Source organism: Sciurus vulgaris (genome assembly GCF_902686455.1).
Source record: "Sciurus vulgaris genome assembly, chromosome: 6".
Classification (NCBI taxonomy): domain Eukaryota; kingdom Metazoa; phylum Chordata; class Mammalia; order Rodentia; family Sciuridae; genus Sciurus; species Sciurus vulgaris.
The window spans coordinates 157213937-157286025 of record NC_136466.1 but is presented as its reverse complement, the minus strand read 5'-3'; the positions used below and the strand labels follow the sequence as shown (position 1 = coordinate 157286025).

Sequence of the window (72089 nt, the reverse complement as noted above, 5' to 3'; positions counted from 1 at the left end):
AGTAAAAAATTCTCACAGCATTTTTTTTTTAAAAGAAATTGACAAGCTGGTCCTAAAATTGATGTAAAAACTAGTACACATTATTGAAAAACGAGAGCAAAGTTGGAAGAATCATACTTACTAATTTTAAGATTTATTTTAATCCAGTCATCATCAGTGTGATGTTGAAAGACAGATTGATCAACGGGAAAGAATAGATAATCTAGAAATGAACTCTCCCAGTCAGGACCATCGCGTGGGTGGGAAAGGTGGAGAGGAAGGAGGTCGAGGTGCGAGAGATGCTTTATGTGCTTCCTCTTATCACTATCCAATTCACTGGGTTGGGTTTTTTGTTTTTGTGTTTGCTTGTTTTATCTGTTTTTGTTCTTGTTTTGGTACTGGGGACTGAACCCAGGGACACTTTACCACTGAGCTAGTCTCCAGCCCTTTATATTGTATTTTGTAACAGGGTCTCTCTAAATTGCTGGGAGGCTCACCAAAATGCTGAGGCCAGCCTCCATCTTGCCATCCTCCTCCTTTCAGTCTCCCAATTAGCTAAGATTACCCTGAGCTCTACTCCTGTGGGTTTTACATGTTGGATTTAGTGGTAAGTTTTCTTCCTTCCTTCTGCCCTTCCCTCCTTTCTCTTGAGACTCTGTTGCTGAAAACACAAGTAATACATCATAGTTTCATGTTTTTTTTATTCCAAGCTGTTGAGGGAATAAACAGCCTTATACTAAAAATGCAGCATCGTCTATGTGGAGTGCTTAAAGTATGTTTACTAGAAGTGAATTTTTAAGTGTCTATGTTTGTTATATACTTAAATACTGTTTTTAAAAAGTGATGCAACTTGATTAACTTTTAACAGTGTCTTTTCTAGTCACATTATTAAAAATTCACCATGATTTATTCATCTAATAATATTTTACTTCTCTTTTCAATCAGTTTAGTAATTTCTATGTTGGACTACATTAAAATTCTTATTCTATATATCTTAAAGTTTTCATTCTTTAAATCATGTATTAATATATAAACTTGGTAACTTTTAGGTGAATAAGTTATTACCTAAAAATTATTGTAAAACAATGAAAAATATTTCTTTCTTTTAAGGACTAGACAAATTATATCTATTTTACAAATATCCGAACCCCAAACTGTACATGTGGAGATCAGATTTCATTTCTTTAAATGGATTTCATACATATCTCCTATAGCCTGTCTGATATCGTTGGCATATTAGGCTTCCTTCTTGCTACAGGGAGCTAGAGTATACACATTTAAATAAATCACCCCCTGGGCATGTTTCTAGCATGGTAGATAACACCTGTCAGCCATTTCTTAGCTTTCTAAATTTTTTCCTAGCCTGGTAGTTAACCCTTCTAATGGTTGACTCCAGGAAAAATCAATACCAGTCTAATTATTCAAAAAGTTAATTTTGTACCAGGATTGTGGTAGGCATTCTATGATCCTTTCTAGAATTTAGGACTTAATAATCAGATATTCCTACTAAAATGTATTTGATACCAATTTCTACCACCTATTATTAGATTACAAATCTCTTTACCACTTAGCATCCTGCAATGCTGATATTTCTAATAAAAAATAATTTAAATATAGAAGCATCTTCAGACTTAATACAAGACTTATTGCTTTTCCCTTGAAGAACACCAAGCACACTCAGTCAGGTCTTAAAATCAACTGAAGCTAGCAGGGTTTTTCCCTAGAAACCAGTTTAACAACTATAAATGTATATGATAATATTATAGCAATAAAATAAAATAATTAAAATTATACAAGTTTTTCTGGAATTGTGGCTTTCCTTCTGGATGGATATTTAGTGTTCCTTTAAATAGCATAATTCCATTTGTTAAAACCACTAAAGTTTGTAGAGCTCATTTAGCTGGATGAGCTATTGGACTATTAAGTATCATTAAGAAAATAAATTACACTGATATCAGGAGGCAAGTGTTTGTAGTTCTGAATGATATATAGCTTTTAATAAAAGTGACAGAATTATTTTCAAAGCACATTAAGACTTCCAGGATTAGGGCACCTATTTCCCACTCAGGGTATGGGTATGAATATTTGCTTTATCACGAATCCAGTGGGTCAGAGTCCTTTTTCATTTTCTAAAATGCCTGAAAGCCCATCATATTTCTTGCTCACTTACTTATTGACTTTTTTAGCTATTTACTTCCTTGTTTATTTATTTTTCCTTGTATGGGAAAAACAACCTGTGCCTGTTTGCTAGCAAGCTCTCTGTACCCATCTCTTAAAAGGATACCTTTTACACAATTCCCTGAAGATTCCTGTAAGTCCTCTTGGCCAAAACCAGTTGCCAGATTTCTGTTCAACATTTCTGTTAAATTGCATTCAGGGACTTGCCTTTTAATTGTTCTCAAATGAAGTAATTATTGTCTCTCATTATGGCCAATTAATTTTCCCCTAAGAGAGGTTATAAAGGTATCTGTCTCATATGAAGATTCCAAGAGGCAGGTAAAGCTTTTCTGTCCAACCACAGCACACACAGATTTAAAAAAAAATAGGAATATTTTGACATTCTCGAACAATATCACATACACATGCATGGCACCCTCAAATATTTCACCACTAAATCCACTATGCCCAATAGTTCAGTGTAATTTTTACATAATAAATAATTGACTAGTTAAGTAATGCTTTGTCTATTAAGATACTAAAATCATAACTAGCTTGGAAAGGGGTATAATTTCTGATTTCAATAAAGGTCTAGTGTATAGGTTCCTCAGATCTGGTTGTACAGGTTGTTCACTGTGTAAGTACTCCAGGACAAGGAGGCAAGTGAGGGCTGAATTTAACCCTGGACTCTGCTCTTCAAGTCATTTGCCCTTCTTAAATCTGTCTTCCAAAGGAAAGGATGCATTTTCCAATTGTCCAAGGTACAAGTGAATTACTATAGCAATTGAGTCTGGAAAATTCATGTACTGCTAGAAAAATGTGATACTAAAACATCTTAAGTCTATACCACAATTAAATATTAAAAAGAAGCTATATTAACCTCTCAGGAACATAACCTGAAATGTGTTCAATTAAACATACACCTCATATATATGTGTGTATAAATGGTTCAAAATTTGGAGTAAAATATATCTCTGTTTTAAGCGCCATTCCTTAGTGAAATTTTCATAGGAATTTTACAAATACAGTTGTAATAACTAATAGTAAATCAAATAAGTGAAACGATGAATAGTATGAAACACTGATAAGTAATTATAAGGTGGTTACATGAAACAGCCATTGTGTGGTTCAAAAATTTTAGATGCTGCCATTTTTTATGCTGCGATCAAATAAATGCTTTGTTAATGAAGCCCTTTCCAAGCCCTGGTTCCCACCCTATGCAGATGTGCCATGCTGTGACTGCCCATCTACCAGTGTGTGGCAACCTCCATCCTGGGCATCTCCACTGCCATTTGGATTACTCCCAATGCTGCGGCTGCTGCCATCTTTAGTTCAGGCATCTTTAGTTCAGGTTAGCCGCTGCTGCTACAACCAACCAGGGATGTGATTGCTTCAATCCAGGCATTACCACTAGGACTGAAAGATCATTACCAAGGGCCCTGCAGGCTTGGTTACATCTGAGGTATCCCTGCTAGGTGTGCTAATAACCACCATCTTGCTGCAGAGGCAGAAAAGAGCCTTGTGAATGGTCAGCAGGTGGGAAAATGGTGTGAGGGCATCTTGATCCCGGCTCATCCAGTCAACCAGCCTGGCACCCACTCAGATCCCAGAGACAGCTCGGGCAGCATTTGCTGAGACCCATTGGCCTGATCCACAACTTCCTCCCCAATACATCTACCCATCACCTGGTCCTGCTGGTTTGGCAATCAATAGGACCTTTTGGTTCCTCAATCCCCAGGCTTCCAATCGACCCCTTCCCACAAACCTGGTCCAATGCCTGCAGCTACGTGGCAGGCCCAGAACTCTCAATGCCTGGTCCTGATTTTCCCAATACAGAAGACAGTTTTCCAAAACAGGTCCACAGGTCCCGGTGCTCAGCCCTTAGGACCTCTGGGGAGAAATGTTCCTGATTGGGAAGTTGAAAGAGTGGTGGCAGGAGAGATACAATTTAGAAACTAATTTGTGAGGTCCGCAAGTGAGGGAAGGGGTTAAGACCAGGCTCCTGCTTCACATGAGTGGATCCTGGGGTGCAGTCTTCCAGAGAGAAGGCAGCTGCTCTGCCCTGCCTCCAAGGGTCCCACCGCCAAGTCCAATCCTCCCACCTTAGTAGCCTTCATCATCCCTGGGTGGAGCTACGGCACCCTACAGGCATCCCAGCCCACCAGAAGAGAAGGGAAGCAGAGAAGATTCTAAACTCCAACAGAAACAAGTATTCAATTTTCCTTCAAGACTCTTTCCCCCCCTGTTTTTTCTTTCCTCTTTTTTTCTTTTTTTTTGTTTCCTGCTCTCACATCCCCAAGGTCTATGAAATCAAGTACTTTTCATGCATCAGGCTACTGATAACTTGAGGTTTGAATAGAATATTACAGTTTTGTTGTACTTTTTTTTTTGGTTACTTGCTCTATTTTCCTCTTATTTATCTGTTTCCTTGGAGTCTCTTTCTCCCTTTCTCCTGCTAACACCCAAATTCTTTTGATTCCTATCTCACTCTTCCTATGTTGTAATACTTCTGTATTCTCATTTCTTACCTCATTAATATCACATCCTACACCTCTCCACCATCCTCTCTTGGTCCACAATTAGAAATTGTAGATATGATTGCAAGCCTGTAGCTTATGTGCTGGATAATAATTGAAAACATCACCTCTGTTTATTGCAACAATAGTTTAACATTTTAATAGGGGTTACTTGGTTTAAGGCTACATATTATTTGCATTGGGTGCTATTAATATTGATCTCCCTCCTAAAGGCAAGGTATTGGAACCCTGCAGGAACACTTCAAATCTATAGGGGGAAACTATGACTTGGATCCACACTGCTAGAAGGAAAGACACACGAACAACATGAAAAGACAAGGAAAGAAAGCACCCAAAGCAAACCAAGAGGCTATATTAGTAGAATCCATTGATAGCATGGTAGAGGAAATGTCAGAAAGGGAGTTCAAAATATACATAATTAAAATGATCCATGAAGTAAAGGATAATTTAAGAGAGCAAATGCAGGTAACAAAAATCACTTCAATAAAGAGTTAAAAGAGCAAAAGCAGGAAGCAAAAGATTACTTTAATAAGAGAGAGATTCTGAAAAAAAAATTAAAAAAAAAAATAGAAATTCTTGAAACAATAAACCAAACTGAAAACTCAATAGAAAACAGCAACAACAGACTAGACCAGTTGGAAGATAGAAATTCAGACAATGAAAACAAAATATTTAATCTTGAAAGTGAAGTAGACCACACAGTGAAGAAATCATGAACAGAACCTCCAAGAATTATGAGATACATGAAAAAGTCAAATTTAAGAATTATTGGGACTGAGGAAGGCACAGAGATACAAACCAAAGGAATGAATAATCTATTCAATGAAATAGTATCAGAAAATTTCCCAAACCTGAAGAATGAAATGGAAAATCAAATATAAGACTCTTATAGGACACCAAATGTACAAAATTACAACAGGCCCACACCACAGCACATTATAATTAAAATACCTAACATATAAAATATAGAATTTTAATGGTTGTGAGAGAAAAGTACCAGATATAGGGGAAAACCAATTTGGATCTCAGAAAATTTCTCAACCCAGACCCTAAAACCTAGGAGGTCCTAGAACAACATATTTCCAGCTCTGAAAGAACATGGATGCCAACCAAGAATCTTATACACAGCAATACTCACCTTCAAAATTGATGATGAAATAAGAACCTTCCATGATAAACAAAAATTAAAAGAATTTACAAATATAAAGCCTGCACTACAGAACATTCTCAGTGAAATGTTGCATGAGAAGGAAATGATAAAGAACAATGAAAAACAAGAAAAGGAGGAGCTAAAGGAAAAGTCAATCAAAGGAGAAACCAAGTCATGTTAAAAACCAAAAATAAGTCAAATCATAGAAATCATATCTCAATAATAACACTGAATGTTAATAGCCTAAACCCATTAATCAAAAGACATAGACTGGCAGGTTGAATTAAAAAAATACCCAACAATATGCTGCCTTCAAGAGACTCATCTCACAGAAAAAGACATCCATAGTCTAAAGGTGAAAGAATGGGGAAAAAACATCATGCACACAAACTCAGTGAAAAAGTAAGGTTTTCCATCCTCATATCAGATAAAGTGGACTTCAAGCCAAAGTTACTTAGAAGGGATAAAGAAGGACATTTCATATGCTTAAGGGAACCATAAATTAACAAGACATAACAATTGTAAATATTTATACCTCCCAACAATGGAGCATCTATATACATCAAACAAGTCCTTCTCAATTTCAGGAATCAAATAGACCACAAAACAATAATACTGGGTGACTTTAACTCACCTCTCTCACCACTGGATAGATCTTTCAAACAAAAATGAACAAAGAAACCATAGAACTCATAATAAATCAATAATTTAGACTTTAAGAGACATATAGAATATTCCATCCATCAACAATCAAATACACTTTTTCCTCATCAGCATATGGATCCTTCTCTAAAATAGACCATATATTATGTCACAAAGCAACTCTAGCAAATACAAAAAGAATAGAGATACTTCCTTACATTCTATCAGATCATAGTGGAATTAAATTAGAAATCAGTGATAAAATAAAAAATAGAAACTACTCCAACACCTGGACACTAAATAATATGCTATTGAATGATGCATGGATAGCAGAAGGCATCAGGGAGGAGATTAAAAAAAGTTCTTACAGGTAAAGGAGAACACTGATGCAATATATCACAATCTCTTGGATGCTATGAAAGTAATATGAAGAGGAAAGTTCATTGCATTGAGCTCATTCAATAAAAGAATAAAAAGTAAACAAATATATAACCAAACATTACATCTCAAAGCCCTATTAAAAGAACAACAGATCAACACCAAAAGAGGTGGAAGACAGGAAATAATTAAAACCAGAGCTGAAATTAATGAAATTGAAACAAAAGAAACAATTGAAAAACTTGACAAAACAAAAAGTTGGTTCTTTAAACAAAATTGATAAACCCTTAGCCACACTAACAAAGAGAAGGAGAGAAAAAAACTCAAATTACTAAAATTCATGATGAAAAAGGAAATAACACAATGGATACTATTGAAACACAAACATTAGAAGCTATGGTGAAAACCTATACTCCAACAAAAGAGAAAATCTCAAAGACATCAACAAATTTCTAGAGACATATGACCCACTTAAACTGAATCAGGAGGACATACAAAATTTAAAGAGATCAATTTCAAAGCAATGAAATAGAAGATGCCATCAAAAGTCTACCAACCAAGAAAAGCCCAGGACAAAATGGATTCTCAGCCGAGTTCTAGAAGACCTTCAAAGAAGAACTAATACCAATACTCTTCAAAGTATTCCATGAAATAGAAAATGAGGGAACCCTTCCAAACTCATTCCAAGTGGGGTTCATCCCAGGAATGCAAGGTTGGTTCAACATCCAGAATCAATAAATGTAGTTCATCACATCAATAGATTTAAAGTTAAGAATAGTATATCATTTCAATAGATGCAGAAAAAGCATTTGACAAAATACGGCACCCCTTCATGTTCAAAACACTAGGAAAAATAGGGATAGTAGGAATATACCTCAACATTGTAAAAACTCTCTATGCTAAGCCCACAGCCAACATCATTCTAAATGAAGAAAAACTGAAAGCATTCCCTCTAACAACTGGAACAAGACACCAATGCCCTCTTCCACCACTTCCATTCAACATAGCTCTTGAAACTCTAGCCAGAGCAATTAGACGAAAGAAGTGAAAGGGATATGAAGAGGAAAAGAAGAACTCAAACTGTCACTATTTGTCAATGACATGATTCTATATTTAGAGGATCCAAAAAACTCCATTAGAAAACTGCTAGAACTAATAAATGAATTCAGCAAAGTAGCAATATATAAAATCAATATGTGTAAATCTGATGCATTTCTATTCATAAGTGATGAATCTTCTGAAAGAGAAATTAGAAAAACTACCCCATTCACAATAGCCTCAAAAAAACAAAATAGATTGAGAATCAATCTAATAAAAGAGGTGAAAGAACTCTACAATGAAAACTATGGAACACTAAAGAAAGAAATCAAAGAAAACCTTTGAAGATGAAACAATCTCCCATGTTCTTGGATTGGCTGAATTAATATTGTCAAAATGACCATATTACCAAAAGTGCTGTACAGATTCAATGCAATTCCAATTAAAATCCCAATGGCATTCCTCATAGAAATAGAGCAAGCAATCATGAAATTCATCTGAAAGAATAAGAGACCCAGAATAGCCACAGCAGTCCTGAGCAGGAAGAGTGAAGCAGGAGGCATCACAATATCAGACCTTAAACTATACTACAAAGTAATAGTAACAGAAAAGGCATGGTACTGGCACCAAAATAGGCAGATAGACCAATGGTACAGAACAGAAGACACAGAAACAAATCTACATAATTCAACTATCTCATACTATAAAAGGTGCCAAAAATATACAATGGAGAAAAGATAGCTCCTTCAACAAAAGATGCTGGCAAAACTGGAAATCCATATGCAGCAAAATGAAATTAAACCCTTATCTCTCAGTCTGCACAAAACTCACCTCAAAATGGATCAAGGACCTAAGAATTAGACCAGAGACCCTGCGCCAAAAAGAAGAAAAAATAGGCCCAAATCTTCATCATGTTGACTTAGGACTAGACTTCCTTAACAAGACTCCCAAAGTGCAAGAAATAAAATCAAGAATCAATAAATGGGATGGATTAAAACTAAAAAGCTTTTTCTCAGTAAAAGTGTCATGGTTCGGATATGAGGAATCCCCCAAAAGCTCACATGTGAGACAATGCATGAAGGTTCAGAGGAAAAACAATTTGGTTTTAATAACCTAATCCCAATCAGTGAATTAATCCTTAGTGGGATTAATTGAAGTGGTACAGTGTGGCTGGAGGAGGTGGGAACTGGGTTTGACTTTGGGTATATATTTGTATCTGTTGAGTGGAGACTCTTTCTGGTCCCCAATGATGCGATCTGCTTCCCTCCACCACACTTTCCCCCATAATGTTCTGTCTCATCTTGAGCCCCAAGGAATGGAGCCGGCCTTCTATGGACTAAGACCTCTGAAACCGTCAGCCTTCAAATAAACCTTTCCTCCTCTATAATTGTGCTGGTCAGATCATTAGTCACAGCAGCTGTAAAACTGACTAAAACAAAAGGAGACAATCAATAATGTGAAGAGAGAGCCTCCGAGTGGGAGTAAATAAATGTTCACTACACACACTTCTGAGAGAGCATGAATCTGCAGACTTTATGAAAAACTTAAAAATACTTATCACAAAAATACAAATAATCCAATCAATAAATGGGCTAAGAAATTGAGCATACACTTCACAGAAAAATATATATAATCAATCAACAAATATATGAAAAAAAATTCTATGTCTCTAGTAATCAGGGAAATTCAAGTCAAAACAATCCTAAGATTTCATCTCATTCTGATTAGAATGGCAATTATCAAGAATACAAGCAAAAATAGGTGTTGGCAAGGATGTGGGGGAAAAGGCACACTTACATTGCTGGTTGATTGCAAATTGGTGCAGCCTCTCTGGAAAGCAGTACAGAGATTCCTCAGAATACTTGGAATGGAACCACCACGTGATCCAGCTATCCCACTCCTCGGTTTACACCCAAAGGACTTAAACTCAGCATACTATAGTGGCGCAGTCACATCAATGTTCATAGCAGCTCAATTCACAATAGGTAGATTGTGGAACCAACCTAGATGCCTTTCCATAGTTGAATGAATAAAGATATATTATCTATACACAATGAACTATTGCTCAGCCATAAAGAAGAATAAAATGATGACATTTGCAGGTAAATGGATGGAATTGGAGAATATCATGCTAAGTGAGATAAGCCAAACCCAAAAAACCAAAGGCCAAATGTTTCCTTTAATAAGTGGATGCTGATACATAATGGCATGTGCAGGGGATAAGGGAAGAATGGAGAAACTTCGGATTGTGCAGAGAAAAATGAGGGGAGGGGAGGTGTCAGGGGGGGAAAGATGGTGGAATGAGACTGACATCATTACTCTATGTACGTGTATGATTGAACAAATGGTGTGACTCTACATCCTGTACAACCAGAGAAATGAAAAGTTGTACTCCGTTTGTGTACAATGAGTCAAAATGCATTGTGCTGTCATGTATAACTAAATAGAACAAGGAATAAAAAAAATGAAGTACTTCCCACAAACAACTTCTAAGCTGGCACCATCGTATATCTCATGGCTCTCATTGAATTGAAGGTACAATTCTAAAATCACTTTTTTGATTTATATCTTATTCTGTTTTCCAGTCTTTATGCCTTCCTTTATTCAATACTTCTTTGTTCAACAGCTGCTCTTCACCTCTGTGCATGTGTGTGTGTGTGTGTGTGTCAGAGAGAGAGAGAGAGAGAGAGAGAGAGAGAGAGAGAGATCATTCATATTCATTTTCTTGTCTGTATAGGAAACATAGGTTTTAAAAAATAGAATGTTATAGTTGGCTTTGAAGTTTCTGCCCTAGATTACCTGATTTTAAACATAGAGACTTGATATTTCTAAACAAAAGGAAGTAGAGTGAAGGAAGAGAATGGGAGCGGAAGGAGGGACAGGACAGGTGGGCATTGTGGATTGAGCCTGGCCGAAGCATCCCATGTGTATATATGAAGATACCACAGTGGGTTTCACCTTTATGTTTATCAATAATCACTAATTAAAAAAACCTATAAATAGATAGAAGAAAGACAAATAGAATAGAGGAAAGGGAAGGGGAAGGAGGATGAGAGGGAAAGGGGAAGTACTGGGGAAGTGGACCAAGTTATATTCCATGCGTGTATGATTTGTCAAAATGAACCACTATACTATGGGTAACTGTAATGCACTAATATTTTTTAAAATGAAGAACTATAAGAATGGGGAAGCATCTTATCTTAAGCTGTTATAAGAAAGTATCACAAACTGGATGGCTGAAGAGGCATTTATTTCTCAGAATACGCAGACTGCGGAGTCCAAGATGTAGCTATAGACAGGTCCAGAGTCTCCTGAGGGCCTGTGCCCTGGTAGGCAGATGGTCATCACTATATTCTCAGACGAGACAGGAAGCCTCTTCCTTTAAGGGCATTAATCTCATTAAGAAGGGTTCTGCTCTCATGACCTAATTTCACGCAAAGGCTTTATCTCCTCACATCATCACACAGGGGTTGGGTTTCAACATATGAAATTTGAGAGTCACAGGCATAGCAGGAGGCAAGAGCAGCAGTGTGGTGTCTCTGGGTTGACTGGGCTGTCACTGAGAGATGCCTGAGTAAGGACCCAGTGCTAAGAGACATCAGTGCAGTTCCTCTCTCTTGGAGAGAGACCCAGCTGTCCTCCACCTTGGTTCTCCATCCTCACTGTAACAAGATCCCTGGGGAGGTATAAGCAGATGCCCTCAAATGTCTGACTCTCCTAGCTTTAGGCTCTACCATCAGTAATTTTTTAAAGCTTCCAGGTTGTGCTTATGTGCAGTGCAATGGAGAGAAGCTTCTCCAGAGCAAAACCAAGACAGGCCGAAGGACACAGAAAGACAGAAATAAGAAAAGACAGTAAATTTTGGGAGTCGGTTACGAGGCTTCCTTTTGGCAGATGAAAATGGTTCATTGCATGGTTGTTGTATCATAAAACAGTAACAAGGACTGGCATGCTTCTGATTGGAACATACGTTTGTTTGTTTATTTATTTAATGATACTGGGGATAGAGTCTAGGGATACTTTACCACTGAGTCACATCCATCCCCAGCTCCACCCCCCACCCCTCTTTTTTTTTTATTGGAGACAGAGACTCATTCAGTTGCTTAGGGCCTTGATAAATTGCCGAGGCTTGTCTCAAACTTGTGATCCTCCTATTTCAGTCTCCCAAGTCCCTAGGATTCCAGACATATACTACTGTGCCCAGGAGGAACAAGGTTGTAATGAAGAAAACTTAAGAAAGGTCCCAATACAGGAGAAGGCATACAGCAAAAGGTAAAATCAAATAAATTTGAATAACTATTGATGGATGTTTATAGTAGAACAAAAAGAAATTATTTGACTATCACGTGTTGTTTTTTAAAAAAATGTACTCCCAGTGAAAGTTTTAAGAATAGCTATGGTTGCAGAGAACAAATGATTTTATTTGCCATTATTTGGACAGATGGGCTTTCTACATTGGCAGATTATGCAAAGGAAAGCCTATTACCAGGACGTGTTGATGCATCTCCTATCCTCACTCTAGGCATGTTGGTAGGTCACTCACCCGTCTGAGTCTTACCTTCTTAATCTACATATTGAGAAATACAACTGCTGCTGCTTATCTTGTATTAAATTGATGCTTCTTTTAAAATTAAAAAGCCTACCCAAATAAAGCAAGAGGATTCTGGTCGACATTTCTCATATTTTATTTATAAGTGGATGTATTGAGAAACCCAATACTTTCTAAAGGCCCTGATTTGGACTCTTGTATGCAGCTTCATGAAGTACATGGTGTATATTCTTATTTTGGGGAAGCTTTCTTAGTTAATGTTTGGTCCAGTCACAACTGCAACTTTAAAAAATTTCTCCCTTTATACTTCTATTTTTTTTAGATGAGGTTGGAAATCTATTTAAATTCATTATGTATGGAAAAGAACTTTTGGTGCAATAAAAAGAGAATTTATTAGGATTCAAAATTTTTCTGGGTTCCTGTGGTAATAGCATGGTTGAGTTATAAGTTTTTCTGGTTTTTATGTCCCCAATTTTCAAAGCAATTTGTCTAGATTAGGAAAACTTAAATGCCTACTTAATTTCTAAAATCATATGACTTTTTGATAAACTGGTATATTTATGAAATATACCCATGGACATTGCAAATAACTTTTGTGCACAAGTATTAAACTGAATCATTGAAACATTTAAAAATATATACCGCAATATACCATCATTTTAATGTATCACATATTATCATGTGTTATATTCAGAAATGTATTAGATTTTATTGGTTTTCAAATTTGACAATATAGTTCAACAAAGCATAGTATACTTAATACTTGAAATAAATTGATGTAAAATCAATATTTTGAGATTTTTCAAGGTTATGAAATTCCCATACAATTTTACTTTTCTTTATGTATGTATGTATGTATGAAGAAATACATAAATAACAAGGAATGTTCATATGAATGTAATACAGTGTTGGCTAGACAGAATGAAATGCTGTTTTTCCACTTTTATATTGTGTAATATATACATTGGAAATATATCTTCGTTACTAACACAAACCTTAAAAATTGTATTTATTACAGAGCACTTATATGCTCTGAGATGCATTTTTTATTTTACTTGATTTCAAGACATTATATCCAAACAATATTTAGGACATACTTTTCATCAATGAGTAAGACAAAATTTCTTTTCTTAGGAAGTCAGAGGACAACAGGCTTCATCCAATCAAATTATGATACAAAGTCAAATTTGATGCATTTTTCGAAAACAGTGAAAATAAAGTCAACTAGATTTTAGAGGAATTCTGTCTCCTTTCCACACTTCCTAAGGATTCATGAAAAGACTTCTTCATTGACAGAGTTAGAGTTCAGGATGGGAAAGCACCAATGGAAGTCTATAAGTAAGTCTTCATAGGGCCTGGGGTCTTTATTTTCCTGTAGTATTTATATTTGAACCTGATAGCATTATTTTCCCCATAGAAACAGAAAGCTATTTCAAAACTCAATCTTCACCAGAGGCATAGCGCCTAAAAGGCTGCTAAGTTTGTTTGGCTCTAAGTCTAAGCCCTCTTGCTCCAGGAGAAAGTGTCCTTGGAGATGTTTCATTCAATAGAAAGCTATGTTTTTGTTCAGCTGAAGACACTGCATGAAGATGCTAGTCCATGTGCTTCTGCTTGTTTTGAGAGCAGAGAAAAAAATGTTTTGTTTTGTACCATCTTTCTCTATGAATATGCTTGCATGAGGAACAATTTTGGGAGACAGAGATAGTGCCTTGTTCACAAGCAATGGGCTATCTTTTGTATTGTCCAGTATAAGAAAAATAATATTTCCCTCTGAGGCTGTGGCCAATGGTTCTTACAATCCATTGCAAAAGAATTGGGTTCTCTATAGTCCAGTTTCCTCTTCTGTATCACAACCTACTCTGCTTCCTAATGGACACTAAGAGTCTTGCTTTTTCAAAATGCCTGTTACCTTTGGAAACTCACCTTTTGCTATGATTTACAAAACTACCTTCATTACTTTCCAATCAAGAGGTCCAACTGAGCATAATTTTCTCTGTTCTCTTTTCCTGAGAATTATTAAAATAAGAGTAAAAAACTTAAAAAAAAATATTGTAGCAGAGAGCAGGAAGAGGACCATTGAATGATGAAAAGAGTGGGTACTTTTCTAGAATGTAAAAAAACAGGACAATACTTAACAGACCTGAGAGAAAAAGGCAGCCACAGCCCAGAACATTCAGAGGAGAAGGCTACTGAAGATGTAGACTTTTTAGACTTTTTATTTTTTATTTTGGCAGAACCATGAAATGACACCAGCATCAGAGTGGGAGAGACTGGAAATAGATTTGGGATTTAGCAAGTAATCAGAATGCTTAATTAAATAATATTCTAGGGAACATAAGTGACAACTGTTCCCTTGCCACCTCCCCAGGTGATTGCCATGACTTCTCACCCTTCTTGAGAAGTATTACAGAAATACATTGAACCATCCTCCTAGAAAGAACAGATTTCCTAATCCGACTACCACTGCAGTGTAGATTCTTCAATGAATTGAAATTTCTGTGTCACACACTCTACTGGGCTGACCTTTGCTATTCCTTCCACATGAAACTTGTCCATCCACTCACCTTATCCCTAAAACCTAAAGCTTTTAAGTCTACCCTCTCTTTCGTGGGGGAGTACTAAAGGGAAACAAACCAACTCACTGGAATATGAATCAACCTGAATCTTCATTTGTATTCATACACAATCAGCCAGGATAACCAGAGTTCTGAGAGAAGCTAGCAGTTTAAAAGTTTAGGCTCAAGATAAGTATAGAGATATGATTGTTCAAATAAAATAGAAATTTCATGGAATAGAGGATCCATCTCCTCCTTGTTGACAAATGCAGGAGAATTTATGATGATAAAGCAAATGGAAAGGAGACGAGGTGAGCAAGAGGATTTCGATTGCAGAAACATGAAGGTAGAGGTAAGCAGAATGAACAGACTCTGCTGGGAACATTTAGGAAACAGTATTTCTCAGAACACTGACCAAAAAGTAAGTGGTGGAAAACATGACTCCAGGGTAATACGTAATCTCAAATAGATCTCAAATGTCAGGAACAAGGAAGAAGGAGGAACTTTAAGGGGAAGGAAAATTTGAGAATTGAAATAAGATGTGAGTATTCAAAGGGGAGGCATCAGAAGCCACAGCGATATGGAACCTTCTCCCTTGGGCTTCTGGGTAAAATTCTGGCACACAGACAAAAGAGAACGTCCTAAAGGCTTCCACAGAGACAGAACCAATCAAAAAGATCCCCTACAAAGGATCCAGTGTCCGTTCATTTTTGACTTGTTATTAGCGATGCTGAATAGTAGACATTGCCAATCCTGAGGGGAAAGAAAGTCGTAGGTCTTCTGTCACTCATTTAGCAATAGAGAGAAATATTCAGTTTTCAGAAATTCAAAATTTCTGCAAGGGCTCACTTCAGAAACTCAGGAAATAAAATGATTTCCAGATCATAGAGAGAGAAAGAGGGAGAGAGAAGAGGGAACTAATCTTTGAAAGAGCAAACAGTGGACTCTAAAAAGAAACTACACTGAATAAAATGTGCATTGACAATCAATGGCAGGACAAGGGCTGGGCTGCACTGTGTCCAAATTAGAAAAGAAAGTTTAGCTCTGTTTGAAAGATGCCACCAAGAGTTAAGGGCAACAGTGTCACTGGGAAATTGGAATATCTTAGAGATGAGAAAGGCAAGTGCCCTCTTTTTCAATAACAACAGTAACAAAAAAGCAAACAATTCATTTATAAAAAATATTAAATCAAAGCATAGCATGGTTTGAGTAATCAATGGAGAGAAGGAACAGAACCATTTTGACGTTCGCTTATGTGGAACAAATGTTAGACTTAAAAACCTAAAGTAAAACGTCAGTCATTTACTAGAAATATGCATGCAGGAAACTGTAGCCCTCGGTTGGCAATTGTATCCTCCACGAATCAGTTCTATAGCTTCTGCTCTATACAGACGACAAGGTAAGCTTCTCACTTTCCCTTCCTGAAGATATCTGTGATATCTGTCAGGGAAGCATACATGCATGTGGATAAACTTCAAACAGCATCCGAAAAGATACTACATTATGAATTTGCAGAAGAGTCATAGGCAATAAGGTAAAATGTATAGTGTGTTGACATTTCACTTGACAAAATCACTTGACAACACCAACTTAGAGAAGATTTTTAGTTTCACAGTTTCAGAGGCTGAGTCCATGGTTGGTTGACTCCATTGTTCTGGCCCCAAGGGGAGGTTGCACATCATGATGGAAGGACATAGTGAAGGAAAGCTGCTCATCTACTGGCAGACAGAAAACAGAGAGAAAGCTAGAAAGAGAGAGATGAACACAGAGACAGGAAGAGGAAGACTGAACACTAGCAAGCTGGGAACCAGGGGAAAAAATAATCCTTGGGAGCATGTCCCCAGTGACCTACTTCCTTCAGCCACATTCCACCTGTTTACACTTTTCACCTAGAAATTCCATTGGAAGTATTAACCTTTCTAATGGATTAGCCCATCCACTAAGTTACAGCTTTCATAATCTCATCATTTCGCCTCTGAACATTCCTGCATTACCTAACACATAAGTTTTGGGGCACCTCATGTCCAGATCACAGCACGTTGTTTAATCAAAATTCAATTATACAAAGAAAGTCAGGTGTTAGTTCAGGGGAACAATGAAGAGTTAGTTTATGTCTTTGAAGATTTGTAATGAGGTCATGATGATGGTTGAAGCAAGTAGAATATTAAAGATATTATTTGTTGATTTTAATTTTAGAATTTGTGACAAAATTATTTTAATCATCATGGGGCTTCTCTGTACTTCACTGACACTTGGAATGATCTTTAGAAATACAATTTTATTGGCATATGTTACTGTCTTGCTCCCTGGCCCATTTACCATACATAGCATTGCTATGAATAATGTTTCAGTGTTAAATTCCATTAATGGTTTAAATTTCTGGAAACTTGAAAAGGTGATTTCTAGTCACTAGACATGTCAGTTAAATTTGTTTGACTGAATTTATTTCACAGTTTTATCTTCTCTCCTGAAAATTTGTCCCACAGTTTCATGGTAATGGTGGACATTTTGCTATACTGTTAAAACTTCATAGATAAGTAATTTAACTCAATTTTTTCCCCCCTATGACTGACTTGTAATCATTTTGTATCTGTTTTCTTCATGGGAAAAATGATTGTGTGGCATTCATTTTCAAGTCGTTCTAATAATTTTCATATCCTACCTTCACTTTGGTTAAGTTGGTATGAATTATTAATTTCAGTGGACTCATTTTATTTATTTTTATTAATTTGTGTTAATAACACACATTAATGGGATCCCTGTGATATTTCCATAAGGATGCACACACTGCGCAGAGATCAAAGCCAACTTCCCTTTTCAACATCCAGTGATTGTTATTCTACTTTCAGGTCAATTTCTCTAGTTTCCACACCTGAGAAAGTATACAGATTACATGTCTTTCTGTGTCTGGCTTATTTCACTTTATGTAATGTCCTCCATTTCCATCCATTTTGCTGGAAGTAATATAATTTTGTTCTTTTTAATACCAAATAATATTCCATTGTATGTACGTAGCAGATTTTCTTTATCTATTCATCTAATGGCACCAGGTAGATTCTTTGCTATTTTGAATTGTGCTACAATAAACATGATATACAAGTATCTCATTGTTATATCCATTTCATTTCCTTGGGATATATAACCAAAAGTCATATGGTAGTAGAGTATTTTTTCTTCTTTACTTATTTCAGGAACCTCCCTACTGTTTTCCATAATGGCTGTACTAACTTACATTCACCAAGGACTGTAAGAGTTCCTTTTTCTCCACATCCTCTTCAGCATTTGTTATTTTTTTATAATAGTCTTCCTAACAGTGATGAGACAGTGTCTCATCTCAGTTTTGACTCTCATTTCCCTGATGACTAATGGCATTGAACACTTTTTCATGTATTTGTTAGTCATTTGTATTTCTTCATGAGAAGATTATTTGCCCAGTTTTAAATTAGGCTATCTGGAGACTTTTTGCTTTGAGTTTTTGAAAATTTCTTATATATTTTGGATATTAACCCCGTGTCAGATATGTAATGTACAAGTATTTTCTCCCGTTCTGTAGGCTGTCTCTTCATTCTGTTGATAGTTTTCTTTGCTGTGCAGAAGATTTTTAGTTCTATATAACTCCATTTATCAATTTTTGCTTTTGTTTCCTGTGCTTTAGGGGCCTATCCAGAAAATCATTACTATACCAATGTCTTCAAGTATTTTCCTTGTATCTTTTCTTCTAGTACTTTCAGAGTTTCACATCTTGGATTTAGTTAGGTCTTTCATTCATATTGAATTTATTTTTGTACAAGATGAGAGATAGGGTCAAATTTCAGTCTTCTGCATCTGGATATCCACATTTCCCAGCACCATTTATTGAAGAGGCTGTCCTTTTTTCAATGTATGTTTGGGGTGCATTTGTCAAAACAGGTGGACTGTATATGTGGATTTATTTCTGGATTTTCTATCCTGTTCATTGTTTTTTGTTTTGTACTTATAAAGCTGAGGTGTTTTTGTGGTTGTGGGGGGGGGGTTGTTTGTTTTTACCACGGCTCTGTAGTATGTCTTGAAATTAGGCATTATAATGTCTACGACTTTGTTCATTATGCTCAAGATTGCTTACAGTAACAAAAAATCTAATGATGCATCTCAAAGGACCTAAAAAAGGAAGAACAAACCAAACCTAAAATTGGTAGAAGAAAAATAAATAACAAAGCTCAGAGTAGAAATAAATGAAATAGAGACCAAAAAAATACAAAAGGGCAATGGAACAACGAGTTTTTTTTTTTTTTTTTTTAAAGAAATCAAAATCAACAAAGTTTTAACTAGATTAACCCAGCATAAAGACAAAATAAATAATGTAGCGATCAAAAAGGAGACATTAAAATTGATACCAAAGAAGCACAAGGACTCATTAGAGGCTACTGTGAAGATCTGTAGGCTAACCAATTGGAAACCTAGAAGAAATTTCTCAACCTACATGACCCACCAAGATCTCACCATGAGGACATAAACACATTAGACCAAAACAAACAATGAGGTTGAATCAGTAAGAAAAACTCCCAAAATAACACCAGCAAAAAGTCCAGGACCTGATGGCTTCAATGATTAACAAAGTTTTAAAGAGGGACTAATGCCAATTCTTGGATTATTTCAAAGAATCCTTCCGACTTGTCTTGTGAGGCCAGCATTATTCTGCTGCCAAAACCAAACAAGGACACCACAAAAAAAAAAAAGAAACCTACAGACCAACCCCTGATGAGCATGCAGGCCAACATTGTGAGCAGAGTCCCAGCAGCTGAGTTCTTGGGCTGATCTTGGCTTCATTCTCTCTCCTGCCACCCCTCCCTCACCTGCTGTCCTGCTCACACTGTGACTCCCTGACCCCAGCTCCCTTCACCTCACCTGTAATCTCTTAGATGGAAATTCAGTGTACACTCTTGCTTCCTGTCCTTAAACTGGACACTAAAACCCTGAAAGCCTTCTATCACCTGTGCTCAAGATTTTTAGTGACTCCTTTTACAACCCAAATTCTGTAGACTGGCCCACAAAATCTTTTACCTTCTGACACAAAAGTAGTGTCAAAGGGTTGCTTAAAGATGGATCTTAGGCCTCTTACTTCCCTACTTGACACTTAAACAGTCCAGAAAAAGTGCCATCAGTGTAAGATAAGGAGTTTGCATTCAAAGGTAGCCTGGAGATGGGAATTAGACTATCACCTCTCTTTCTCAAAAAAACCTACTCTCACCTTTATCTGACCCCAAACCAAAGTTTCTACCTTGTCTTCCTATAGTCCCTACCATCACTCTGCTTTTTAAAGCCAACTAATTTGTCATTGTCTATTGAATCACTTTCAATTTGTTTTACTACTTGAAATTCGGTCACACTTTCATTTTCTTTACAACTCAGCTCCAATCCCATTTTTTTCCACAAAGACCCTGACCTCTGCTACCTGACAAGAGTACTTCCTCCAATAAATTATTTCATCCTAAGCTGAATTTTGCTATTAATCATTTACATCTTTGCCCTATTCTTATTACTTTAAACAGTTAAAAACTCTTTGCATAAAGTAAATTACATAAGTTAAATGTAATTAAGTCCTTGATGCATTCACAAGAATGCATGATTTTAGTGTAGGAGCTGAATCTTTGTTCTAATTCTCCATGTTTTCCATAAAGTAGAAATTCCACATTCTGTCAAATGAAGGAATGATATCATAAATAGCAACCCACTTCTGTCACTGATGATTTAATTCAGTTGTTTTCAAGTGGGAGTGGGGGCTGGGGAGATAGCTCTGTTGGTAGAGTGCTTGCCTTGTAAGCACAAGCCCCTGGGTTCGATCCCCAGCAACCCCCCCCCCCCAAAAAAAAAAAAAAACAGACTCAAGTGGGAGTGATTTTCACCCTTCAGGAAATGTTTGGCAATGTCTGGAAATATCACAACTATTGTGGGGGCTTCTATGGTACCTACTGGGTACAGACGAAGGACACTATTAACACTGGTTTCAAAAAATGCTCCTCTGATACTGAGGCTTCAATAACATTTCTTAATATTGTTTTGTGTCCAAAGATGACCAAAGAGTTAGAATTTCAAAGCCGCCACCCTAGCTTTAACCAGAGAATTCCTGTAAACAACTGTATTAGACAATGAACTCTTCTGAGATCTTGAATTTAAGTTGGCCACTATTAAGAAAGAAACCAACAAAAATCCAACCACAAGTGGAAACCAATGGTGATTTTATTAGGTAAAGTGAGTTAGAAAATACTGAACTACTATAATGGACAAATAGCATACAGAAATGCTCGTTTGTTGGCTTTCCTACTGCGAGTATGTAGTAGGAAGGTTCTCAGGTTACATGGAGTGCAGGAGTGCCCTGGCTAAAGAAGAAAGGAGTTTCACTGGGGAGCTCCCGAGTCACCCAGAAGGGGAGAATGGATGAAGCATGATGGTTCCAGACCAATGCCCCAAACACAGCAAAGAACCTTCGGGAAAGTGAATAGCTGCTCCTCTTCACCCTGGGTGCTGCAGGTAGGCCTGCTACCTCTTCAACTCTGGGAACTCAAACAGAGTGAACCCGTGTGCCCGCCTACAATGGTCCTTTTGCTCAGGAACATGATCTTTCTGGGAAGGAGAGGAGAGGCAGACTATGGCAATGCCTTGTACGTGGGTCCAAGCTTCTGACTCACAGCTGGATAAGCTGAATCTGCTCCAAGGTGCTTAAGTTGCATTTCCATAGCACAAGAGCAGAAAAGCCTGGGAAAGAAAGGAATGGAGGAACTTTAGGTTACATAGAGGGAAGTGAGAGAGAGGAGGGGACAGGGTATGAAAGATGGTGGAATGAGACACATATCATTACCCTATGTACATGTATGATTCCACGAATGGTATGAATCTACATCGTGCACTACCATAGAAACGAAAGTTGTACCCCTTTGTGTACATAAATCAAAATGCAGTCTGAAAAAATAAATAAAAATTTAAAAAAGGAAAGGATCTAGCATTTTCAATACTTAGAGAGACTGGTTTTCTGTACTTGACCAGATTAATAAAGGCAAGAGGATTCTTCACACACAGGTAGGGTACATAATACAGAGCAGCCTTCCAAAGTGATTACTAAAGGTGTTTTAAATACAAAAAAAAAAAAAAAAATTATTCAATTTTAACATGAATATGAGACATAAGCTAATGATAAACTTTTTAAAAATGAGAACTGCAATTTTGTACCAGTGTAGCAATATGGTTATATAGAGCTAGCTTCTAAATCAAGGTGCTAGAAATGCAATGAGAGCACACCTGCTTGCTCCATTTAATTTATGAATTAATATAAATGAATTATTACTCAGGGTCTTCTCTTCATATTTACTTTTTCCTTTCTATGGTAAATCAATCATAGATATTCAAGTAGTATATTCTTTTTCTTAACTCTCATTATCAGGTATGAAATGGGTAATTGAATTTGACCTCTTTTAACAATGACCTATCTTAAGGCTGTGGTAGAATAGGAGATCATAAAATCACCTGTAATTTTCCAGAATTATTACATCTGGAAATATTCTCATATCTAGGTTTGGGGTATGTAAGAGAAGGAAAAAAAAAAAAAAAAAACTAGCAGATCGTTTTTCTTTGTTTTGAGGGTGAGTAGATCTTGAAGTCCGCAAGTTTAATAAAGTTGATGAGAATATGAGGCTCGAGGATCACCCCTGGTGGTGGTTGCACTTTGGAAGCAGTTGCTAATCTTATGGAGTAAAGTACGCAGAGTCTTTAAGTGACTCTCTGAGGACTATTTCTCCCAGAGATTGTTAATTTTCTGAAATGGAGAAAATATCTTTTAGAATCTGCTATTACCAGTGTCAGCTTGAAGATGCAATTCACATTTAAATAGCTGTTTCATTGCTTCTCATCCTTTGCCAGCTGCAGGATCCTGAAACACTAATGTGCATCCAGGAAAGAGATGGTATTGTAACATCACAATGCTAATATACTGTGAGTGTCATGCCTGACTTTTCTTATTGAGATGTCATCAGTTATTACATGATCTAGCTAAAAATATAATGGAAGGTGGTAGAGAGTAAAGCTGTTTATATATTAAAATTTTGCTTGAGCTTATGACTCTCTGAGACATATTATTTCTATTTTTCTCCAGTCTACCTATATTCTATCCTTTAGGATACAGTAAATGCTTAATTAAGTTAAATGCATAGCATATTATTTTCTAGATAACTCTAACCTCACTATGTTATAAGACTGCTTTAAAATTATGATTGCTTTATCATTGACTTGGATAATTCCACAAGGTTAATTGCATGTAGAGCTTTAAAATATGTTCTAAATGAAGTATTTTGGAAAGCAGAGCTGTAGTTTTTAAGTGTAATTTTATTTGTTGGGTTGAATTATGTATTGATTGTTTTGATAGGTAAACAAATGTCAGATATTAACAATTCCATGAACAATCTAATCTATAAAAATTGAGATTACTTTAGAATTAGTTGCCTGTAAATATCATTCATTGTCCTGTCCCCTTTCCTGAAATTTTGATGAATTTTTTAGAACTTGGAGAGAGTAGAGTGAATACTTGAATTTTGTGCCTTCACCAAGTTGATTTTTTACAACCTTGCAAATTAAGATTTAAAAAATAAAATTCTTTTTGTCTTAAAAACATGCAGTTAATTCTAGTAGTCCAAGACATTGTGGGATTGTTTGTTTTAAAAAAAAAGAAAGAAAAGAAGAAAGAAGAAAAGAAAGAAAGAAAGAAAGAAAGAGGAAAGAAGAAAGAAAGAAGAAAGAAAGAAAAGAAAGAAAGAAATGGAAAGAAGAAAGGAAGATAAGAAAGAAAGAAAAAAGAAAAAAAGAAAGAAACAAGTGCAAATAGCTTACTTTTCTGACAGATAGAATAGTCTTCCCACTGTAACTTCTTCCTATGATGCTCCCTATATTGATTTTTGCTTCCAGGTTTTTCTCTGATTCTGCAATAAATGCTAGTTGATCCCAAACAAGTGGGCATGCTTTTGTTTTGTTTTGTTTTGGCATGTACATATTGATTTATACTTTCAGGGCACTTCTACTGAATTTTAGTGACTCTTAAGCCTGCGTTGATTCCATAGCCTGGCTCTTGGAGAAAAAGCTTGTCTTACTTTTCTTTGTATGTGAAAATGTATAGGAAACCCCTTTGCTCACAAGTCATTCAAATAGTTGGTGAGTTAAATTAACTTCTGAAAAATAAATTCTGTTAAAAAAAAAAAAACCTGAAAAATAATCAACAGAAATGTTGCGTTTGTCTTAAAAATAGTTCATAGATAATTTAATTTTTCATTATTTTTATATATATAAATGTGTTAGTAGTATATTTTTTCCCCACAGTTGCATACTTGCATGTGTAGAGATAGATACACAGACACTAGCATACATATGTTTGGTGTGTGTGTGTGTATGTGTGTGTGTGTGTGTGTGTGTGTGTCCCAATGAAAAGGTTTAATTCATTTGTAAAATGTTTGCTGAAATTAAATATTTTTATTATAAACACATAGAATTCTGATCATATTCCCATTTGTCCAAGATGGAAACATGTTCGATTTCATTGCTTTCCAATTGCTGTCAACACAATTTCAGCCTTCACTCCCCATCCCATTCAAAGATTTCTCTTCTATGACTCAGTAACAAATCATTTGTTCTTTATTTGTCCTCTCTTTTGCTCATTTTGTTTTTGTCTATTTTCAAAAAGGGGACCCTTAGGGACTCTTTTGTAACTTGCAAGTGGAGGGAGCTGAAGTCATCATTCCTGTCTTTTGCTCTCCTGACTTTACTAAACTTCCCCATGTGTCTGGCCTATTTTAAATGGATATTGGCCAAGTGGGTGCACTGATCACCATGGGCAGTCCTTCTATCCTTTAGTAGGCCCTTGAGTGAGTGTTTGCTTCTTGGCGTATTTGCTAGATTGTGGAGAACATTATATATGTTGGGTGAGGTTAGTCAAAATTCCTGGAAAACTGGAGAAAATCCCAGTGTTGTGGTGTGTTACATAAAGTCTTTCAAATTTCTTGATGTTTTAGCAGTTTTAAGTGGAGTTCATTTAAGTCCATTCCATAGACACTAATTGAGTTTTTTGCTATAATATGTAAGATACTGTGGGTAGTTTGTGCTTTTTCAGATTCTCTGAAACATCCAAGCCCATAGCTTTATCTACCACAAAAACAGGGATAAAAATTACATTTTCACCTTCAACCCGAATCTCTCTCTGGAACCTCAGACCCTTCTACAGCTGCCTATGGACAAGTCCACTTGAGAGTCTAGAAAGAAGAGAGCTCAATTCCCTTAATTAATGAGCTTAATTCCCTTCATCCCTTTTCCAGATGCAGGAAGTGGTAACGATCCGGACTACTTGTCCTTGTAGAAACTTTCATTGTCAACGTTGCTTAGTTAAAAACCTTAGAAAATGCAAGACATTACTAACTACTGAGTGGAAATTACTTTGCAATACTTTTCTACCCATAAATCACACCTAACCGAAGCAAAATATTATGAACTGAATTGTGTCACCTTGAAATTCACATGGTAAAGAACTAATGGGACTGTATTTCAAGATGGGACCTTTATAAAGGCGATTAACACCATGATCTTGGACTTCCAACCTCCAGTACTGTGCAAAAGTACTGCTGGTTAGTCAACTTGGTCTATGGTGTTTTTTATGGCAAGTCTAGAAGCGAATACACTACACAAAACAAGACCAGAGACCCTGAACTCCACCAGTGTTCCCTGGGCCAGCATGTACCTCATGGATATATTGACAATGATTTCATGCTCCTGTTTGATTCCATTAGCAATATGTGCTCACGAAAAAAGGACAGCAGGGAACTATGTCTGGCAGGTGTGGGGTTTTCCTTCTGTGCTGGGCTTTGTTTACATCCATTCCATACCATTAGTATCATTAATGCTTTAATACCCTGTGTGAGTTCTAGAATTTTGGAATAACAAGTATTTGTCAGCACTATTTACCAGCACTGCTGGTATTTCCAGCAGTCCTACAAAATACCAAAAATTTTACTGTTCAAAATTGAAGGAACCATTTCAGAACTGCAAATATGCATCTCAATATATAGCCCATAAATTAGTTTCTTAGAGCTCCTATAACAAAATACAACAAATCAAAACAAGAAGGTTGTTCCCTTACATTCCTGGAGGCTAGAAGTCCTAAATAAGCTGTGGACATGTCCTTGCACTGTCTGAAGTCTCTAAGGAAAAATATGTTGATTCTCCTCCTCTTAGTTTCTAGTGTTGTTGGCGATCCCTGGTCTTCCTTGGCTTATAGACACACCGGTACAATTTCTGCCTCCATTGTCACATGGTGATCTTCTTGTGTGTCTCTACCTCTTTGCCTACCCCCAACCCCGTTTTTTGTTTTTTTTTTTTCATATAGCCAATGGTCATATTTGATTACGTGTCTACCCTACACCAGTAACTTGTTTCTTAGCCAAAAGATCCCAAACAGAACTCAGTTCCTCCTTCACTTTATATCTTAATTTTGTTTCGTACTTGGGATTTAACCCAGGGGTGCTTTACCACTGAGCCCCAACCCCAGCTGTTTCTAATTTTTATTTTGAGGCAAGGTCTCACTTGGTTGCTTGGGGGCTTGCTAAATTGCTGAGACTGGCCTGGAACTTGCAATCCTCCTGTCTTAGCCTCCCAACTCACCGGGATTACTGGTGTGTGCCACCACACCTTGCTCACTTTAATTATTTAAAGGAAAAAGAGGGCATAACGCATTGTTCATTCATTTATTTATTCACTCATACAGCAGGTATTTATTTAGCATCTACTGTGCCAGGCATTGGTTTAAACCCTGGTGGTAAAACTCTTAAGGCAACCCAGGCCCTTGTTTATCACAAGCTGTTATATTAACTGTAGCATTTACAGTGACACACGAATAGGTAGATGGTTAAGGGGGGGATTTGTTAGTGGTAAGAGGTATGAGGAAACTAGAAGAGGTAATGGGATATGGAATGACTCAGTGGGTGGAGCAGGGTGAGAGCACCCTTACTTAGACAAAGTGACAGGGAACGCTTTTGCTGAAAGGAATGCTGAAACTGAAATCTCAATGAAGAAAGTTCTGGTGCAGAGCTGTTCTAGGTGGAAGGAAGGGGAAAAAAAAGGTCTGAATGTCCACGGAGCAAAAAATAAAGAGAAAGCTCCCGTAACCGATACTTAGTGTTCCTGGGGAGTGGAACCAGAGGGCATGGGACAGGTGCAAGTGCTCGGGTCCGTGCCCATGACAACAAGAGTTTATTCTAATTGCAAGTAGGTAGTTTTTAGTTAAGACTGTCATTCGTATTTTAGAAAATGCTTTCTGTCTATTGTCTGAAGAATGAAAACTATGAAGACAAATAGTGGAAGCAGAAATTCGTTTAGAGGTTATCGAATTAGTGTAGGTAAAAGTTGAAATTGGTTTAGACTAAAATCGGAACAGTGGAGATAGTGACAGTCTTTGCCCAGCTGTATCAGTTATCTACAAGGAACAGCAACATTGCATCTGAGATATGTCAAATAATGGTCACCCAAAGATGCTTACAAGCTGTCCTTTGGATGTTTCATGTTACATGACCAATGGGATTTTGCATATAATTTAGACATGTTAAAATAAAGAGATTATCATGGGTTATCTCTGAAGATACCATGTAATTTTGTGAACCCTGAAAACAGTGAACTTTCTCTAGCTATAATAAAAAAGAAAGAGGGAAACGTAGAATTGAAGCACTGGAGGTATTGGCCTGCCAACGCTGTAGGATGGTGCGTGAAGCACGTGAGAATGAATGCCGGCAGCTTCTAGGAGCAAGGCCCTACCCCAAGTGACAATCAGCAAGGAAATGGGTCTTCATCATTCCAACTGCAAGGAAATGATTTCTGCCAACAAACTGATCCAGTTTGGAAGCAGAGTCATCTCTAGAATTTCCAGAAAGGAACTCCAACATTTTTTTGTGAAACTATGCAGAAGACTGTTAGTCAGCTTCCCATGCCTGACTTTCTTTTGCTGAGATAAAGCAACTTCAAAAGAGGGAAAGTTCATTTTGGCTCATGGTTTTGGACTTTGCATTTCATCACCAATTACCTCCATAGCTTTTGGGTCTGTGGTGCAGCAGTACATCACAGCAAGAGCATGGAGAAGAAATTGGTCTCATGGTGGCCAGGAAGCTGAAGAAAGAGAAAGAGACCATTGTCTCACAGTCCTCTTGGAAGTCACAACCCCAATGACCTAAAACCTCCCACTAGGCACCAGCTTTTAAAGATTTCCACCACCTTCCAGAATGACTGAGAACTAAGTCTTTAAGAGATGGTTCTTCAGAGAATATTCCAGATCCAAACTATAGCAAGGTCCCATCGAAGCTGAGCTACATAGTACCGGGACTTTTGTCCTATGGAATTGTGAGTTAATAAATGGATATTGTTGAAAATACTTAATTTATGGTCATTTTTATAGCAGCAATAGAAAATGAATTCAATATCCATGATCTATGCCACAAGGAATTGATCTAAGATCTGTCCTTTCTATCCCCATTGCCATAAATATTGAGTAATGGGTTACTCTTTTTGGAATTCAATACCCAAATCCAAACTAATCTTGTGTTCTATCATCCACATTCAGTCAGTTCTAAAATACAAATCTGACCAGGGCATTCCTTCTTTATTTGTGTGAATACATTCTTTCTGCCACTGAGATCAATTCAGATAGCCTTTTCTCCAAAATGTCTCTGTGACAGCCATTTGCCAGCTTGGGTATTCCTCTTTGATGCTTCCAAAGCTCTATATCTGGGCTCATGTCCTGCTCCTTTGTAGAGATGGACATGATATTAATATTTATCTCCAATATTTATCTTTATAATATTTATCTTAATATTATAAATTATAATAATATAATAAATTATAAAACTATAAAAATATAATGAATTATAATTTATAATCTTAATATTATAAATTATAAATTATAATATTAAGATAACAAAAGATAATTATATTAAGATATTATCTTAATCTTTATAATATTTATCTTAATATTTTTCTCCAATATCCAAGTAAGTAAAACATTTTCTTTTTTAAAGAACTGCAGTGAGTTTTTAATTTTTCAAATGATACATGAAACCATTAAAATAATTCAGAGTATGTAAAGATAAAAGAAAGTGCCGTACACATTTTCAGTTCCTTTGTAACCTCATGTGAAGGCCTGTCAAGAGTTCATAGATTTTCTATGTATATATACATTGCAGTATAACAATTCTATTTGTCACATGTAAACTTACATACAAATTAGTATGTCCTTCATAAGAATGTAGAGCACTAATTCTTTGCAATCTAATCTTTTCTGACTTTTTACACTAATCACATTTAAGCTATTTTTTAGGTTTCATAAAATAATGCTTTCTTTAAATGGGTTTCACTTCATTGCATATTTGTTCTGGAGAACTTTAAAAATACTTTCTAACTCTGTCTTGGTATTGCAATTATTTCTATAACTATCACATATGTATGCGTTTGAGCACTTATGAAAATATATTTGCAAAATAAATATGGCAAATAGTAATCAATAAAAGGGAATGCCATTTTAAATTGCCAAATCACTGTGCCAGTTCCCATCTCTCATCAATTTTGTGTAAGACTTCATAGTTGTTTATAACCTAAGTATGGTGTGAGATTGTGAGGTGGTTTATTATTCAGCAAAAGACAGATAAAACTGCCACACAGAGAATCCATCCGTAAGGCGTCTTGATCAACTAGTAGGAGTTTCAAACAATAAAAGAGTGCCAGGGGAAGGGGGACATTAAAATAACAACAGCAAGTTTTCCTAAGCCTCACGTTACACAGGTCTTCCAATGCAGGGAAAGATAGAAAAGTCACAATTTGAGGATCAAACTGCTACAGCAAAAAGAGTATGTAATTCCAGTTTTTAACTGCAAAAGTTAATGTGATTTATTTGTACTTCCCTACTGATTTTAAACCTGCACACACAGCCAAAAGTAGAACAGAATGCAAACCTTCTCACCTTGGCAAAGCAAAAGAAAATTTATTGTCAATAGTACCTGGGGGCTACTTAGCAAGGAGAGAGAAGAAGAGTTACGGAAGTGATTTGCTTCTCTAACCATCAAAAGTAGAGTCAAAACTTATAATCAATTAATATAAGCAAAATTAGAAGTTATGCCCATTCTTTGAAATTACAGAGGTAACTGACAGAGACCCAGTGCCAAAATTGGGAGGTAGAGAATATTGAGAGTGATACAAGTGAAATAGACCTTTGCTTTTAATAAGAGGAGGTTGATGAGTAATTTATGAAATTATAAATAAAGGCAGAGCTGGAGAAATGTAGTATATAGGGTAATGACTACAACCACCCAAGCACTAAAACTGGCAACTCTGAGGAAAGGACAGCTCTGGGGAGGGTAACGGGTGGTGAGGACGCTGCCTTTTTATTGTACAGCTTTCTGTGTTGATTGATTTTTTAAAAGATATTCTTAATCTTAAGTAAAAAATAATCGTAAGAAAGAAATGTCTTTTTAAAAATTTTTTTATTTTTATTTTCCGTGCTTTTATATAAGAATAATATTATGGCATTTTCAGATAAATGGATGGAATTGGAGAATATCATGCTAAGTAAAATAAGCCAATCCCCAAAAACCAAAGGACGAATGTTTTCCCTGGTAAGTGGATGATGACATATAATGGGGGTTGGAGCTGGGGGCGGTGAGAGAAGAAGAGAGGAAATTTAGATTACATAGAGGGAGATGAGAGGAAGGGAGTATGAAAAATGGTGGAATGAGAAATGTCTTTTTAAAGATAATAAATACAACAATTTAGAGTACAACTGATTTGTTTCTTTTGTTTACAAATAACAAAAAACAAATCTTTACATTCAGACTTAATATTTTTCTCCAATATCCAAAATTCCAACTCATTTTTTCTTCTGAAAATCAGAGACTGTTATGAGCAGAGGAGAGAGCTGCCTGCACTTCTTATGCTGGTAAATCAAATGGCCTGTATTTGTCAGACAGTATGATCAAGACTCTTACTGAAGTCAAAATCAAAAGCAAAATGTAGATTCTAAAATATTAGATTCAGAGTAAATGAAAATGGTGACTTTTACACATGGCCCTGTATGAGAGCATATGTCATTCATTTCTTTCTCAGTAAAGTATATGCTTCTTGAAGAGGTGAGTTTTTGAATGAAATACGTATCATTCCTCTTGCCAAACACATTAATTTGGTCGTATTCAATGCTCAAAAATGTAAGTTGAAGTGAAGTAAATTATAAAGTATATGTAATTGAAGGCTCTATAAATCCGGAAAGATTAGCAGGGTAAAGTTGACCAAATTAGTTCTGATTTTAAAAGCATGAAGGAGTCATTTAAATTGTCAAATACACTACCCAGAACCTTCTGGCCAGTACCTCCATTCACGGTGCAATAGAATCCCAGACTGGGTGTCTGGAGGTTGGTTTCCAATCTCAGCCCTGAACAAGGACATATCTTTCCTGAATTTCAGTGTTCATAAATAAATGAGGAATTCCTTCTAGGGTAAAACTACTATGACAATACCTTGAATTCTTGTCCCTTCGCTATTGAGCACTGGGCTCAGTGAAATGGACTCACATTATCAATCCAATCTACCACCTAAGTCTTGAAATACTTGAGGTTTTGGAATGCTTAGTTACTCAGCTGGAGATATCCTTGGTTCTCCACAGAAGCAACAAAGGAATCTGAAAATTCGTAGAAAGAAATCTGTTGTGAAAAACCATTATTAAATCTTCCATAAAAATATTTCCAGTATTGAAATGACATTTATACTCCAATGAAATCTATCTAGTAAATGCATCTCAAGTATTTTATCTCATATTTAGTAGGTTTTGACTATACTTATACATTTCTGTTACAAATATTTTTGGAATAGAGTAAAAATTTTTATAATGGAAAATGTACTGATAACAATGAAAGATAAAACACAGTAGCCATAAATTTTTCTCCGTGCTTGAAAAAAATGTACATGTGTATGTATACATGTGTGTATGTGCATACGTATAACAATGTCATCAAAATCATGCTTAATTTAATGAATTAAAAATGTTATAGAATTAAACAATCCATCATCATAGGACATTTTCATATTAATGTCTTTAGGGACTACTTTTTTCTTTATTAAATAAAAAAGAAATAAAATTTCAAGAATATGAATTGTTCCATAGCACAATTTTTGTTTAAAATCTTTAAACATATATAGTAAGACCACTAAAATATTTTTAAAAACATCTTATTTTTCCTCAAAACAATCTGAAAATGGTAATATTTAAATCATAAAACATTGATTTATAAACTGTTATGCTGTTACTAAACAAATGTCTGTTTTAATCACATGTAAAAATGTAATTGACATGGGAAAATATAATAATTTAGATTTTATGTGTTTTTGAGTATGTTCATTCACATTTCTTGTCATGTAGATGGAACCAATATTGCTGCATCTAATCATGACTTTCCTAATTGCAACATTTTTATATTGTAAAGAATTTGAGATATTTTACCTACACTCAAAAAGTTTATAAAGTTCAATAAAATTTCTGATTTCAGAATTGAAATGAGAAGTAAAATAAAAGGCAGGTTAAAAAGGGGGAAAAAAATTTCCTACTCATTTAACTACAAAAGACTTTAAATCAAATTGCAAAATTATCCAAAACACTTAAATTTAGGTTGGCTACCCTCTTTAGGGTATTAGTGCATTATCTGCTATTTTTCTCCCATCCTGTCCCTCCAGTTGTCTCTAACCGGACCTCTCTGCATATGCTGGCAGCCTAGGTTGCAGGGAATGGTCTGCCAATACAGAATGCTGCTTTGTGTTGACCTCCTGCGCCTTTGGCTGGAAAGTGACCTTAGGAGAATACAGGGAGATAGGTGAGGAGAAAGGAGACCCCATTCAGCTGGCCAGAGCGGAACAAACCCCACAATCAATAATGGGGTGACATACGCCATTGCCAACTTGTCCCGACAGGCTGCTCCCAGCTCTGGAAGGATTTCATTGACTTCATGGTGGAGAGGGTTTTACGTCTCCAGTGCCTTGGACTTTTGGTTCTGGCCGGAGGCAAGATGTGATAAATGGCAAGGGTCAGGAGTGTCATGTCTCACAACGGAGATCCTTATGCTTTGTAAACTGACAACCTCAAAGACAGAGTGGCTTTTTTTTTATATATATATTGTAAACAAATGGGATACATGTTGTTTCTCTGTTTGTACATGGAGTCAAGGCATACCATTTGTGTAATCATAAATTTACATAGGGTAATGTTGTTTGTTTCATTCTGTTATTTTTTTCCCTTCCCCTCCACCTCTCCCACCCCTCTTTGAAAGAGTGGCTTATTTTAATGAACTTTGTGGCCCCTCCCCTCTTATCCTCTCAACTAATATATATATTGACCTTTAAGGGTACAAGGAGAGAAAAACCTTCTAAAAGATAGGGAGGAGGAAAAAAGGAAAGAAAAGGAATTAAAAATCATGAATATTAATTTTCCTTCTAAATAAATGTTTAAAATACTTTCTTTAATAGAATTTTAATTAAATTTAATTAAAATTAATTTTAATTAAAAATCATGAATATTAATTTTCCTTCTAAATAAATGTTTAAAATACTTTCTTTAATAGAAAGGAAAACAGTGGAGTAGAGGAAGGGGAACGAGGGAGAGGAAGGAGGGACGGGAAAGAGGAGGGACAGAAGGAACCAAATTAACCAAACCACGTCATGTTCCTGTAGGAACATATCACAAAGAATTCCACCAAGGAAAACATAAATGAACAAATGCGTTTTCTGCACTTTCCTCAATGGGCTTGGAGAGCTTAGAAATAATAAGGAACAGTTAAGCACATTTTTACAGAAAATCATGAACTCAGAGAAGTAGAAATTAGTACCAGAGCACACTGCAGCTGCTCTTGTTCTGTTTTCTAAAATCTCACAACTGGGTTTCAGACAGAGGAAGACAGAAAGTGACCCAGGCCTAGGACTACCATTGTCCCGGGCTGTGCACAGTGTGGCTACACAGGAACCCAGTGTGACTTCCTCTGCCTCACTTGCCTGGGATCAGTGTCTGCAGGGGAGGCCGACAGGGGAACTCACACAAGCACACTACATTCACAGAACGGAAAGTGTACTATTGGCATAATCTAAATGTTTTCCTTAATATGTGTGCAGATTTAACACTAAACAAAATTTCACCTGGGTTTGGGAATGTGTGTTCTTGTGTAATGTGATAATCTTAGTCTACAATATAGAGGAAAATGTGAAATATGAAATATGGTCACAACTCTTGGAGAAGGCTAGATTGGGAGTACTGTTATAACAGATCAAAACATATTATAGTACAGCTAACTTAGAATTAGTTCCTGGACAAACAGAATAGGACAGAGGGAATACATTCGTTAATTGGCACTTGTTATACAGCAAATGTGCCATCACAGAGTGATGTGGAAAACACAGTTCTCTTCCATTAGCTGGAAAATTGAGTATCCAGTTATAATATAAAATAAAATTTTAGATTAACTAAAGGTCTAAAGTACAATAAAGTAATTGAAATAATCTAGAAGTTTTTAAGTTGCCAAGAATGGGTGTCTTAAACTAGCTCCAGAATGGTTTTAACCATAAATATTGGTAAGATTTACTACTTTAAAGTTAAGAATCTTTTTCTGCTACTCAGGAGGCCAAGGCAGGAGGACTCTCAGAGCATTGCAGCCTCTTTTGTTTTGAGTATCTTATAAACAAGTACAATTTCAAGGTCAGCCTGAGCAATTCAGTGAGATCCTGTCTCAAAATGAAATAAAAAGAGTGGGACTTTAGCTAAGTGCTGGAGCGCTTGCTCAGCATGTACAAGACTCTGGGTTCAGTCCCAATACAAAAATGAGAACAAAAGCACAAACCAAGATAAACAAGCAAAAAATTAAGAACTTTTGTTCATTAAAAGGCCTAAGGGTAAAAGGACCAGCCATGAGGGCACTAACTGATTAGAATGTGAGCTCTTTAAGTGTCATAGCCCCCTAAGAATATGACTGTGAATGAAGCAGAACTTGAGATTCAGCTGCTACTCCCTCACCTGGCTGAGTGCTCTGGTGCTTGGCATGATCCATGCAACCTCTCTGTGGTACCCTTCATACTGGGGAGAGAACAGCTGCAAGATGTGTAACCAATAAAAAAATGGTGTTCGACTATGGAAACAACTTCAAAGGTCATGACAACCGAAACTAAGTCGAAAAGTAAAAATTTCAAAGAGGCAAATAAAAGAGCAGATAAGAAAAGTTCAATGGCATTTTGTGTACACTTAATCTCAGTAAGAATTGGGATATATCCTAAAAAGAGCACGTAAGACAATCTGATTAATTAAAAAAATCAGGGTAATTAAATGCAAACCACAGGGAGATATTACACTCTCATGAGATGGACAAATTTGTATTGCAATGTGTGTCTGAAAGATTATGGAGCAATGGAAACTCATTCCACTTTTGTACTAAGAATAAAAATTGGTACAAAAGTGTGGATAAATAATTTAATTAATGCATATCCTCTGAATGATCAGTTCCACTATAGATATAATACAAAGCAACATATTCCTACACATTGAAGTTATCATGGCTCAGAAACAGACTAAATGCTCATTAACAACAGAATAGATAAGACAAAGGTGACTTATCCCATTCCAAATAATAATACAGCAATGCAAAAGAACATAAAACATGTACAGCATAGATAAAATGTAAATGTTGATCAATTAAATAAACTTGCATGTTTATTTCAGTTACATGAAATTCATAAAGGGGTGAACCAAAAATATATGGTCTAGAAACATATATTAAGGTATTAAACTAAAGAATGTCAAAAAGTTACTGAAATTGAACCCAAAATGGTAATTATATCTGAAGAGGGACATGTGTGATTCTCAAGAAACACTGGAGAAATTTGCAAATGCAGCAAAATTCTATCTTCTTTAATTCTTGGAGATGATTTCTCTAGTATTCATTTTTACCTCTTGGCCATAATTTGCTTCATATTTGCTTTTACCTTCTATTTTCAAAGTGCACATTATTAATAAACATTTCATAACTTTTAAATAAAGAAAATTACTCTTAGTTAATTGAAAATTTACTAATTTATCAGGTAACAGGGTATTAGTTTCCTGGGACTTTTATGAAAAAGTACTGGAAAATGGATTGTTTAAAATAACAGAAGTTGTTCTCTAGCATTTGTAAAGACCAGAAATCCAAAAAAGTGTACATATGGGTCCAGGATCTTTCTAAAGACTCAAGGAAGAATCTTTCCATGCTTATTCCTGGCTTCTACTGACCAGCGATTCTTGGCATTTCTTGGCTTAAAACTGCATCACTTCAGCTTTTCTCCTGCCTTCACCAGGCCTCCTATCTTCATGAAGGACAGCAATCAATATATGTAGGTCTCCTCTGGTACATTAAAACCTCATCTTAACTTGTTACATCTGTGAAAATCCTGTTGACACATGAGGTCACATCCTGAGGTTCTGGGTAATGAACGCTGGGGATCAGTGTTTGACCCAGTACATTGGGGTAGATGGTGTAATACGTACGGTGTGTGATCATGATTTATAAATAGTGATATGATGTTTCAATGGATGATTCACTTCTAAACCATGGAGCTGCAGAACCTGACTCAAATGTTGAGATCTGTCTGACATGAGGAAAAACTCACATTCCTGAAGCTAGAGAAAGCAAACTTTCTGTAGATTTTAGGAAGAAGTTCTATGGAGAAACTGTCAGATTCTTTTGGAAACTATACCAATCATGATAGGGATTTATTTTTGAGAATTGTAATTATAATTATAATTATCTTTAATCACTGACTCTTTCTAAAGCAACACCCTACTCCAGTTTACTAAAAATGGATAGGAAAAGGAAAGACAATGGAATTAATCTGACATAACTTTCCTATGTACATATATGAATATGACACAGTGAATCCCATCATTGTGTAAATCCACAAGACTGGTGTCCTAATTAGAATAAGATTTATTCTATGCTTGCATAAACATATCAAAATAGATTCTACTGTCATGTATCGCTAAAAAGAACACATAAAAAATGAATTCCTCAAACTTAAATAAGCAGTTTGTAGACTGAAAAATGTCAAAGTTGTGTCATGAATAGTTAATAAATTTGCAATCTGATATTTTTGTTTGTGTCTACCTTTTATGCTCATTCATATTAGAGGCAGGACTGAATTTCAAAGTAAATGTGCTTTACTGGCACTCATTAAAAATATTTGTGAATTACTGATTTGTATTTAGGGTATTTTCTAACATCTTTGATTCTAAACACAAAATAATTGCTTTGTAGATAGGTTAAGTAATTTTCCTTTGCAATCCTTTTAACTTCTGCCTCCATATTCTTCCAGTTTTCCATTAGTATTTGAAGTGTGGCTTTTCAAATACATTTCTGATATTGAAATAGGAGACTTCTATTGGAAAATATGAATAATTGTCTCCAGAACCAAATTGTGCGTATGCTGTATCTCTTCAGCTCGGCCAGCAAAGAAAAACAAAGTACTTTGGGAGCATGGTGGGAAAGAGGAAAAAAGAAATCTGGATTCATTTCAAAGTTTAAAAAAATGTCTTTGGCAGATTCAAAGGCTTGGATTATATTCAAAATATCACAGAACACTAAAACTGGAAATTATCTTATAAATCATTACCCAGTCCAATCTCTTCATCAAATACATGAGGAGCCTGAAACCCAAGGAGAACAGATGATATGCTCAAAACTTCCCAACTAGTCAGGCATAACTCTATTATTCTGTCTCTGGGACCCAGAAGAACAAGTTTGAAAGTACACATGTTCTTCCAAATACCCCAGGTCCATTAGTGCCCTGGTTTAAAGACTATGAAAATATGCAGTATTAATAAACAGTGGCGACATTTCCTGGCAGCAAAGATGTTGTTCAGCAGAGAGGAAGCTAAATGCTACAAGTGAGGAAACACTTTGGGCAGATGTTCGACTTTCTATGGCGCCATCCTGTAGAGATTTAGATTATTCTTTTTTTAAATTATTTTTTTAAGTTGTCGATGGACCTTTATCTTATTTATTTACATGTGGTGCTGAGGATGGAACCCAGTGCCTCACACATGCCAAGGCAAGTGCTCTACCACTGAGCCACAACCTCAGCCTCCAGATTCAGATTATTCTAGAGTGTACAGAGGAGGTCGTGAAAGGTTGAGAATACAAAGTATGTGTTTGGGTCCCGTGAAAAATTACAGATCGACATCATTAATTATCTTTAGGATGAAAGTGAAATATTGACAATTTACCTTAATTAGCCCCCTTTCCTCTGGTTCTGGATGTTTGCATAAGGGTTCTTTCATGGGATTTGCTTCTAAGTCTTATTTTCTACCTCAGATCCCTCGGAACGCAGAGGACTTCTTTTTTTTTATTTTTAGTTGTAGATGATATCTTTACTTATTTATTTATTTTTTTATGTGGTGCTGAGAATCAAACCAAGTGCCTCATATGTGCTAGGCAAGTGCTTTACCACTGAGCCCCAGGCCCAGTCCCACAGAGGACTTCTTGATCTCAATCCTTCTTCACTGGTTTTATGTATACACCTAAATCCAATTTCAGAGGGACATTTAACTTGTTTGATCCACAAGGAAATATTTTTCTTCTATATATGTTAAAGGAAAGAGTTGATTATAGGTAATAGAAAACTTTAAACTAAAACACTCCAAAAACCCGTGTTTGCAATTTAATATTGTATAGCATTAGTGACTGTAAGCAGAAAAATCTCTTCAATACACAGCATTTGTTTTAAGTTTGTGCCCATTACCTAGACACTTTGCACATATTTCCACTCCTGAGTATCACGGTCATTTCTTCCTAGCGTGTTAAATACTGGGTTCTGATTCACTCCTAGATGCAGCCCTTGAGTTTTTACCAGCTGGAAGATGGGAAAATACTTTGAAGATCTCCCCCAACTATATGATCTGCTCATCTTTAAATGCCAGATCTCTAGCTTCTAATTCCTTGGAGAGGAGTAGAACTCAGTCCAATTTGGCCTTACTCCCATGCACCAATTGCTGGGGGATATTATTTGCTGAGTACAAGTAGTTCTCAATGGACCTTGGTTTGAGGCTTCAGAGGAATTCCATTTCCATATGCTATCATAGTTGCTAGGGAAAATCTTTCCATGTTTACAGTATTACTTTACAGGTATTAAACTTTTCAAGTTGATGTTCCAATGAACAAACAGTTTCTTGTTAGCTTGAAGAACGCTGTCAAGTTCAATTCTTTGTCACTATCTCAGCCAACTGCATTTACAAAGTATAAGATCAAGGTGGCAGGGTTGTACATCTGTCTGCTGATCGGTTTGTGGTGTTGAGGATTCTGGCTAGAGTGAAGAAAGACCACTTTGTCACTGCTGACTCTTCCAGTTGCAGCAGTATATCAAGCAAGAAAAATATCCATGTAATTTTGAGTTTAGGAAAATTAATGCCCTAGTTGATTTTGGCACCAAATGTGAAAACTTTATTGATTAGTTTTTTTCAAGTCTCAGGTGGAGCCTATTTCAAGGGTAACAGAGGACCAGTTCCAGTGACAAGCACATCATAGAACCAGATCGCAGTCTTCCTCCCTCACTTCTAACTCAGTGCCAGGGTTTACCCTTGAGCATCTCAGCATTGAACACTCAGGGTGTGTTCTTCCAGAACCCCTCCGTCCTCCTTGATGAGAACTGGACATTCCATTCCACCAGGTTTTTGTTACTTTGAATCATTGAGAAAAAGTTTTGGAAGATCTTACTACCCATGATACCTGCTACTTCCCTTACGTAAATCAGAGCATGCCCGCCTCAACACACGCAGCATCGGGGCTTAGCTGAACTCCCCTAGACTGAGCAAAAGGTCACTATTTGTATTTTGTCTGCCTAATTAAATGAAGACATGTTCTTTATTGTTATAAAGAGTTGTTAAAAACATTTTGGCTGGAGAAGAAAAAGATAGGTCAATTTCTGTTTGAATTTCCTACTATATTTGTTTTACAAAGGTAAAAGCAAGAACTTGCTACAACATGGATAGAAAAAATATTAGAATAAGATAATAGCTATAACATAAATGAAATATTATCACTATTTATTTGAATAAAGAAAATGGCAATTTCATGGAAAGTTTCTTTTTTAACTTTATTTTAGTTGTAGATGGACACAATACCTTTATTTTAAATATTTTTAAATAACTTATTTACTTATTTATTTTTATGTGGTGCTGAGACTTGAACCTAATGCCTCACACCTGCTGGTCAAGAGCTCTGAGCCACAAACACGGCCCCCGATTGGAAAGTTTCTGTGGCTACTTTTTTAAAATTAATAGATTTAATTTTGTAGAGAAGTTTTAGATTTACAGAAAAATTGGGCAGAATAGTACAGAGTTCCTACATAGTCCCTTCCATCACCTGGTCTCCCCACCACCAACATTTTGCATTAATACAGTGAATTTGTTATAACGAATGAAAAAAAACTGACTCGTTATTAACTCAAATCCATAGTTCACTACTGTGTCGTACCCTCTATGGGTTTTGATAAGTGTATATAGACACGTGTCCATCAGAAAAGTACGGTACAGTACAGTTTCACTGCCCTAAAATTCCCAGGCTGTTCAGCACTTCCTCTCAGAAGTTTTTCTGCCAACCACCAATCATTTTTACTCTCCCTAGTTTTGCCTTTTCCAGAGTGTCAGACACTTGCAATCTTACAAAATGTAGCCTTTATAGACTGAAATCCCTATTATGAATTATGCATTTGAGATTCCTCTTTTTGTCTTTTTTTGTTTGATCAACATTTCTTTTTACAGCTGAAAAATGTAAGAATGTACCGTGGTTTGTTTATCCATTCACCTCTTGAAGGACATCTTGGATTCTTCAGTTTATGACCACTGCCTTATACCATAAACATCATGCAGATTTTGTGTGGAGGTGAGTTTTCAAAACATTTGGATAAATACCTAGGGGTGTGATTGCTTGATCACATTGTAAGGATATGTTTAATTTTGTTAAGAAACTGCCAAACTGTGTTGCAAAGAGGTTGTATTAATTTACATTACCTCCAGCAATGAAGAGTATTCTTGTTACTTTCATGAATTCTTTATACATTGGTAACTAATTCAAAAAACAAATGTTTAACAAATAGACTGGTAACCTAGTTGTAGATGAAAAATATCCACAGGATGAACGTCTTAAGTTAGGTTTAATTTACCAGTTGCAACTTACCTTCTTTCATTTTGGAACGTAATTTGGGTCTTTCTGTTTCAGTAATTAAGATACTTCCCATTACATGTCTTCTGAAATCCACATTGAAATCCTGGCCTCCCCAAGAGCAATATGTGCTATATTAAATTTGGTCTTTGTTGATTTCTCTTCCTTTCTATATTTCCCTGCAAATTTGGTTCAAATTATTTTGACTACATCTGTGAGGCACTTTCCCAAGTGATTTTTACTAGGATATAATCTATTTTTAAAGTGACTTGAAACAAAAACTTTTATTAGTCATTTAATGTTAATCTAATTTCACACCATACTTTGCAGTTTGTTAACAGATACCTGTATGCTCAAATACAGTGATGAGTTTTTCAATAATCTATGTACTTTCCTAACTTATTGATTTTGTGTCACAAATATATTTATAATTTACCATTATACACTGTGTAAGCTGAGATTAATTTTTAGTCTCATTTATCTAACATGATACCATTTGAAAATGAATGTGGAGCTTTCAGTTAATGTTAAACTCATGGCACAGTTTTATTCTGGAAATATTATTTACAAACACAAATGACATAAATATGATATAAATAGCACAGTGATTAGAAGGACAGTAGATTGTTAATTCTCCTATCTTAAAATTGTATCTTTGTTCCACTTGTGAGTTATCTTCTATTTAGATGATCTCAGCCATTTTAGGACATGGGGGCTTAGAGACATACTGTATCCATTTTAGAAGCAAAAAACAACTTTATTTTGCAGAGCACTTGAAAGGGAACTCTCTACTTACATTCCCATTGTTTTCTTAAGGAAACTATTCTTTTTCAGAGGAACAGTGCTAGCTTCACACCTCACTGTTTTAATTTATTCATACACTCCTTCCTGGAAGAGAAACCTAATTTGGTTGTCAGAGGGGCAGGAGTGCAGATTCCCTGTGCAGTTCCTCCGAGGCAAAGTGGAAGTGCGATGTTCTCTGTGCCTTTTCCACCTGTCGCTTCCCTGCTTTGGGTCTTCACTCCTTTTGGCTTCCCTCCTTGGGTCTCCATTTCCCAAGACACTGGGGCAAGGCCTTGCTTCCCTGAATCAAGGTGACAAATGAATCTGTGAAGGATGGAAGCGATAGGAAGCTTATCTGGCCATAGAGCCAAACTGCAACTTCAAATCATGAATCTCTCGATAAAGCTGATATTTTGATCCTGGAATCCCCTTTATTTCTTAATTGGTGGTCAATTAAGAGAAAGATAGCCTATGGTTTAACCTCAGGAGGTTTCACCACAATTTGAGATAACTGTCAGGAACCGCCCACTACTATTATGCTATTTAGATGATATTTTATTTCTATATTTTTATTTATTTCTATATTTCTAAATTATGGATCACTTCATATGTACCAATAGTTGCATATCAATTAGTTCATTTGACTTAATCATAATAAATCTTGGTTAAGAGAATCTTTCACAGAGAAGAGTTCTAACTTCAGCACTAGGATGATTAAGGCTTTTTTTTTTCCCTTATAAATATGTGACTTAGAAAGGGTCCTAAAAATATCAAATAAACCAAAGTTGTTTTGAGTGTGTGTGTGTGTGTGTGTGTGTGTTTGAAATGAACTTACCATTTTAAATGACTCCATTCTGTGTTTTATGCATATAGCCTGCCATATTGATGCTAGTAATCCTTATATTTGGAGGTGAAAACCAACCTCAGGTCACAAAGCTTGGATTTTACACCATACCAGGACCTCTGTGCTCATAGAAGCAGAGTTGTGGGTCAGAAAAACCTGTGGCTGTATGTGCTCAGTGTGAGCAATCTGCTTGACTGAGGGAAATTTGACTTGGCAAAACTAGAAATGAATTAGAGATGTATCTGTCTTTTTAGTCTATAGATTTGCATGTGGGAGGAGTACCATGGCTGGCTTGTGGTTTACACTTCATGCGTGCATTCTAGTAGTTCAGAACCCTGCAATATGATCATCTCAAACACACTCAGAATTCAAAACCTTCTTGACGGTTCACCAATCACAGCCACACCTTGTACTCAGTTTTCTTGTAATGTCAAAAGTTACATTTCTTCATTCTTGCAACACATTTTGCTATTGCTCCCATTTTTACTCCTAAGTCCAGAGAATTTTTCATTGATTGCCACTGAATATATACTTTTTTTTTCACCCAGTAGAAATTCAGACTTATTAAAAATGTGATCTTATATAAAATGAAGTGTTAATTGTGCTGGACACTGGAGTGGTCTTTGCAGATACCCGCTTTGGGAACAGCATGCGTATCCTTCAGGTGCATCTAGGAATATGTATTATTGGTGGCTCATAATTTTGTTCCTCACTAGGAATTATGACCAACCCTAGGCCACTGCCTTGTTTAAGTCGTATCTTTCACAGTCAACATATCTTAATTTTTCCCTGTGCCTCCTCCTGAGTGCCTTACTTCCTTAAATGATGCTCCAAAGAACACTCTGAATAACTCTTGCATGAATTTTCTGTTTCTGGAAAACTTCAACTAAGATCACTGGTAGAGAGAGGTTCAAAGAGGGAGTTGGGGGTGCAGAGAGAAGTAGATTTTAGAGATATATACTCAGTGATGCATCATTGATTAAATGTGGGACCTGGACAGTGCCTGACATATTGTCACTATAAATTTGTTGAACTATTCTTTAGAGGTAAATTTACATGGTAAACAAATGAAAAGAAACACATTGGTTGGGGTGAGATCTCTGACATCAGAGAAATAAGAGAAAAATTGCACTTTAAGTCTATGGAATTGAGCATCTCTTGCTGAGAACCATTGATTCATTGAAGAGAGAAAATGATAGGGTCTGGGTGATAAATCACCATTTCAAGAAAAACTGAAGGCAGATAGTCTTTTTTGCTAGCTTAATTTATTGCAGCTGGAGAGCACACAAAATGGAGCATATGTCTCAGGGCTTAATCATGAAATAGAAGAGCTTTGGAGAAGGTTGAGATATAAGCCCTGGTGTTTTGCTTTTTCTACATTAAATTCAAGAGGGGGACCCCAAACCTTGAGAAGATATTAGGGGAGATGGAAAATAGATGTTTGATGTAGATTCCACTGAACCCAAAATGTGCAAAAGATGTGCAAAAGTGATGCACATCTCCTGGTGAGATGACGTCTCTCTCCTTGCACAGATTGGACAAGGATGAGGCAAGAGAGGTGTGTAGGGAACAGCATTTAAAGAGATGCTGTGTTTCATGGTGTGTAAGTTCCCCAATCATTTGGCTTCTAAGCTCCTGTAGGCACTTCATGGACCTCACTCTATCCCTTACTCAATTCTCTTGCTTGAAGTTAATGAAAAGTACTTAAATTAGGAAGAAGACTTTGAAGGCCATGCTTACCCTACCCAGGATGGCCCCTATTTCCCTTGCCAGCAATCAAAGCAATAAGAGTTTCAGTTCTCAGCACAGAATGAATGAGGAGATGCTGACTTTCTTAGAAGAACAGACATATGCATTAAAGAAGTTTCAGAATATGTTGAAAATGTGCCAGCAAAACCTGGGAGAACAGGTATACAACAGAATTCCGAGGTGCTGATGAAAGACTACAGAATATTAAGAAAACCTTGTGTAGCAAAATTTACTTAATATTCTTGCAATGCAAAATTTAACACCCTGCCTGAGACCTAATGGTGTTACTAATGTGCTGCTGGAAGGACCTGCTGAAATTTGGCAAAAATAACGGCTCGTACTAAGGGAAGTAGGAAGGCTGGAAGGTCAAGGGAGTGTTCAAAACTGGGAAAGAGAGAGTGCATGTCCTATGGAAAGAGAGAAGACTTAGCAGATTATTGTTCCATGAGGGACCCGGAAGACACTCCCTTTAATAAACAATGATATAATCACTAACACGAAGTGTCCTGGCATGTGGTGGTATCTTCCTATAATACCAGGGACTCAGAATACTAGCACAGGAAGATTTCAAGTTTGGAGCTAGTCTCAGCAACTTAGAGAGACATCATCTCAAAATAAAATAAAAATAAAAGGTCTGCGGATTGAACTTAGTGGTAAAATGCCCCTGGGTTCAATTTCTAGTACCATGAAAAACAAAACAAACAAACAAACCCCCCCCCCCAAAAAAAAAAAAAACATCAAAATCATGATCCTGCAAAGACACTAAATAAGTTTTGAGACTCAGAACCCACTTATTAAATGAAAGACTAAATGCCTATGAAGAACGCTGAAATACCACAGCAAATTCACTTAATTTATCTTCCCATGTCCCTAGGACCTGTTGCCATATAATTATGCATTAGGGAAGGGAGTATGCAGACATTTTAAAGACTTCTGGACTCTGGTTCTGAACTGATATGCATCAGAGGATGTGCTCCTTCTGCCTTCAGATGTAATATAGTTTAAAAGGATCCAGCCCTTCTGGCTGTGCTGCAGAAGAGTACACCATCCTAGTCAGCTACTGCCCTCAGAGGAGTTATACCAGGTGAGCATGATGACCAGTACATGGGAAGCTTTGCTAAAACACATCTGAAAAGATGGGAGGTAAACCTGAAAGTTCAGGGCCTGGCACATAAATTAAGAATTAAGGGGTCCAGCGGACTGAGGTGTGCTGGCATGTCCTTTCCTGATAAAGAGCCCTTATTGCATTCCACCACTGTTCCGTGAAGAAAGAAGCCAGGTGCTTGGTCAGCATGCCTTACTTTAGGAGGCAGGATTCTCTGCACTGTTCCCATCCATTTACTTGGTGACATGGAGGTCTGATGGCTTTAATGGGATCCAGACTGGAAAATAATTCTGCAATAAATCCAAGCTGTGGGAAAACAAGAATGGTTGCTTCATCCATAAATTTAGGCACTCAGATATGAGATATATCCATGGTGGATTTTATGGACAGCATGGATTTTGTGGCCAACCACAAGAGGAGTGTCACAACCTAAAAATTTTAGAGTTCTCAGACAAGGTTGTCATCTGAAACACAGGATCCACCATATAAAAATCGCCTGTTGCCTTACTTATTGGTTCTAACAGAGATGGGGAATCTTACTGTGGTGTATGAAGTGACAAAGAGACCAAAGATGGATTCTGTTGGAACCACTGCATTCTAAAGATGAGGAACTCTAACAGACCATCACCATAAATGGAAAAGGCATATCAGGGAACCCGATAGGAGGGCTTAAGTAATCTACGAGGTTGTCATCTGGTAACCAATATTTTACTCTGAGTTATATCTATACTGTCTTTGGTACAATGAATACACAAATATAGTGACCCTAGTGGCCGGGATGGAAACTGAACTCAGGTCAAATCAACAGAGACCAGTGGACATGGGCTTCCACTCAACAGCAGTGGTCTAACTGTAGCTGCTGCTCTTTGATCAATCTGCAGTCCAAAGACAGTAACATGAGCTCCTGACTCAGCACTATTTCTTGAGGTCTAATAAGGTCATAAACAAGACATTTTGTGGGAAATTGAGTAATTCAATCTTTTCTTGGAGAATGGTGACCTTCCTTGACTGGAATCAATTTATATTCTAAAGATGTTTTTGTTTCCTCCCTGTAGGGCCTTCCTTGGCCCTTACTCCTTTGAGGAATTCAAGTGTGGATCTCCAGATGTGGAATTCCATGTGCAATTTTCTAGGAATAAGAAAAGAGATGAGATAAAGCTACACGACCATATAATCCACTGTGAGGTGTTGTCAGCCCCTTGGACATTCTGTATGCCTTAACTTGATGGCTATTATCAGGTACTGAGACCTCACTACATAGAAATCATGTGTGAAACCTGGCTTGTGTTAAACCTTCCATTTGGGCTTTTGTTCTTACAGGCCTCAGAATTTTAGATTCTGCAATCTAGAGTCTCTGGCTCCCGTAGAAAGAATACTTCTACAAGGGAGAGACTCTAAGAGTTCCATTGAACCAAGTCAGTTTAGATTGCTTGTATCAAAAGACCAGCAGACAAGGAAAGGGGATTCCTTACTGGGCATTATACAACCCTGGTTTTCTGGAGGAAGGACAGCAGGTGTTCCAGTGCATTTGGCTGCACACTAGGATGCCTCCTTCTGCTCTGTGCCCAGTTTCAGTGGTGGGTGGAGAAATGCAGCAGCCACTTCCATAAAAGGGCACAGTAAATGAGGGGCTTAGAAATGTTTGTGATGGTCCGGGTGCAGTGGCGAATGACTGTAATCCCAGAGGCTGAGGCAAGAGGATTGTGAGTTCAAAGCCAGTCTCAGTAAAAGTGAGGCAATAAACAACTCAGTGAGAACCTGTCTCTAAATAATATAGAGAATAAGGCTGGGATGTGGCTCAGTAGTAGAGTGCCCCTGAGTTCAATCTCTTGTGCCCTCCCCACCCCACCCCCAAAAATGTTAGTGATGGATTTTCAACATCACTGTGGCTCCTGTAGATTACAGCGTTATAGAGTCATCCATAAAATTCACATTTATTGCATCGATGGGGTCTGGTAGATTACTTAAGCCCTCTGGTCCTGTTCTTGCCTGATCCCTGAAATGCCTCTTTTTCATTTATGATGATTGTTAGGGCTCCTCATCTTTAGAACTTAGTGGTTCTGCTAGGATCCACCTTTGGCCTCATCATCACCTGTTACAACATATTCATTGCATTGATGGAGTTGGCTAACTTTTTCCATCAAAAGTCAGATAGTAGGGGCTGGGGAGATAGCTCAGTCGGTAGAGTGCTTGCCTTGCAAGAACAAGGCCCTGGATTCGACCCCCAGCACCCCCCCCAAAAAAAAAAGTCAGATAGTAAATAATGTCAGGTTTGTGGATCATGACTGATGGCTTCTGAAGCCTACTACAACTTCTCACCTAATCACTGTAATGCAAAAACACCAGTACTCAAAGTGCAAATGAATAGCTATGGCAATATTTGTCTCAAGGCTTACGACACCAGGGCAGTACAAATGAATTTACTCCAAAATTTTAATCACACAAATACCACATTATTCTCAAGAATAAATCCATTTTTGTTTGAACTTACATTACCATCCAAATTATTTTTGCCAAAATGAGTTACTTATGCATAAATTACTGTTGGTAACAGCCTTATATAATAATCATTTATTGAGTACTATATATTTTTTAGATTCTGTGATAATCACTGCAGATGCCAACTGAATTTGGGTCTCAAGGATGATTCTAGAAAACTTTCTTGGAGTTTACACTTTCGGTGAGTGAGAAAGACATTAATGAATTTACTAATCCTGTGAACAGTGTTCTATTATAAACTATCATACATTCTTTGAAAAAATGATTTCAGGTTTCTGTGGAAGTATGTGATAAAAGGTAGTTAGAAGAAAGTAAGAATGTGCTACACAGAGAGGGAGCAGGGTGGGGAAAGCCTTTATAAGTGAAGAACAGAGGTCTGGAAACTCTAACAGGTGGTTTCTCTGAATCCAGAGAAGAGAACCGAGGTGAAGGAAGCATCGTGTTCTGAGATGAGGCTCAAAAATTATGTACAAATAGGACAAATGGTAGGCAGTCAGAAAGTAAAGTCAGAGGAATATTATTTTAATTTGGACACTCCAGACAGAAGTACAGGCTAAGGGCAATTCTAGATTGTGGAGAGAGCTCAGTGGGAACTCATTACTAAGTGAGATAAAAGCATTTAAATTCACAGGGTTTATGCTTCAATGTCTCAAATATGATGTCTTAAATAACAATATATGCAGTCTCTCAAGAATCACGGGTTCAGGGTTCCTTAACAACTCACAGATATCAAATTCTGTGGATTCTTACCTCCCACATAGAATAAGGTACAGCATTTGCATATGATGTATGCACTTTCTCCCATACACTTCCAACTATCTCTTGATTACTTGTAATTCCTAATACAATGTAAATGCTGTGTTGACATTGTTACATTGTATTTTTTAGGAAATAAGGAAAAGAAAAATAGTCTAGGTTCAGTACGGACACGATTTTTAAAAATACTTTTAATCGGAGGGTGGTTGCATCCTGAGATGCAGAATCATGAAAAAGGAAGACCAATTCTTTTAGAATGAAGATTCTGAACAAAAGTCTGTTTGGAGGTACAGGTTTGGAAGTGTGTAATGGTGTGTAATGTAGAGAGGACAGTGGAAGCCAGGAGTGAATGCTTGAGAAATAAAGTGAGCCTGCATTTTAGCCTTGAGGAATTCCAATATTTAAAGTCTTGGAGGAGGGAATAGTATTGGCTTAAATCTAGATTCCAAGGTAGCAACCAAAGAAGGAGGCAGAAAATTTGGAGACTGGGGTCATGAACACAAGGGAAGCAAGAGTTTTGTAAAGAAGGAAGAAATTTAGAGTGTACCAAGTAAGATGGGACTGAAAATGTCTACTGCATACAGTGAGTTCAATAGTGACCATATCAATTATTTCAGCTGTAAAATTGGCAGATGGAACTGGGTTGATCAATGTGTGGATGTGACTTACAATGGCAACAGTGAGAATAGTCCACTTTTAAGATATTTGACTGTTAGAGGATAAAAATAAACCTGCCTGGAGGAAAGATTATGTCAAATACAAAAAGCCTCATTTGTTTACTTTGTTTCATTTAGAAAATTAATTTGTATTGAGACTGTAAGACTCCAATTCATTAAGACTCCCAGCTTCAGTTTAAGAAGTAGAAAATTGCAAAGTACTACTCCCCACACTTAAAATAACAGAAGATCGATCCAGAAAATAGGTAGATCCAAAGTTTTAAACATTTTTGAAATGTCAATTGTTTTAAATAATCCATAAATTAAGATATATATGTACTTATATTACACAATGTATTTTGGTGTGTTTGTATATAAGCATCCATTAAATTAAGTCTAAGTAATTGAGTTTATCACTTTTATTGAACTCATCAGAGAGCTGAGGTTGCACAGCACAAACTAACCAAAATCTGAGGAAAGATGATCACCTGTAAGGAGAGAGGGGGCGGAGTGGGGGGCGGGGGCATGGGGAGCATTTGCAACCAGGAGGCAGAGGCTGCAAGACATTGTAGGAAGAATTCAGCTCAAGTGCTTAAGGAATTAGCATTGAGCAGTACCTGGTAAGGAAATATAGGACCACATGAGACCCACAGAAATAAAGAAAATTGATTCCTCTTTGTAAGGCTTTCTCATAGATTTCATCTTGTGTTCACAAATGAGATCGGGGCAAGGGGAGAGTCCTGTAAAGGAATCCTTACCCTGGCAGTAAAGGTTTATGGGAAGGGAATCCCAGTAACTGTAGGGACCCTTCTCCCCATCTCTCCTACAAAATAGAACCTTAAAACAAGTTGAGAAGGAAAACAGAACATGGTGCTTTTAGAGAGCAGGTGAAAAACTATCATGTCTTGGCAAATAGAATAAAAGCATATAACAAAACAACCTTACCAACGAGGAGGAGAAGGAAGGAGGTGGGGCTGAGAGTTTAGTGTCTGCCTGAAACTGAAGAGTGTGCAGAACAACAGAACCATCTCCTTCTCCCCTCCACCTACCCAACAGGTCAACACACTTCAAGTAGCTAGTGGCACCAGAATGTCATGGGTATGAGTGGCAGACCCGTGGATGTTCATGCACATGGGTATGAATGTACATGAAGAGGCCCACTCTAGGGCAGGGTGCAGAGAAGCCCTGCACGGAGGGAGAGTGGGAGGGTCTGACAAACAGCCTTACCACCCAAAACACCGTAATGTTAGAAAAAATGAAGCCCTGGATGTTTGAAGCTAGTTATACCAAGAAGAAATGAAAACCCTTCAACTCCCAAGTAGATCCACTTAACCTCCCACACTAAAGGTTTAATGGAAGAAAGGGGCATCCATTCTTGTCATTAAAATTATTCACTTCAATTTCTACTTCTCTACTTTCCACAGAAAAGTTTTTAAGACATACACAGACGTAATCAAAAATGGCAGATAGGCACAAAACCAACCAAAGAACAGGAACAGACATCAGGTGTGAAAATAATTTAAATGAATGTCTTAGGGTATCTTATGCAAGATGTGAATAATGAGCAAGCCGCACTCTGCGATTTCATTTAACATATAGGAACGATAAGAAAGAATCAGACAACAAAGCGATGTGTGAAAAACCCATTTCTAAAGATTAAGAATGCCATTAATAGGCATTGAAAGAAAAAAAAATAGTAAAATTGCCAATAGCACTGGTATACGAAATAGGCATCTTACAGATATTGTGCCTGATATACAATATATGTGTGCTGAAACCAACAAAATACTAATGAAACAAATCGAGGAAGTACAGAGATAGACTACAAATATGTATTGAAAGCTCAATATTGAAATGTTAATTCTCTCCAACTGAAAAAATCTATAGAAACAGCACATTTTAAATTATACCAAAAAAACAAACAAACAAACAAACAAACAAAAAAAGGTTTTGGGTATAAATTGACAGGGTGATTCCAAAATTTATGAGAAAATGAAAAAACAAAGAAAAGCAATTTATAAATGAAGCTGAATATAAGGAAGACACTCTTGATATTTCATACCCAAGAGTGTAAAGAATAATTGTATATTACATGATAATTTAATAAGTAACATCAACTAAATTCATCTCTATAAAGATCTTGTAAAATATGCTTTGTCAATGATATCTTAGTCCATCCAGGCTGCTATAGCGGAACAACTTAGACTGGGCAACTTATAAACAATAGAAATTTATGGCTCACAATTCTGGAAGCTGGTAGAAAAAATGTACAGTTTAGAAATTTTAAAAATGAACAATCCACACCAATATGATGACGTGATGGATGAGCAGGAGGGCCACCTCTTTAGCTCCTATTGTCTTTGCTTTGCTATTTGAAGGGAAGTTATTTTCAGTTTTAAGAAAGGAAGATGAATGTTGGTTATTCTGAATCAAAGCCCACAAACCTTGAAAATCTTGGCCAAGATTCACTACATATCACCAGCTACTGAGAGGACCTGAAAACACAAAAATTTTGAAAATGAGAAGGACATTGGCAAGTGGACAAATATACGGAGATTTCTTTATAAGATGATTTCTTCCTTAGAAATAAACCAGAGAGGGCAAACATCATTTTTCTAAGTACTCTCTTTTGAAAATAAGCAAACCCTGATGCCTGTCCACAATTATTACTTTCAAAAGTGTTAGTGTCCAGGATGATCTGAGCTGATTTTACTAAAAAGGAAACATTTACTTCTGCCACAGTAACCTTTGGGCTGTGGGTCAGTGAGACAGAAATCTCTGCTTCTGGTATTGCCATGTGAAAATAGGGTATTTTAATGTCTATATTTTCTGCTTAGATGATGGTTTTGTATAATTTGACTCTGACTCTCCTTGAAAAAGTAAATAAAGCAAGACCTCAGAAAAGACACGAGATGTTGTCTGACATCAATGTATCTGAACATCTCGGTAAACCTCAAAAAACTCAAGAAGAAATTAGATGGAGGTGAATTTATTTTCATCATTTGCCTTTTCTCTTCACCTCAATAAAGACTTGGATTAAATGTGTAGATGTTAAGAGTACAAATTAAACATGCATAGGTGGACAAATTAGGGGAAAATGAGATTTTCATTGATACTGGAATTGGGTCCACAGACAGGAGAGAGAAGAATGTTCTGGATTTCTTTTGCTTCACAGCTAGTTCACAGTCTTCCTTCACAGGGCTTGCATTTCCTGTACAGCTCTATAGTTCCTGGAATTGAAGTCTGGCATTACCTTTCTTATTCCCTAGAGTCAGATTCTTCTAGAACAATATATAATTCTAATATTCAAAATGAACAAGGCTGTGTACTTCAACAATCTTAAATAAATTAGCATTTCATGCAGGAATAAATTCATTGTAGCAAATAATTGATCCAGTTATTTCAACAAATATTACCTATTTGGGAAAATAGCATTCACCTGAACAGAGAAAACTCAGAGATTTAATTCTAAGCATTAGACAAGAAAAGATTTATGAGAGCAAAATAACAACGTATTTATATTCACATCTCTACCCCTTTCAGTGCTGGGAAAAAATTTGTGCTTTCAATAAAGTTTGCTGTATAAATGAAAGAGAGGGTTTCCATTATTTAGGGTCGATGGAGCTGTCTTGTCCATGGCCTGGTTGTTCCAGGGAAAGTGGGTAAGTTGGAGGAAAGCCAAAGAAAGTGCCTGGAGACATGACTTTTTGGAAAAAGCTTATAACAGACCAGTGACTCTCCAAGGATGGTTCAGAGGCAATAGGCAGAGCAGGGAGCACCTCTGGGTGCTTCGCCAAGCAGAGCCTCTGTCTCTGAGGGCACTTTGTCTAGTGGCAGTTGGCTGGATACCAGACATCTGGTCAGTTCTGTACCAGTTCCACTTAGAGAGGGGTTTTAGATGTCAAACTGCAGAAGTAGTAACATCATTAGCTTAGTTAGCATCCCACCTTGCAACTGTCCTGGTGTACAGGCAAGGAAGTACCTTTCTACAGAGAACCCTAACTTGCCTCAGTTCACAGTGTGCATAAGGAAAAGCCAGCGTCCTTCAAGATAATAAGTATCTGAGCTTTCTGGTCTAGGCTGTTAGAAAACAAATGAAACCAATGTAGGGGAGAGAACTATCAACCATAAGCACAAATGGTAGTGTGTGCTGAGTTATGTCCATCGCATGTAATTGCATTAAAAGAGATAATGGGGTTTAAGTGGGGGAAGTGGGTTAAGTTCTTAAACAATGGAAAGCATGAAACTTAATTCTTGGGCTTAGCCCCAGTTTTGGGAAAAGCTACTTGCCAAAGACTACATCAAAGTCAAGCATGAATTATTAGACACAGATGTGAATCAAGAAGATACAAGCAGCTGTTAGTGGGTTTGCCTGGCCCAGTCAAGATTTGGCAGTGTGACCTTTTCCTTCTGTTGGAATTGTGTAAAAGGAACCCTGGAAGGCAAACAATCCTAAGTAGAATTTCTCAGTGGATGACTTCTACAAATGGATTTTCTGACCTTGATTAACAAAGCAGACAATACATGCAGACAGGACTTGGGAAGTTCTTGAGAATAAGGATCATGTTCCGATGTTTTCCTGTGGATTTCAATGCATTTCTGATGGATTTTTTTTTTTTTTTTTTTTTTTTTTTAATATCAGCGCTGTTTACAGAGCTGAACTCAACATTGGGCTGTAACCCTTTGCAGGATGTGTACCTATGAGTAACCGAAACTCTACAAGCATGTGTCTTACACATAAAATAGAAGTACAAACTAGGACTATTGAAAGATGGACTGAGATGTTGGGTTATTATGAAATTAAATCAGATGATGGACTCAAATACTTAGCTCTGTGTCTGATACAAAGAATGTTCAAAATATTCTCTCTGTGCTAGAGGGATTGCCCTATAATACACAAGGGAAGAGACACAACCATAATGTCAAGTTATTTGACAGAACTCTTACACTAGGAGTGTTACTTATGAAAGAGTTTTGAAAAATGCAACTAACTGAAGCTAAACAATTTCAAATTCAGTGAGAGGGCACTGTGGGAAAAAAGATTTTCATGCCATACTCCCATATGGATGGAAAATGAGATTGTACTTTAAAGAGGTAGAAAAAGTAGTTGAGAACATCATTTGCATCCTGAAGGCAGAAACAATAAGAACAAGGAGACTAAAATATTCTCCCTTTGAAGAATGCGATAATACTTATCAGGAACAAATTGGTTTATAACTTCCTTTAGGGCGTTTGTTTCTACTGCTGCACTAGTCTTCTGGTCCACTAGAATCACTGTCGAGGCAAAACAACAACTACAACAAACTCTTTGAAATGTTTACTAAGTAATATTTGTCTTTTAAATTTTTGAGAGTTATCTAAAACTTGGAGTTGTCCTATCTGAAAACTTCATGTATATTTATTGAGCAATATTCAAACATTATTTCATTCTCCTTAGTATAGATGTGTACTTTCTGCCCAAATTCTTGGTTATTCCATTTATTATACCATTCTTTATATTATAAAAGTATTGATTTGTGTACAATATATCTGAATCTTCTTGTTATTGGTTCTGACAGTTTGTTTTTTTTAGATTGATTGTTTCTCTCTCACAAACACACACACAGGCACAAACCACTAAATCTATGGATATCTCCTACATACTAGAAAGCTAAAATCCAGAACACTGACAACACCAAATACTGGAAATTTTGTGGAAGGGTAGGAACTCTCATTGCTGGTGGAAATGCAAAATGTTAGAGAATATTACAAGACTGAAGGCAGTTTCTTATAACACTAAATGTATTTTTAACGTATTATCCAGTGATCACTCACCTCCTTGGTATTCACCCAAATGAACCGAAATCATACATTCACAGAAAAACTTATAGGAACTCTATTCACAAATGCTTGTTAACTCAAACAACCAAAACTTAGAAGCATACAAGGTGTCTCTCAACAGATGAAGGAACGAAAAGCCTGTGGTATATACATACAATGCTATATTTTTCAGCAAGAACAATATGAAATGAGGAACCTAACTTCTTATTTGCAAGTGAATGAGTCCATCTCTGAAGGCTGTATATTGTATATTTTCTACCTTATGGTATCCAGGGAAGGTCAGAACTATGGAGACAGTAAAAAAGATAGTGGTATTTGCCTTCTGGTTTCTGATTCATCTAACTTAGCATAATATCTTTTAGGTTAATCCATGTTGTTGAAAATGACAGGTGTTCCTTTGTATGGTCAACAGTATTCTATTTTTATATATACCATATTTTCTTCATCCTGATTAACGTTTAGGCTGTTTCCATGTCTTATCTATTGTGAATAATGTTGCATGAGATCACATTTATAGAATCTAAAAAAGTTGATCTCATAGAAGTGGAGTGTAGAGTAGTGTTTATCAGAGGCTTATGCATTTGAAGGTATGGATTGGAAAGATGTTGGTGCTTTCACCAAATTAACAAAATCGAATTTAGATAGGATAAAATTCAAGAGCTCTAGTGTGTAACATGGTGACTAAAGTTAATGATAACATATTGCATTCTTGCAAAATGTTAAGAGATGCTAAGAGAGTGGATATTAAATGTTTTTACCACAAAAGTGATAATTATGGGGGTTAATGCATATCTCAATTAGGTACATTTGACCATTCTCCAATATGTGTGTGTACATGTTCAAAAAATCATGTTATACATCACAAACACAATTCTATCTATCAATTCAGAATGAATAATTTAAAATAACATTTCAAGATTAATCCCCTGTAGTTTCCAGGGGAATGAGGAAGAGGAAGGAGAGGATAGTTAGGGAAAACATAGTACAGTGTGACTACTTCATATAACATGATAATGGTGGACACGTGGCACTATGGATTTATCCAAATGCTTACAAAGTGACTTACCAAGAGTGAACCCTAATGTAACCTATAGAGTTTAGCGAATGATATCATTGAATATTGGCCTGTCATGTACAAGGAGTACAGTTCACTAACGTAAAATAGTAGCAATAGAGGGGGCTGTGGGAAGGGGTGTGGGAACTTCCTGTACCTTAAACACAAGTTCTCTATAAAATTAATCAGCAAAGTATTTTGAAGTGAATATGAAAGCCCAGTTCACACCTTCATGGCACCCGCATTGGGGTAAATGGAGGGACATGATGGACAAATGGGTGAACATGGATGGTACTAAATGCTAAGAGGGACTGAGTGAAGTTTCTACCTTGACAGATAATGGTTTAGGCTTCAGCTGGGAACCTCTTGATGACCTGTTACTCTGATGGATAGAAGATGAGCTACAATCAGCTGATTCTTTTTCAATAATTTTTTTCAGTCGTAGATGGGCACACTAACTTTATTTTATTTATTTTTCATGTGGTGCTGAGGATCAAGCCTAGTGCCTCAGACGTGCTAACTTAAATTTCACAGCTTGATGGCAGTGCAATTGATATGTAAAGCCTGCATATTTAATCTGTTCCACTGGATGGGTCCAACATTTGTGTTGACCTGAGCAACCCTAACCATGAGAAAGGTAAAAGCACATTCACCGCTCCTACTTTTCCATTCTCCTCCACCTATTCTCTTAAAATCTTTTGACCACTTCTTTTCTCATTTAGAAAGCACTGCAATATTGCAATTGGCTTCCAATGCCCTGTGCAACTCAGACCTTTTTTCCTTCCCACCTTATTCACAGGTGATTCTTCCTTCTGCTCCACTAAAATGTCATTGTTACTAACTTCCCACGTGGATCCTTTTCTCCTTCAAATACATCAAAACCGTCATACAAGGACCTTGCACTTACTATTCTTTCTGTCAGAAATTATCTTTAGTGTTCTAAATGACTGAGTTACTCAACTTTAAGGAAAGATTTTAAAGAAACAAGAAGTGATAACGTTCATGATCATCGGTCTCCTCTCGTATCTTCATGACTCCCTCCATCCCTTCAAATCTTTAAACAATATTTCCCTCTCTGGCTATTCTCCACATGTATTTCCTTTCTTGCTTTGTTCCCCCTTAGGGCTTATTATGATCAAGCATACTATCATTTATCTCATCATATTGTTAATTTATTGTTTCTAACCAGAGTATAATCTTAAGAAGGGCAGGATTCTGCTTCATGAGTTCACTGCTCTGTTTTCAGCATGTATGTCATATGAGATCCATAATGACAATAACAGTTTGGTCAAGAACAAATAAGAACATTACATAACATTCATAAAATGCAAATGTGTTTTTGTTAAAATAATATGTGGTTTTAGTGAAAATGAGCATCATCTTGTTTTAGTTCTCTCTGAATGTATAATATAGCCATAACATATTTATAAATTGTCATTCTTTTCCTACATTTATAATTCTTTTCTCTAAATATAGACTTTGTTTTTCATACAGCAAAATCCATTTGGGACTCAATCTGAAGTTCACAGGATATCAATCACTCCATTCACTATTAAGGGGGGAGCAGGATTTTAAATTTTCATGTAATAAATTCCATAAAGAGTCTAAATTTATATTTTCATTCCAGAGTTAGAGTTCTAGAACTGTGCTCCTTAAAACCTGAATCAACGATTCAATTTCATTTTCTCCATAAGATGGTAACTGACTTAGAATAAAGTCATTCAAGATCATTTAGTACATATAGTATATTTTCCAGTACCACTACTATGAGGAAGCTAGAGTAATTTTCATTAAAATGAAATTCTATTGCAATAGTCAGAGGAAGCTGGATTATTCTATGGAGTTCTTTGACTTAACTCATCTGAAACCTACTATAGTAAATTCAAGGAGAAAGATGAATTCATGGAAAGAATGATGAGGATTTGATAGAATTAAAGGAAATCCCACTGATAGACCTTGGAATGATAGTAAGGTGGCAACAGAAAATTCTGCAGCACAAGCTGGACTCAGACCAACTTCTGTGTTACTCTGATGGAGAAGCCCACTGCATGATGGCCACCTTTCAGCCCTGCGGGTGGTGTGGGACCATCAGGGGATTACTTAAACAGCCCTGCTTGATGTCCTGGGAGGTGGAAGAACCTAGTGCCCTGAAGGAGAACAGAGGAACAAATAACAAAGAAAGGAGTAAGTACATGGTGAGCCAGCAAAAGCAGCCATCCACTCTGCTGGTTGATGAAAGAGGTTGAGATCCATACCTAACACCAAGATATCATTGGAACAACGGGGAATAAAATACCAACTCATGTGCTTGGAATTAAAAGGTTTCATTTGGTTTCTTTGGTATTTAGATGCCTGATAATTTCTAGAGATTAGATAGAAATATCTGTGCATAATTAAAGCCTGAGATCACTTCTTAGTACCAATGGAGATAAATAATCTCAAAGTATAGCACTATAATGTTCCCGAGTTTCGTTTGTCAAGCTAAGATTGCAAAGCTTTGCAGGAGAAAAAATTATCTCCTAAGAGGCAAGCATATAAGAAAAGTATAAGGCCCTGTTTTTGTGAATGTTAAGCGAGTACTCTATTAAAATCCAAATGAAAATAGGCTTTCTTCGGGCTCTTTTCTAAGACTTAGAGAACTTTGGCAATTTTAGTAAACTTCTTTCTATTAATTTGCTCATTCTAAGCAGAAGCAGTAATTTCCTAACTTGCATATGTTATGTACAACATATTGTTCTCATGTATCTGTAGATTTTAATGCACACATGGCCATAGGGAGAGTTTTTCTCTCAGCAGTAAAATATCAAGTGAAGCAATTTCTATATTTATGGTGTTTCCTCCCACTGTCTACAGTTTATTTATGTGAATGTCTAAGAAATGGTTTCCGTGGTAACCAAAAGGAGCCAGGATCTGAGTCTATACCATAGGCTCAAACTTCTAGGCATCCATTGTGCAAAAAAACCAACTGTTCAAGGGAGTATTCAGTGAAGACACAGAAACAATTTAATACCAATTTTGCTATCGAATTAAAGTCCTTTCAGGGTTTTCCCATTGGGAATTTTTGCATTTCCTAAGCACTAAATTCTTATGTAATTAGTTAGAATTCAGATGAAATCTGCATTTATTAAGATGCCACTTCAGGAAGGTGTGCTAGGGATGTGGTTTCCTTTTTAAAATCCATTTACTCGCTTAACCCTGTAGGTCTCATCTGAGTAACATCTAGCAAATGACACAAAATCATAGAATAAACAAAACAAGACTTAATGTGCCTGTGTCTCATGCTACCACCAGAAATAAATGCCAGATGTAATAAAAATTGTTTATTTTAATAGAATTACATATGTTGCATACAGCAGCTTGTTATCATTGTTCATTATGAAAGAGTTGCAAAATGTCTTCATTCTGATTTCCAGCTCATCTGTGTTGTTCTACTTCATATTAAAATTTCTAAATATCTCCTGCTAGGTTAATTTTTATTCAACTCTTCTCTCTTGCACTTACTAAGCTCTTTTTCCCACTGTCCTAACTGGCTTTTGCCACACTGCACTTATTGTGTGAAATATTTGTTATTAGTAAAATTGTATGTTATGCTGCTATTTCAGAAAACAATTCATGTTGCATTTTTATGATTACAAAATATTAACTACTAGAGAAGCTAACAGCAGGATGAGCAGAGGTCAGCGGAAGGAAACTGGTAGTGGCATAATTATGTTTAAACTCATGGCACCTGAGCTATTGTTTTAATAATTACATTCATTTTTCCATCCAATCTATTAACATTTCTGTGCAGTTTAAGAACCTGCTTTATCATATAGTGAATAATAAAACTCTGTCAAAAATTTCTTTCTTTTTTTTTTGCCAGAAGAATGTCTCTGAAACATCCTAATCAAATTGAGTCTGTTTCCCTTGCAGGAACACTGGGATGAGATCTTGTCTGATGTGCCTGTTACATGTCAGTTTCTTTCCCCACCTCCGTTCCTTTGCATGCCATGAGTTGTTGTTGGCATCTCTGTCAAAATTACTGAATCACTGTCCTATTCTCTTCCTTTATCACTAAATCAAATGCGTGAATCATGAGCATTGCTTTCCTTCTATAGCAGTCATTGTTCACGGTATCTGCAGCTGCCTTTAAAGACGGAACAGCAGAAATTAAAAGACAGAACCAACCCTCATTCAAACAAATGCCCTGACTCTGGGGCTCCCGTGTTCTTTTTTAAGATCTGATATGTTCAACTTATGCTTTCTACTGACAAGGATATTATCTCACCTTGCACACACTTCTCAAGGCTCAAACTGCACTGTAAATTCATTTTTAATTTACTTTCCCCCAAAGACCTTTTGAGTTAGTTCATGAAAAAGGAGATTCCTTTTCCTTGTTACAAGTTCCAAATTTGTTGAGGCAGATCTAATTTGCCATGACCTGGCAGAGGCTTACGGGCTACAAATTTTTCTTCTGCTCCTTTTACTAACACACCAAATAACTAACAATATAAAATATTGATATATTTTGAGTTGTATTCCAAGAGGTCAGCCCATTCTATGCCTTTGGGGAAAAGGCGGTCACCTGGTAATGGTCTAGATTATTATTACATAAATTCACCTGGAATTCACCTTATCTGAATTCTGTCAGCACCCATGTTGACAACAAGGTGTAAAATTATTACCTAAAGATGCCCAGGTAGGACTTTTCACAATTTCTTTCAAGAAGCATAGCTGGGGTATTGAATCCCAAGCTACATAGTTGATGGATGGATATGCTGAAAACAGAAAAGAATCTTAACTGAAGCCAATTGTTTCATAGTATCATTATGCGGATGTCCAATAACATGCCAATTGATTTGCTTTGTCACAAATGTGTGAATGATGAGTGAGAAATTGGAGATTTGCTTATAGACAACACTTTCCTGAAAAACAGATTTGAAACGTGAAATATGCTGGAGGGAAGAAATGGGATTTTGGGAAGGAAATTTTAGGAGAGGCTATCACAGAGCACATTTGCGTTCCAATATGAATAATCCAGAAAGAAGGAGATTAATAAAGCAGATAAGAACGGAGTTCACACCTAGGGTAAAATCCCTGAGAAAGCTACACAAGATGGGACTCGTGGGCAGGACTCGTGGTTGAGTGACCACACTTATCAAAAGGGGCATGGACTGCTGCAACGTGGACTGGTGATGAGTCACAGGGCAACCCAAGGGTGTGTACGGGTGCTGGTGGTGGAGGCTCCATTCAGCAAGGGGAGAGGAAAAGGAAACCATAGATTGCAACAGGCCATTTCCATATGACATCGAAGACTTGTTATGCTTTTCATTAAAGATTTAAAGTAAGACTGCTCAGCCAGTTCTATGACTTTCTTTAAAAATACTTATAATGTAAAGGAAAAAGAAAATAGACCCATCATAGATTTCACCCCCACTGGAGAATAAAGAGCAAAAAGGGAGGAAAGGAATTTAGGGATTTTTCACGGTAGCAATTACAATTATCCAGAATAGGATACAACCTGTTTTGCAAGAAGAGACATGAAGATGGGGTAAGACTATTGATAATAAAAACATGATCAGATCAGTAGATTTGGGGTCTTGGTGAAGTGGAAGCTTTGCTGGCGTTCAGGCTTATGAATAAGTGAGTTGGAAAGATATAAGGTGAGGAAAGGGATATTCTAAATGAAGACACTTTCAGGTTATATAAGTCTCTAAAGTACAAATATGAGCACAGACTCTCAGACTGCATGAAAGTGAGTCATTTGACATCCAGAGGTGTAGGACCAAGAACAGGTACACTATGAAGAGCCAGCAAATGGATGTCACTGTCACCAAATAAGACTTGCAGTCATGAGTGAGCATCTTTCCTGAAAGGGAGCTGGCATGAATTTAGATGAAAGGATTAAGGAATGAGAATAATACCCTTATATCACATAGCTCAAAGAAATAGGGCTTTTTTATTTTTTTAATTTAGAGGAAGAAGAAGAAGGGAAAAGAACTGTTTGAAGGAGAAAAACAGACTAGGAGAGTATTCTCCACATCTATATTTGTGGCATAAAAGGAAATGGAAAAAGACCCTTAAAAAACAATACTCATAACTGTATAGAGAAAACCAGTTTTCAGTTAGTATTCCAAAGTGGAAGACTTTTTAAGATAAGGTAAAAAAAAATACAAAGGATTTTATAATAAATTTAAGGTTTCCATTTATTTTCTTACTTAATTCTCACAACCACTCTCAAGATGAATTTGATGAATGAATTTCACAAACAAGGATCTTGTATCAGCGAAATGTTGGGCAACCTCCCAAAGCCACATATCCAGTAGTCATTGATGCAAGGGTGAAAAATCAGGCAGTCTGACTTCAAATTTTGAGGAGCAAGTCATCTGATCAAAAAAGTAGAGAATTGGCTTTGATCTGGGGTATATACTGCCAAAATAAGATGACATTAGGAGTGATGATGGATGAATGGGGAAATCTAGGGCAGGAACTGAAGTAAACAGGGAGGCAAATCCTGGTAATTTGATACTGAGGAGAGAATAGCTGCAGTCATTCCTAGAACATTATTTCAAAACCCATTGCATGGTGGCAAGCATGCTTCTGCAATCCATTAATTAGTTGCACACACTACATGACAATCATAGAAACACAGGTCAGCTCTGCCAAGTACAAGTAGACATTTCTGAGTCTCACCAGTATCGGGTTCTTCTTTTCACACTGGCCATGTAAGAAAGCACACTTTTAGTCTCCTCACAGGGAGGTAAGGCCACACACGAATTCTTTCCAGAGAAAAGTGAGAAGATACATATATCCTTTCCAAGCTAAGGCAGTTAAACTCCCCAAGCAATTTATCATGTTTTTATTTTTTCCAATGTCATTGCAAAAATGGAGGTCTTTTGGCCAGATATGTGAGCAATATCATCACAATTGTTGATCTGTAAGGTGGTTGTTGCTGTGAAATACTGCAGGGAGGATGACTTAGAGGCTCATCTCCTCTGACATCAGCTAACTGCTCTGAGAATACAGAGAGGGACAAAAGAGGGACTGGATGAAGAGATGGGTATGGGCAAAGGTAGGCTCAGGAGTGAGAATGAGCAAGTAGACGCCATCGAAGTGTGGGCAGAGAGGTTGGAAGAGACCTTTCCAACTCAATGTCTCCAAGTAGAAGTTTTTAATGAGACCACATGAAATATGAACACACATGAAAAGTCCATTCACACCACTCTTTATTTGTAGCTTTTCTTTTCTTTTCTTTCTTTTCTCTTTTTCTTTTTTTTTTTTTTTTTTTTTTTTCTTGCTACCAGGGATTGAACCCAGATGTTCTTAACCACTGAGCCACATTCACAGCTCATTTTTTAAATTTTTTATTTTGATACAAGTTCCCACTAAATTGTTCAGGACCTTGCTTAGTTGCAGAGGCTGGCTTTGACCTTGTGATTCTCCTGTTTCAGCCTCCTGACTCTCTGGGATTGCAGGAATTTACTACCATTCCCACTGTAGCCCTGGTTTTTCACTGGCTACCTAAATCTCCAGAAATTTTAATTGGGGAAATGCTTTTCGAAATCTCAATTTTATGTGTGTTCAATTGATTGATATACTAATCATAACTACATCTCTGAATTATCCAGTCTTAATTCAACTATGTTAATTTATCCAGAATGAGATGAGGAACACAGTTGAGAAGGACATTTTAACAGCTCAATTTTTTTTTTTTTTTTTTTTTGTATTTCTTCTCAGGATCCTACCTGCTCCTGAGAGCATTTCAGTCCATTCCTGGGTCTGTACTTCTCTACTGACCAATTTGGTTACTACTTCAGAAATAGAGGATGCCCAAGAAATTGTTTCTAGGGGAGTTAGAGGGAACTAATCACACTCTAGACCCTTGACTACATCTAGCATAAAATCACTCTGCCTTATGGTGGAAACTATTCCTGACCAATGACTGTATCTCTCTTGTTGTTAAACACGTGGTGATTAAATTTATAACTTTCAAATCTCTTGGTAGACTGTACCAATGCTCAATTACAAAATCCTATAAAATACAAATACACAGGCAAATATAATTACGTGGGCCAACACATAATCTCTTGCCCATAAGTTTATATTCTATTTGGGAAAGGATAAGCCTCCAGAAAATTACAGTATATTGAATAAGTTGACAAGAAAGGTTGGTGAAGTCTGAGGACATGACCAGCACAGAGGAGGGTGTCTTCCCTCTTTCACGCTAGATTTCCCATGGTCTGACTATTTGGTAAGAGTGGAAGTCTTTCTGATAATCTTGGTTATAGATGAGTGAAGAAATCTGGCTGAGATTACTACCAGAAGTAAACTATTTCCATGGTCCAACGTATATGAACTGGGTTCAACATGCATATTTTTTGCTACAAATGCCTTCTCAACATTTTCTATTCACCATGCCATGAACATACCAAAGCAAGTCTCTCATTCTGTATTCTACCTCTTCTGTATGGTGAAATGAATTAAGAGTTCCAAAATGAAGGTGGTTAAAGCTCTTTTTAAATTTTCTTTCTTTCTTTCTCCCTTCAGCCCAGAAAATCTTGAGCAAGTAATAAAGGAGAGGAAGATGTCCTCTTTAGTTTTTGAAATTGAGTGTTATGCTCCTACAAAGTTTCTTTGGGGGCACTGAAATGAGTCACAATGATGTACTTTGTGTTTTTAAAAAATTTCCTTGGATGTAAATAGATGTCTCAATCCTCTCTCATACTCTGTCTTCCAAAGGTTGGCTTTTCTTTTCCTCACAGATTTGAAAATTCCTGCAAATTGAAAACAACTTTCTTTCTGAGTCTTTAACCTTCAGAATGGTTAAACATCAGTGATTCAGGATTTAGTAGGTGTTTGGTACTGAACGGAATCACAGAGAAGCATTCATGCTGCAGGGAGATAAGAGTTGAGTTTTGGAATAGGACCAGCATTAGGAGCTGGGAGAGTATTTCTAGATGGCAGCCAGAAGTGAAACTGCAAGTGTAAAGAGGCAGAAAAGTACCTGACACAATATTTGGGGTCCCTTAGAGAACAGTGGGAGCAAATATTGAAAATTATAGCCTGGAAGTTGAAGTGTGAGCCACAAGCAAGGTTGGCCCAGGGAGCTTTGTCGTGGGCAAGTGCCAGTTCCCTTTCTTAACCTGAGCTCCTCTCTAGCCCTCACCCAGCTCTCTTCACATACCTCAGACATCCTCAGAACAGGCTCTGAGTTTCCACTTCCATCCCTCCCCTCTACAACCCACAAAGCCCAGCTTCTTCCTCTTGTCCTGCCAGAACTGTTACCATGAAGGTCATTCGACCCCGGGGATCCCAATGCCAGCAAGTCCAGCTTGTCCTCATCTGAGTTCACCTCTCGCCTTCATCTCAATCTTCCTTCTTCTGAAAACACCTTTCCTGGGTTTATTTAGCATCCTATGTTCTCCCTGTTTTGACTCTAGTTCAATGATCTTCTCAAGTTCTTGTGATGGACTATCTTGCACTTCTTGGCTTCTATTTCAAAGCTGAGTTTAGGAAAGCAGCCTCTTTTATAAGTATACCCCTGCCCATATTTTGACATGCCAAAAAATTCTAATTTATGTCAAAGCCCAGACTTTAACACTCCTGACTTTTATGTTCAACTTCTCATGTAATAACTACATTTTATTTAATCAACACCTAAGTCTATTTATTTCACAGTATTCACCATCTTCCCCAGCTACTCAAATTAAAATTCAAGAATTACTCTGGATTTTCCATTCTTTCTTAAATAAACACCAATTTAACTACTTAGTAGTTGTACTTCTAAAATATGTCCTAGAATCACAAGTTACTTCTCTCTCCACTGCCAGACTATTATTGAAAGTCAAATCGTCTTTCATCAAGACTTCTAAAACAGTCTTTTTTTTTGGCACTGGGGATAGAACCAAAGGGTACCATATCACCACTGAGCTACACCGCATTCGTTCTTTAATTTTTTAAAAAATCATATTTTGAGACAGGGTCTCACTAAGTCACCAAGGCTGTTCTTGAACTTGATGATCCTTCTACCTTAGCTTCCTGAATTGCTGGGATTACAGGCATGCATCACTGCACCTGGCCTGCAGTAGTTTTTTATGTGTTTCCCTTGCTATACCTCATCCTCCTATAATTTATTATGCATAAGTGCTTAGAGTGCCCCCTTTAAATCTCCCCCTTTAAATGCAACTGAGGGCAGGTTCCCCTTGGCTTCCCATTAGAATGAAATCCAAAGTCCACTTTCATGTGTTTAGTCTCATTTGATCTCACTCCAACCTCACCTCAAAGACCTCGTGTTTTTCCAAGTGTCAGACACCAGGTTTCCCACATATCCCCCAATTCTTTCCTATCATGAATCTTCCCCTGCTCCCTGGGCCTAAAGTTCTATCAGCTCCTGTCCAGTGTTATAGAATCCTGTTCATTTCCTTTATAGTGGATGTAATTTTCAGAACTAAATTCATGTGAAGCTAATTTATTCATTTCATATTAACCCTGTTAAAAGATAGGTTCAGTTAGTGCTCTAGAAGGTCAATCAATACACCCTGGATCAATGCACGTTTGATGTCTAGGCAGGTAATCATAATGAAGATTGTTGAAGACAGCATTTTCAAAAGGAATTATCAATATGCAATTTATTCAATATTTTTATTTAAGAATTAAAATCAAATAAATGCCAAATCTGTTACAATTATTCATAGATTTTTATTTTTATTCTCAACCTATTTGACATTTTACTTTTAAAGTACTGTTTATTAACATACTGTTTATTAACATGCTATCCCATCACTTATTAATTTACTGAATCCTCAGTAATACTGTTGTCAATAGCATTTACAAGTAGATAGAAAGTTTAGCAAGATGTATCATCTTCTGGGTTGAGAAAGCAATAAAATAGCCTTGTTTACTGTTGTTCTTATATTTGCTTAAATCCCAATGTAATTGTCCCCTGTTTACTTTTTAAGTTCTTAAACATCAATTTGAACACAAAAACACAAAAGTCATGTGTTACACAAATAAATTAGACAAATCTTGGAAATTTTAGGGGAAAACAACTTATTAAAGCATAAATTTAAATATACATAAAATATGTAAATATGTGTGTTTAAAAATGCATTTGTGTAAGTACATATCTACTTTGTACCCATATGAGTATGTACACAAACATATAGATAAAGAAATAGAATCTAGAATTTCATGGTGTGGAAAATGGATTACTTTTCAGATCTTTACAAGACTGGAAATACTACATTTGATAAGATGTATCTACTTCTTGGAGTGACAGAGCATTACTGGGATCGAGTGGACATTTTCCCTTGTTTGATTCAATTGGATCTGTTTTGAAAACAGATTGAAATTCAACGAATTCACCCGACTGTATGGATGCCTGTTGTGTACCAGGCTGAGTGCCAGGTAATGTGGATTCCAAGATACAGGAAGCATATGTCCTGCCTTGGGGCTTTTACAATCTGGTAAATGAGACTGTCGTGGCAAAACAGTTATATGCACTGCACCTACCACATGAAGATCGCTTAAGGTTCTGATACAAGAGATGAAAAGGATGTCTGTTTGTAAATAGTCCTCCTGTGAGGTAGGGGCATGTTCTCAGAGAAGCTAGCATAATGCAACAAAACTAAGTAACACTCTAATTCCAATCTCCAGTGTCTTGCACTCTGCAATTTGTTAGTAAAGTGCTGCCTTTTGCATTCAGATCTGGTGACCAGGATTACCTTGCCATGGATCTGAGGTGTCTCAGATCCGTGCCCATTGGTCACTTCTTCTTCCACATCTGTTGAACATCCCCTGCAGCTCTGTCTAATTTGTGAATCAAGTATCCTTCCTCACCAGTGAGAGAGGAGTTAACTTTGCTGAGCCAGAATCCAATGCTCTGGGCACCTGAATATAAGCCAAGTTACAAAATTCTACTTAAATGCCTTTTGTGTTATTTTGGTGGGTGCACCATGATCTCTGCTTTGGTTTGCTCCTTCTGTGGCTCCCACCTTGGGAATGGACACCTGCTAAGATGAACCCTCCCCACACTTGAGTCCAGAGAGATTTTCTGACTCTTGCCAGTTCCCTCTTTAATGGCAGCCCTCTTCCCGCAGCTCTCAGCATCTGTCTGTGGTGGGATCATTCCAAAGCCTAACGGCACATCCAACTTGCTGAGGATTTCTATTTCTAGAAAGGTCTGTTTAACACTCCACAGAACTATATTGGTCCCATTTGAATTTCAAGTATGGATTTGCTACATATGATTTCTTGGACCTTGCTATACCATCTTGAACGTGAATAGGATAAATCATCACCCAAACAATTGAACAATCCTAACATCGACTCTTGATTCTTTTCTTTGTTCCCCCCAAGGGCAAATTCTGAGTTTCCAGCATTCCCAAGTGGTTGTTTACACATGAGCAAAAACAATAATTCCAAAGGAATGTTCACAGACATTGTTGGGTAGGAAATATCAGATAATTTTTAATTACTAATTTAAAATCCATTCTAATACATCAAGCTATGTTATATCATACATAGTTTCAACAATTTTTTTTTATTCCCAAAATAATGCTAGAATGCAAAAGACAAGTTGTAGTCTTTGTTATATTGAAAATAGTGATTTGGTTTTGGAAAATGTTTGACGATTCTTGACATAGAAATCAAATTAGATTGTGACCAAGGTTTGCTGTGTGGCTTTTTTGTGTGTTTTATTTTTGTTCTGTTTTTGCTGTTTGTTTGTTTTGGGGACTGCACCCAAACACTCAATGTGTTCTGAGGACTATGATGTTTTGAAATCGACAGCAAAGATGTCTTTCTGTTAGTGAAAGCACAACTCATCAAGGAATGGAAGAAACCATAGAAAATAATGGAGATGGCCCCAGGCTTGCTGTGATGGGGCCTTTATAGCTTTCCTTCTACTAGAAGATTCTTGGTGGTTTCAGGTCTCACATTCCTTACAGAAGTTAGTAAAAATATGGGTGATCTCCCTGTGAAACCATACATACCTGTGGCAAGTGTTAAGTCCTTGTCCCTCAGCTTAAAGCTGACCCTTCTACATTCTGCTGGGACTGTGGAGCTGAATTTAGAGCACTGAATTTCTTCCCTGATGCCCACCATGTTTTCCTGTTTGGCTCTCAGATGGAGGCTGCAGGTGGAAGGAGGATGAAGTGCTGTGTTCCTTCCTGTCTGCTTCCCATCTGCCCCCTGTGGCCTTCCTGTCTTAGTTGTAGTCCCCAGGACCATCACTATGTTGTCTCTGCCTGGTTGCAGCTGAATCCTGTTAGGGATTCTTCCAGCACTGGCTCAACTGGCCTCATCTTGCCACCTACATGCAGACATCAGATCAGTGCCCCTAAGAGGTCGCGGTGTCAGCTCCCAGGGCCCCTCCTTTAAGTTCCTAAGTATTTGTTACTGTTTCTGGTATTCCTGAGCATCCGTGGTTACGCGCGCTTCCTGTAGTTGCTACTCTCCTACTACATTTTATTTTCGCCCTTTATTTTAGGTAACCATTCCTTTTGTTAATTCCACTTTCTCAGAGAGCTGATGTGTGTTTTGTCAACTGAAATCCCCCTGATAAATATCATTCCACAAACCAAAATTTTGCTTTAATTATAAGGAGGTCAACTGATCCCATATTAAGTAGTCCTTAACCGGCGTACATAAGTTCAAATTTGGTTATCCTTAGACACATATGGAGAAATGATAAACATGGTAAATAATCAATGGAAATATTAATAAAAACATGAGGAATAATTGTGAAGATGTGAAGCAATCATCAAGTCCATTCTGTACCTATTTTGGACCAAAAAAAAAAAAAAAAATGATTACAAACGCAAAAGATTATTTATAGGAAAGTGGAAGAGAAAAAAGAAAATTTTTATGTGAGAGAAGTGGGGGAGTAGTCTTGGCATATGGTCCGTAGGAATTGAGCACAGATTTTGACCAGCTGAAGGCAACAGGAAGCAGAGGAGTGAAAAACACAAACCATTTCAGATATTTTTTATACGAATGCAAGTAATAGAGCTGGAGAATAAGATTTAAAAATCATCCAAAGTTACCAACAGAACCGCTCTTGGTAAGCCATGGTATTTCTTACCACGTATAGTTGCGTCAATTTGGAACCCAGAATGGATTTCTTACAGGACTAGCAGTAATTCTTCACATCCGTAACTGTCGGGAGGGACTGGCATTGTCACCATTAGAAGGTCATTATCAGCATCGCCTCTGTGGTAGAGGAATTCCCATCTAGGACAGCTCAATCCCCCTATTCATTCCATTACCAACAGGAGAAGAATGGAGGGATATATTAGGGGCCAGAGGGAACAAGAGTATGAAAACAATTAGCCCATTTGTCTGATAGCCCAACCTCCAGTGGAGGAGAGAGGGTCAAATTTAACAACATTGGCTAAGTCCCATCCATAATGACCTAAAGTGCTAGGTGCTAAGTACTTAGTGCTAAGCTACAGGTGGTCCAGTAAAACTGTGGGCTTCACACTCTTTCTTCTTTTCAATATTCCCTCGTTTCTGGGACCAACCTCATCTTTGAGTCATCCCTTTTCTGGCTTCAGCTCACTGTGTAAAATGCATCTCTTCAGATTGATTTACATTCAGTGGGATAAGAAAGAACTAATTTCAGAAAATGGATTCTACCCTTCAGTCAAGGTCACTGAAACATCCCTTAGGGTTACACTGTACAAAGCAAGTAACTCATGTGAAATGTGCTTCTTCTCCCTTCACTTCCAGGCAGGTGAAAATAGAGAACACTGAAAAGGAGCAAGTTTTAGACTACAAGGCTAATCAGTTTACATATGAGTGCAAAAAAAAAAAAAAAAAATCAAAAACAAAAGCAAACAAACAAAAAAACACTTAGCTCTTCTTAGGTGATGATGGAAAGAATAATGAGCTGATTTTATTGCATGAGAGAGGAGTTGACTTTATTGTGCTATATGGGGAATGAAGTGATGTCAACCCCTCTCTTATTCTTTGCCTCCTTTTAGTCAACTCTTGGGGCGACAACCTCCATGAACACATAGTGCAAGGTAAGGGCTATGCAGTCCTACATGCTGGCTTCTAGCCATTTGTAACTACGGGAATTTAAGTTGATATCCATAAACTTTTGAAATTCAGTTTTCCTGTTGCTTTACCTAAATTCCAGGATTCCATAGCCACGTGCTGCTCATTGTTGCATATTAGCAGACATACAGTCACTTCCATCCCCTTCAATGATGGGGACTCAAGGGCGTCAACCCAACATCGTTTCTAGGACAGTGCTTTCCTCCAGTTTCCATGCCTAAAAACTAGTTTCATAAAAATTACTGCTCATAAAATATTCTTCTTTTTCATTGGCTATAGCAGTAGGGCTGAGGGGGGGACAGAAGACCCACCAATGCCTTCCTGTGTCAAAGTCAGAACATTGGACCTCAGGGGTTACACTGGAATGGCGCACAGGTGCTCTCCAAAGCCTCTGTCGGAGGAGGAGGACTTGAGAATCCTCTGCAGTGAGTGGCCTCATGAAGTAGTAGTGCCACCAAGTGTTGGGTAATGGGGGTTCATATTTTTCAAAAATTTGGTGAAAATTCTGATTTGAAGGAAACAACAGACTTAACCATAGCGGTTATTAAACCTGCAT

The 72089-nt window shown here is 36.9% G+C and overlaps 2 long non-coding RNA genes across 2 annotated transcripts; one reads left to right on the top strand and one right to left on the bottom strand.

Annotated features, from left to right (window-relative positions):
• Positions 1-21307: 21307 nt before the first annotated feature.
• LOC306664770 lies at positions 21308-38359 on the bottom strand. The gene is made up of 3 exons (XR_013764794.1): positions 38297-38359; positions 28061-28143; positions 21308-21717 (listed from the first exon to the last, which is right to left on the bottom strand). It is a non-coding gene; the product is annotated as an uncharacterized lncRNA (long non-coding RNA).
• Positions 37781-41887, top strand: LOC306664769. The gene is made up of 3 exons (XR_013764793.1): positions 37781-37957; positions 38899-39194; positions 40829-41887. It is a non-coding gene; the product is annotated as an uncharacterized lncRNA (long non-coding RNA).
• Positions 41888-72089: the final 30202 nt, after the last annotated feature.